The following is a 72,089-nucleotide window of genomic DNA, read 5'->3' as shown; positions in this document are numbered from 1 at the left end:
AACTAAAAACCATAAAAAGAGACAATGAGGGACACTACTTAATGATAAAAGGAGTGACCCATAAAGAAGACATAACAATCATAAATATGTACGCACCCAATGTTGGAGCAGCCAGATTTATAAAACAAACTCTATTAGACCTATAGAAGGAAATAGACACTACTACCATAGTAACAGGGGACCTGAACACCCCACTGTCAATATTAGACAGATCATCTAGGCAAAGAATCAGTAGAGAAACACAAGATCTAAACAATACTCTAGACCAATTTGAATTGGCAGATATCTATAGAACATTCCATCCAACAACCTCAGAATATTCATTCTTCTCATTAGCACATGGATCATATTGCAGGAGAGATCACATATTAGGTCACAAATCAAGTCTCAATAAATTCAAAAAAATTGGAATTATCCAATGTATTTTCTCAGACCACAATGGATTAAAACTAGAAATTAATAACAAACGAAACTCTGGAAACTATACAAACACATGGAAATTAAACAGAATTCTACTTAACGACATATGGGTCCAAGAAGAATTCAAGCAGGAAATCAAAAAATTTATTGAAACTAATGAAAATAATGATACATCATACCAAAACCTGTGGGATACTGCAAAACAGTATTAAGGGGGAAAATTATTGCATTAAATGCTCACCTCAGAAGAATGGAAAGATGGCAAGTGTTAGGGTTAGGGTTAGGGTTAGGGTTAGGGTTAGGGTTAGGGTTAATTTTAGGGTTAGGGTTAGGGACATACCACTTCACTTTAAAGAACTGGAAAAACAAAATCAGTCCAAACCTAAAGTTAGCAGATGGAAAGAAATCATTAAGATCAGAGCAGAACTTAATGAAATTGAAACCCAAAAATCAATACAAAAGATCAATGAATCAAAAAGTTGGTTTTTTGAAAAGATAAATAAAATTGACAAACCATTAGCATGGCTAACAAAAAAAAAAAAGAAGAGAGAAGATTCAAATAACAAAAATTAGAAAAGAAAAAAGGTGATATTAAACCTGAATCATCTGAAATACAAGGAATCATTCAAAACTACTATCAACAAGTATACGCCAACAAATTTGAAAATCTGGAGGAAAAGGATAAATTTCTGGACACACACAAGCTCCCAAAACTGAACCATGAAGACGTAGAAAATTTGAACAGACCAATAACAATAAAGAAGATTGAAGCTGTTATCAGAAGGCTCCCAACAAAGAAAAGCCCAGGACCAGATGGATTCAGAGCAGAATTTTACCAAACATTCAAAGAGGAATTGACACCGATTCTTTACAAATTATTCCAAAAGTTGGAAACAGACGCAAATCTCCCAAACTCATTCTATGAAGCAAACATCATCCTGATACCAAAACCAGGTAAAGATATAACCCAAAAAGAAAACTACAGGCTGATATCCTTGATGAATATAGAGGCAAAAATCCTCACTAAAATACTAGCAAATAAAATACAGCAACACATACGTAAAATTATTCACCACGATCAAGTGAGATTCATCCCAGGGATGCAAGGTTGGTTCAACATACGCAAAACAATAAATGTGATACACCATATTAATAAAGTCAAACACAAGGACCATATGATCATCTCTATAGATGCTGAAAAAGCATTTGATAAAATTCAGCACTCATTCATGACAAAGACCCTCTATAATGTAGGTATAGAGGGAAAGTATCTCAACATAATTAAAACCATATATGACAAAACCACTGCCAATATCATCCTGAATGGGGAAAAGCTGAAAGCTTTTCCTTTATGAACAGGAACTTTACAAGGATGCCCACTTTCACCACTCGTATTCAACATATTGTTGGAAGTACTAGCCAGAGAAATCAGAGAAGAGAAGGAAATAAAGGGCATCCAGATTGGAAAAGATGAAGTCAAACTGTCCCTGTTTGCAGATGACATGATCCTATATATTGAACAGCCTAAAACCTCTACAAAAAAACTGTTGGAATTGATAAATGATTTCAGCACAGTAGCAGGATACAAAATCAACACACAAAAATGAGTAGCATTTCTTTTCTCCAATAGTGAACATGCAGAACGAAAAATCAAGAAAGCCTGCCCAATTACAATAGCCACCAAAAAAATAACATACATAGGAATTGAGTTAACCAAGGATGTGTAATATCTCTATAATGAGAACTACAAACCACTGCTGAGAGAAATTAGAGAGGATACAAGATGGAAAGATATTCCATGCTCTTGGATTGGAAGAATCAACATAGTGAAAATGTCCATACTACCCAAAGTGATACACAAATTCAATGCAAACCCCATCAAAATTCCAAAGACATTTTTCTCAGAAATGGAAAGAACTATCCAGACATTTATATGGAATAATAAAAGAACACGCATAGCCAAAGCAATGCTCAGCAAAAAAAATAAAGCTGGAGGCATAACACTACCCAGCTTTAAGCTGTACTACAAAGCTATAATAACCAAAACAGTATGGTACTAGCATAAAAACAGACACACTGATCAATGGAAAAGAATAGAGAATCCAGAAATCAACCCACACACTTACTGCCATCTGATCTTTGACAAAGGCACCAAGCCTATTCACTGCAGAAGGGACTGCCTCTTCAGCAAATGGTGCTGGGATAACTGGATATCCATATGCAGGAGAATGAAACTAGACCCATACCTCTCACCATATACTAAAATCAACTCAAAATGGATTAAGGATTTAAATATACACCCTGAAACAGTAAAAATTCTTAAAGAAAACATAGGAGAAACACTTCAGCAAATAGGACTGGACCCAGACTTCATGAATACGACCCCAAAAGCACAGAAAACCAAAGGAAAAATAAACAAATGGGATTATATCAAACTAAAAAGCTTCTGCACAGCAAAAGAAACAACTGAGTTAAAAGACAACCAACAGATTGGGAGAAAATATTTGCGAAACATACATCTGACAAATGATTAAAATGCAGAATATACAAGGAACTGAAACAACTTTACAAGAAAAAAACAAGCAACCCAATTAGAAAATGGGCAAAAGAACTAAGTACGCATTTCTCTAAGGAAGATATACAAATGACCAACAGACATATGAAAAAATGCTCAACATCACTCAGCATCCGAGAAATGCAAATCAAAAACACACTGAGATACCATCTAACCCCAGTTAGGATGGCTAACATGCAAAAGACTCTGAACGATAAATGCTGGCGAGGTTGCGGAGAAAAAGGAACTCTCATACATTGTTGGCGGGACTGCAAAATGGTGCAGCCTCTATGGAAAATGGTATGGAGGTTCCTCAAACAATTACAGATAGATCTAGCATATGACCCAGTGATCCCACTGCTGGGAATATAAACAGAGGAATGGAAATCATCAAGTCGAAGGTATACCTGTTCCCCAATGTTTACAGCAGCACTCTTTACAATAGCAGAGAGTTGGAACCAGCCCAAATGTCCATCATCAGATGAGTGGATACTGAAAATGAGGTACATCTACACAATGGAATACTACTCAGCTATAAAAACGAATGAACTACTGCCATTTGCAACAACATGGATGGACCTTGAGAGAATTATATTAAGTGAAACGAGTCAGGCACAGAAAGAGAAATACCACATGTTCTCACTTATTGGTGGGAGCTAAAAATTAATATATAAATTCACACACACACACACACACACACACACACACACACACACACAAACCGGGAGGAGGGAAGAAGATATAACAACCACAATTACTTGAAGTTTATACGACAAGCAAACAGAAAGGACATTGTTGGGGGGGGAGAGAGGAGAGGGAGGAGGGAGGGAGGTTTTGGTAAGGGGCAACAATAATCAACCTCAATGTATATCGACTAAATAAAAGTTAAAAAATAAATAAATAAATAAACAACCACACAGCTCGAGGACTGGTTCCCATAGGCTGTTCCCCCATGTTAGAAGCAAAAGGACGTAAAATTAGTTCGAGCACAGGCACACCACCAGCACCTTGGGACCTGCCTGTGTACCGGAGGCTTGGATCCAGGGACCAGACCCCACACCCACTTCCAGGCAAACTGTGCCAGTTCCTCAGGGCCAGCTCGGGGACCTGAGGCACAGAGAGGGCGATGGACGCCCTTCTCACAACCAGGCACACTACATCAGCACCCCAGCTCCTACCCAGGGACCCAGGGAATGGAGAAGGGAACTGGACCTCTCTCCCACAACCAGGAACACCGCGCCAGCACCTTGGGGCCTGCCTGGCCCAGAGGCATGCAGAAGGGGGTTGGACCTCTCTCCCATAACCACACAAACTGTGCCAGCACTGCCGAGCCTGCCCGGTGACCTGAGGCATGGAGAAGGGGACCAGAACTCTCTCCCACAACCAGGCACATAGTGCCAGAATCTCAGGGCATGCCCAGGGACCCAGGGCATGGAGAAGGGGACCAGACCACCCTCCTATAACCAGGCACACCATGCCAGCACCTTGGAGCCCACCCAGGGACCCAGGGCATGTAGAAGGGGACCGGACCTCTCTCCCACAGCCAGACACACCACACCAGTGCTTCAGGCCTGCCCAGGGTCACAAAGCATGGAGAAGGGGACCAGACCACCCTCCCTTAACCAGGCACACCATGCCAGCACCTTGGGCCCCCCAGGGACCTGGGACATGGAGAAGGGGTCTGGACCCCCTTCCCCAAACCAGGCAGACCATGCCAGTGCCTTAGGCATGCCCAGGGACCTGGGGCATGGAGAAGGGGACCAGACCACCCTCCACCAACCAGGCACACTGAGCCAGCTCCTTGGGTCTCACCTGCTGACCCAAGGCAGGGAGAAGGGGACCAGACACACCTTCCATAACCAGGCACATGGCACCAGTGCTTTGGGGCCTGCCCAGAGACCAGAGGCATGGAGAGGGGGACCAGACACACCCTGCAACCAGGCACACCGCGAATGCCAAGGACCATAACAAAATAGCACTTCCATGTGGGTGGCCCACGGCAGCCTCCACAATAACCATGGCTGCCGCGAAAGTGACTAGACACCACAACCACCATGCACATGTTCCGCCAGCCACTGGAGTGCATTCACACAAGAGTCATTAGCAGAGACAAAGAAAAGAGGATGTCTCTTTCCACAAAGCCCATTTCAGAGTGACAGAAGAAGGATCTCCTCTATGATAATATCAGACGACCCAATCACATCTCTCAGCATTGGACAAATCATCTAGGCAACAAATTAACAGAGTAACCATTATTCTTTCAGAAGGAGAGAAGACATCTAGGGTAATTAGAGTGGGGAGGGGAAGGGAATGGGGGAAGGGGAGAGATTGGACAAGGGGCATAAAGAATAATTGCAATTTATAACAATATATATGCTAGTAATATTGATTTGATCTACATATCCCAATGTTCAACCCCCAAAATATGTATAATCAATTTTGATTCAATAAATAAAATAATTTTTTTTTTAAAAAAAGAGAAAAAAGAATCATACTGGTGGTGGGCTTGTCATAGATGGCTTTTAGTGTGTTGAGGTACTTTCCTTCTATACATAATTTGTTGAGAGTCTTTATCATGAAGGGATGTGGAATTTTGTTAAATGCTTTTTCAGCATCTATTGAGATAATCATATGGTCTTTGTCCTTGAATTTGTTGATGTGATGTATCGTGTTTATTGACTTTTGTGTGTTGAACCATCCTTGCATTCCTGGGATGAATCCCACTTGATCATAGCATCTAATTTTTTCAATGTGTTGCTGTATTCTGATTGCTAGTATTTTATTGAGGACTTTTGCCTCTGTCTTCATCAAGGATATTAGCCTGTAATTTTCTTTTTTTGTTGTGTGTTTATCTGATTTTGGTATCAGAGTTATATTGGCTTCAGAGACTGAGTTTGGGAGAATGGGTTCTCTTTCAATTTTTTTGTAGTAGTTTGAGGAGAATTGGTATTAACTCCTCTTTAAAAGTTTGGTTGAATTCAGCTGTAAAGCCATCCAGAGCTGGACATTTCTTTGTTGGAAGATTGCTGATTACCATTTCAATCTCCTTGCTTATTATACATCTGTTCAGGTTTTCTATCTCTTCTTTTTTCAGTCTGGGTAGTTTTTATGTGTCTAGAAACTGATCCATACCTTCCATATTTTCATATTTGTTGTCATCCATTTGTCTATGATAGTCTCTAATGATTCTTCATATTTCTGTGGTGTCAGTTGTCATTTCTCCCTTTTCATTTCTGATATTTGTTATTTGGGTCTTCTCTCTTCTTTTTTTTTTTTTTTTTTTAACCTAGCTAATGGTTTGTCTATTTTATTTATCTTCTCAAAAACCCAACTTTTAGTTTCATTGATCTTGTTTTTTGGGTCTCTATTTCATTTAGTTCTGCTCTGATCTTAATTATTCCTTTCCATCTACTACCTTTAGGTTTGTATTGTTGTTGGTTTTCAAGTTCTTTGAGGTGTAGTGTTTGGTTGTTTACTTGAAGTTTTTCTGTTCTTTTGATGTAAGCATTTATTGCTATAAATTTGCCTCTTAATGCTTTTGCAGTATCCCACAGGTTTTGGTATGATATATCTTTATTTTCATTGGTTTCAAGACAGTTTTTGATTTCCTGTTTAATTTCTTCTTGGACCCATAGTCATTCAGGAGCCTGTTCTTTAGTTTCCATGTATTTGTATAGTTTCCAGAGTTTTGCTTATTTTCAATTGCCAGTTTTAGTCCATTGTGGTCTGAAAAGATACTTGGAATGATTTTAGCTTTTAAAATTTTCTTTTTTTTTTCAGTCTTTTTTGTGACTGGTAAGGGGATCGCAACCCTTGGCTTAGTGTCGCCAGTGCCGCACTCAGCCAGTGAGCGGAACGGCTATCCCTATATAGGATCTGAACCCGTGGCCAGAGAGCTGCTGTGCTCCCAGCACCGCACTCTCCCGAGTGAGCCACGGGTTCGGCCCTGCTTTTGAAATTTGCTGAGACTCAATTTGTGACCTAATATGTGGTCTATCCTGGAGAATGTTCTGTGAGCTGATGAGAAGAAAGTGTATTCTTTATTTTTTGGGTGAAATGTTCTGTATATATATGCCAGGTCCAGTTGGTCTAAGGTTTAGATAAATTCCTGTGTCTCTTGGTTGATTTGTTGTCTGGAAGATCTGTACCATACTCAAAGAGGAGTGTTAAGATCACCCACTATTAACGTATTAGGGCCTATTTCTTTCTTCAGGTCTAAGAGGGTTTGCTTTATATACTGGGTGCTCCCGTATTGGGTGCATATATACTTAAGATTGTTATGTCTTCTTGCTGGATAGATCCTTTTATCATTATATAGTGGCCTTCTTTGTCTCTTTTTAAGTTTTTTCGTTTAAAACCTACTTTGTCCATTATAAGAATAGCTATTCCTCCTGGGTTTTGGTTTCCATTTACTTGGTATATCTTTTTCCATCTCTTCAATTTTAGTCTGTGTGCGCCTCTAAAGGTGAGGTGGGTCTCTTAAGGACAGTGTATATTCGGGTCTAGCTTTGGAATCCAATCAGTCAGGCTGTGTCTTTTGAATGGGGGAGTTTAATCCATTCACATTTACAGTAGTTATTGACAAGTATTGTTTAATTCCTGTCATTTAATTGCTTTTTGTTTAGATGATTTAAATCTTTTGATCATTACTTCCCCTTTTATTTCTTATCTTTGATGTTAGTTGGAAATTTAAGATGGCGTGATTTAGCTTCTTTCTCTTTCTCACTGGCATTTTTGTTTTAATGGCAGGTTTTGCTCTTTCTTGTGTATTTGTGATTGCGGTCATCATTATTCACATTCCAGATGAAGGACTCCCTTGAGAATTTCTTGCAGGGCTGGTCGTGTGGTGGTGAACTCCCACTGTTTTTGTTTTCCTGGGAAATACACTATTTCTCCCTCATTTCTGAAGGAGAGCCTTGCTGGGTAAGGAATTCTTGGCTGGGAAATTTTTTCTTTTAGCATTTTGAATATATTATTCCACTTTCTTCTAGCCTGTAAGGTTTGGGTTGAGAAGTCTGCTGTTAGTCTGTGGGGGCTCCCCTATGGGTGACTTGCTGCCTTTCTGTTGCTGCTTTTAGAATTCTCTCTTTGTCTTTGAACTCAGCAGATTTAAGTATAATGTGTCTTGGGGAGGATCTTTTTGGATTGAATTTGTTTGCAGACCTTTGAGCTTCCTGGATCTGAAGGTTTGTATCTCTCCCTACCCCTGGGAAGTTTTCTGTAACTATTTCCTTGGATAGGTTTTCAACACTGTTTCCTTTCTCATTCCCTTCTGAAATATCCACAGACAGGATGGTAGAGCCCTTGAGGTTGTCTGCTATCTCTCTTAGATTTTCCTCATTATTTTTAATTCTTTTTTCCTTTTTTTTTTTTTTTTGGTCTGCCTGGGTTGTGTTGAAAAGACCATCTTCGAGATCCGCAATTCTTTCTTCTGCTTGCTCTACCCTTCTGCTCAAATTCTCTGTTGAGTTTTTTATTTCATTGAGTGAATCTTTCATTTCTAGTGGTTCTGCTGTGCTCTTTTTTAAGGTATTAATCACTTTCTAAATTTCCTCCTTCATATCTGGATATTTTTTCTTGTTTTGTTGTGTTCTCTAATTGAGTCTTCTTTTATTTCTTCAAGTTTTCTTAAGATCATTGTTCAGAATTCCTTTTTAGACATTTTTCAAGGATTCCCTGTACTATGGGTTCTGAAATTTGAGCATTACTGTATTCCTTCGGTGGTGTCATATCCTCTTGTTTGTTTGAAGTTCTTGTATTTTTTCATTGACATTTGGTCATCTGGTAGAGGACTTTCTCCTTCTATTACTCTGAGGTTGGCTATGAGGATAAAGATTTCCTCCTCTATTTGCAAGCTATATTGGTGACTCTTCTTATGTCAGTGTTGTCGAGTGAGCAGTAGGTTACCTGCGGAGTGGCCCTGGCTGCAACTGTGGTGGTGAACTATCCTTGCTTGACAGTAGGTGTGGTAGTGGCTATATTACACCAACAGGTTCCAGAATCTGTGGCCATAGAATGAGCTCCCAGCACCATGTGGGTCTCCTTGGCTCACATTGGTGGGGCGCACTGCTGGTGCTGGTGCTTCCCTCTGTGTCCTAAGGGGGAGGTGTCACCTGCACCATGTGGATCTCCTCGGCTCACTGTGGCGGGGTGGGCTGTGAGTCCTGGTGTTTCCCTCTGTGTCCAAGGGGGATCGTCCATTACATTTTTGAATAATTATTAGAATTAGGGAAAGGTTACATGCTAGATGAAAATATTCAGGAAGAAACTTAATGGTAAACTTGCAAAAATTATATGCTGTGTATTATTGCTATACATTTAATATAGGAATACAACTCTAAAACTGAGAAAATCCCCCAAAATGTTGACAGTTGTTAGTCCTGAATGGCAGGGCACAATTGGTTTTCATCTTCTTTTATTTCTGAAATTGTCATCAACTCCCTTGTACTTGTAGAATATCCAAATCCCAGACCCTCCCGTAACAACACAAGGACAAAGGCAAGAAAATGTGGAGTAGCATTTCACTGCGTATATATACCATATGTACCTTATCCAGTCATCCCACGATTGAACATTTAGGTTGGTTCCATAGCTTGGCTATTGTAAATAGAGCTGCGATAAACATGGGAGTGCAGGTGTCCCTTCGACATGGTGATTTCCATTCCTTTGGGTATATACCCAGCAGTGGGATTGCTGGATTGTACAGCAATTCTCTATGTAGTTGTCTGAGGAACCTCCATACTGAGTTCCATAGTGGCTCTACTAATTTACAGTCCCACCAACAGTGTAGAAGAGTTCCCACCCTCCACATTCTCACCAGCATTTGTTATCTTCTGTCTTTCTGGTAATAGTCAGTCTAACTGGGATAAGATGATATCCCAATGTGGTTTTGATTTGCATTTCTCTCAAGATTAGTGATGGTGGGCGTTTTTTCATATACCTGTTGGCCATTCTCTTCCCTTCCTTTGAGAGATGTCTAGTCCACTCCTTTGCCCATTTTTTAACTGGATTATTTTGTTGTTGTTGTTGTGTTATTTGATTTGGTTTTACTGTTAAGTTGTCTGAGTTCTTTGTTTGTTCTTGATATTAATCTCTTGTCGGATTTATACTTTGCAAATACTTTCTCCCATTCTGTAGGATGTCTTTTCACTCTATTGATTGTTGCCTTTGCTGTGCAGACGTTTAATGTAATCCCATTTGCTAACTTTTTCTTTTGTCAGTTGTGCTTTTGGGGTCTTATTCATAAAATCTTTGTCCAGCCCTACCTCCTGAAGTGTCTCTTCTATGTTTTCCTCTAGGAATTTTATAGTTTCACGTCTTATATTTAAGTCTTTAATACCCATTTTGAGTTGATTTTGATATATGGCGAGAGATACGAGTCTAGTTTCATACTTCTGCATGTGAATGCCCAGTTTTCACCGCACCTTTTCTTGAAGAGGCAGTATTTTCCCCAATGTATGTTCTTATTGCCTTTGTCAAAGATCAGTTGGCTGCAAGTAAGTGGGTTGGTTTCTGCAAGTGAGTGGATTCTCTATTTTGTTCCTCTGGTCCCTGTGTCTGTTTTTGTGTCAGTACTATGCTGTTTTTGGTTGCTATAGCTTTGTAGTATAATTTGAGGTCAGGTAGTTTTCTGCCTCCAGCTTTATTATTTCTTTGTTTGCTCAGGATTGCATTGGCTATTCGGGGTCTTTTGTTGTTGCATATGAATGTTGTGATTGTTTTTTCCTATTTCTGTGAGGAATATCATTGGTGTTTTGATCGGGATTGCATTGAATCTGCATGAATTACTATTAGGTCATGCAGTTGCACAGACTCCCAGCTACTCTCCAAACTGGGTTCAGGGCCTGTGAGGACAAAGAGACCCTCATGTGGCAGGGGTTGCTGGCATTTGTGGAGTTGGTGGAAACAGCTGGGGTTTTTCCAGCTTACCTTCTCTCTGCCCGACACTGAGGAAGTCCCTGCGGGGAGACAGTGAGGCAGAGGCAGGATGCCTTGCTCTGCTTTCCGTCGCGCTATCCCAATCTTCTGTGTTCCACAAAGATTTTGTCATTCCCCTCCTACACTGCAGCATATCTCTTCAGTGGTTACAGTCAGAATATAGATGTTTACTTATTGTTTTGGTCTCTTTCTGTTGTGGGGGGCAGTATGAGGTCCAGAAAACTCTAGTTGGCCATCTTGCTCCACCCTTCCACTCCATAATTTTAAAGTCCTTTTGGTAACTTGAATTGTTAAAGTGAAATTAAGTAATAGATATTCATTAACTGTCTGCGTCATTTACATACTAAAAAATTAATTATTAAGCATAAGTTTAAAGTTTATATACATTAACATCTTGTTTTTATGTAGGGTAGAAAAGCTATATCCATTGGGTCTGCTAGTAAACATGAAAAAATTATTCTGTGAGGATGTACATGTTTCTGGAAAATAGAAAATGTAGATTCATAAGATTTTGGAATGTGACAAACAGTTGAAAATAGATTACTTCCAAGGTTTTAACAAATTTAAGGTTACTAAAAGTTTAAAATTCCAATGAATATGTGTAATTAAAACTTCTAGAGATAGGGAAATAATCCCAACATGCAAAGTATATAAGAAAAGAAAGATGTGTTTTTGGTGAGAAACTGTAAAAAGACCCATGGATGTATATATATATATATATATATTTGTTAAGAAGGAGCAATTTTGTCTTATTCAGAAGTTATTTAAAGATTGTCCCAAAATATGAACTTAGGAGGTAAATCAAAACAAGGCAGGAAAGAACCCGTAAGAAGGAGGTGTAAAAATACATATATATATAAGTGTGATGTTGTATATATACTTGGTAAAGGAAGTAGAAGGCAGAGTAATTTTTTCTCTTGCATGAGAGAAAGATTTGTGTAGTCAAGATGATAAAGGAAAGAGGAAAGGAAGTCTTTGTCGTAGGGTACAATGCTCATGAAAGGAATTTTATGTGATCAAGTTGAGTAAAATTGGAAGGGAATTATTTGAAAGTTTTTCTGAACATTGAGGAGTGATATAAAAAGCACATTGATGCAAGGCGAGAGTTTGCTGCCCTATGTTGGAACGGCAGAGTTTTCTCAAACCACTGAACTGCTCTTAATCGAAAATTGGGAGAGGTCTTTTATCTTTTAGGTGACTGGCCCAGGCTTGCTTGCCTCCACTGGCTTATCTTTGTAGAAATCCAATGGGTTTTTGTTGCTGTTGTTCGTTTGTTTATTTTTTAGCGGTTTTTAGCTGATATTCATGAAGAGCAGAGAGACTACCTAGAGTTGTGCAAGTAGTGAAAGGAAATCCTAAGGAGGTGCATTTCTTTACAGAGTTGTGTCAAACCATCCTTTGGACCCTCTGCTGGAAAGGTAGAATCAGGTCTCATATAATGCCTTTTAATTGTATCCTCTACTACTGTAGATGTAGGACAGCACTGTGTCATACCTCTGTGAATCTAAAATATCTTGTACCTGCTTTATGATACCTGGTGGTGACCATGCTTTCTCAGAGCTGTTTTTCATGATGTCATTCTAGAATGTCTTCTTTCCAGATGATGATTGAGAATCTAATAAAACAAAACGGTGCCAGGTCCCACAACAGTAACAGAACTTTGTTGTGTTCTGGGGTTCTGTTTTTTACCTTTTTAAAAATGGAGGGTGCTGGATGTCTCCATAATTGAGTTCAGACACTGGCCGAACCTGGAAAAGCTGTTGCTGCTGTTGGCACATAACATACTGCTGTTATTGGTAATTTTATATAAATACACACACACACTGATTTCTTCATATTTTGTAATGAATAGGGAAATAAACTCATATAATTTAAAGCTGCTTCATCCAGTCATTGACGTATAAGTATATTTAAATGTACAAAGATAAATATTTTTAGAACAGTATAATGTAATTCATTAGAATGTTTGAGGACAGAGAAGGAGGGAGCGTTGGTGGCCATTATAGGGAGTCAGGATGCTGTCCAGAGCCAAACTGTCCTACACGGTGGCCACCAGTCATATATGGCTATATAAACATAAATTAATTGAAATTTAAAATTCAGTTGCTCTGCTTCATTAGGTACATTTCAAATGCTCAGTAGCCACATGTGGCTAGTGGCTTCTGCATTTTACAATGCAGAAGGGACCATTGGTCCCTCCTATTGGTCACCCAGCTGAGAGTTCTGTAAACCTTCCTCCTGGCTTTCCCAAAGACATCAGTTTCTTCAGCTTGGAAGAATGCCTCTGTATCTCTGTGTCTGTCTCCCTTTTCCTCTGCTTTCTTGTGCTCTCTCCTCCTCTCTTCACCCCTTCTTTCCCTTTCTCTCTTCGCCCCTCCTTTCCCCTTTTTCTCTCTCTCTGTCTCTGTCTTTCTCTCTGTCTCCTCACTACATTTCCAACTTTCATGACTGTATCCTTAAGGTTGTGTCCTCAGAGAAGCCATCCAGGACCACCCAACCTAAATCAGTCGAAAGAACAAATACACAAGAATAAAACCAGATGGGTATTTAGAATTTGTGACAATGGCATTTCAATTAATTGGGGAAAATGTGGATTACTCAATAAATTATATTGGAACAACTGGCTAACTTTTGGGGGTAGGTGAAGTAGATCACAATGTCACCTCAAACTCCCAAATAAATTCCCAGCACATTAAAAATTTAAAGTAATACAAGATGCTGTCGGTGAATATTTTCACAACTGTATAGTGAGTAAGGCTTTTTGTAAAAAATAAAAGTCTAGAAATCACAGTTTAAAAATGAAGTTCTTAAGTATCTTTGAACATTTTCTAACATTCTGTCAAACAATGACACCTGTTACCACCTCCAGGGGAGGGATCCCACCTCGTGGAGCATAGGAATGGCTACCACCAGGAGGAGCAGTCCCTGGATGTCAATCCATTGCATGGTTTGCAGGTGTTGGAGTCACAAAGAAGGAAAAGATTCAGGAGCCACTGGATGGAAGATTACTTTACTCACATAGTGAAGAGATAGAGCAAGCTGAACTTCACTGGTGAGCATTGGTCCTGCATGGCCAGCAGGTCTCACCCCAGTGCTGATGCAGGGAGATGATCCGCATGCATCCCTCTCACGTTGCAGGCAATGGACTCTGTTCCTTCCTCCCCAGAAACAGATATGGCAGTGGGGTCGGCCAGGTGCCATATGCACATGCTGAAGCAGAACAAAGAAGTACACATCAAGGCCGGAACACGGAAAGGTGTTTCCAAACAACACACTATGCACAGCACAGGCTGTGAGGGGGTCTTTATCTCCATGTAAGAAAATCTTCGAGGCCCGAGACACACACTTATGCAACCGTGCAAGGGTCATCATGCTGTGAATGTCTGCCTTTCCCAACAACATCTACATGAAAAAGGACCACGAAATAATTTTAAGTGAAGGAATGAGGAAGAAAAATTATGTTCAACTTATGACAACTATTTTTGTATTCTGAACATATAAAGAAAAACATGACTTTCCCAGAGAGAAAATAGAAAGAGCATTGAAGTGGACAGTTCTCAGAAGAAGATGCCACTGGCAAATGACATGAAATATTGTACAACTACATTAAAAATCAAAAGAAAATAAAACAACATTGAGATGAGAATTTGCTTATCACATGGAAAACTATTTAAAGGAATAATAATTTTCTAAATGAACACTATCTTACACCATTGGTTAGAGTGTAAATCGTTACAAGTATTTCGGAGGACAGTTTAGTATTATACATCAAACGTTTTTAAAAGGGTTTACTTACTCTTTGATCCAGCAATTCCCCTTCTAAAAATCTATTGTATGTAATGCATTGCAAAAAAGCAAATGTACCAGGATATTCATTGCAGCATTTTTACAACACTACATAATTGAAAATAATGGAAAGTTCTCTATGTCGGGTACTATTTGAAATGCCTTTGAAATATACATTCCGTGGAGTATCAAACAGCTATTAAGAACATTGGGGAACAGAGAGAGACGCCACATATTCTCACTCCTACGTGGAAGCTAAGACATTTGATCTCATAGAAGTAGGGTGTGGAATACTGGTGACTAGAGACAGGTAGAGGGAAGGGAGAGAGGGATATGTGAAGAGGGTGGTCAGCAGATACAAAATAGTAGAGAGAAAGGAAGAATGGGGTCTAGGGTTCTGTAGCAACATAGGGAGACTGCAGTTAACAACAAAGTACTGTGTATCTTTGGATAGCTAGTCGAGATGATGTTGAATGTTCCTAACTCAAAGAAACGACAGATGTTTGAGTGGATGGATGTACTAAGCACGCTGATGTGACCACTGCACACACTACAGATGTACCGAAATATTGCGTGCTATTCCATAAATTCACACAATTACCATTATGCGTCAATTAAGATAAATCAAATGAAAGGAGCAAAATAGAGAGTAAAATAGTGGTTCCCAGAGGTGGGGAAAGGGAGCAAATAGCGGGTTCAGGGAAATGTTGGAGACTAGCACGAAGTTGCAAAGTTAAAGTTAGATAGGAAGTTCTGGAACTCTACGCTGACCATAGCTAATAACATTGTATCGTGTATTTCAAGACTGCCAGAACAGAGGATCTCGGATGTTATAACCACAAAGAAATGATCAATGTACAAGTGATAGATATGCTCACAATTCTGATTAGATCATTATACAGCCAATGCGTGTATTGAAACAGGAAACTGTACCCCATAAACATGCACAATGAAGAAAGGAAATTTAAAACGAAAGAATATTTTGAAACATACAGGGTCCTCCATCTGAGGTGGGAATGCCACACTGCAGCAGTGTACACACGTGTGCCAAGGGAAAGGAGAAGCTACAGGAAACAGCTGGTTTATATTCCTTAAGGCTGAAAGAATTCACCACGGTTAAAAATATTATGATTACAGGGCCGGCCTGTGGCTTACTCGGGAGGGTGTGGTGCTGATAACACCAAGGCCATCGGTTTGGATCCTATATAGGGATGGCTGGTTCGCTCACTGGCTGTGTGTGGTGCTGATAACACCAAGCCAAGGGTTAAGATCCCCTTACCAGTCATCTTTAAAAAAAAATATGATGATTACCGTTCCAGTCAAGATGGTGGAATGGACAGTCCCCAGCGTCACTCTCTCCTACAAATGAACAAATTTTCAACTATAAAAATGTAACGACAGCCAAGATGGGGCCACTGTAGCCCAGGGGAAGAGGAGGAGAGACCTACAGATTATATGAAGGAGGGAGAAGCCAAGATGACAGAAAGAAAAATCTGCTCTGAGCATTTCATGCAGTGGCCACTTCAAGGCTGGACCTGCTGAGCACATGGAGTGGGAGATGGCAGAAGCCGCAACTGTGCCCTTCAGATGGAGAGGCTTGGAGATGGCAGGGGAGAAGAAGGTCTTGGTGGCCCTCAGGACAGCAAGACCAGTAATAGGGTTTCCATGGGCCCCTGCAGGAGCAAGGAGCCACAACAACTGAAAAAAAGGAGCCATTCAGAACCCAGTGAGTCAGTGCAAAGGACTGACATAGGGCCCATTTCATGGGAAGTGTTTGCAGCAGGGGTGGTGGGGGAGACATGCCCACTGGGAAAACACTGGGACACAGCAAGGACAGCTGACCCGCCCCCCAATCAGTGCAGGACCACTCAGAGGAGACTGGTCGGAATGCAGAATTGCATGGGGTGCAGTTTGATGAAGAGATTCAGGCCCAGATCAGAGCTTCTACACAAACCAGATCCACCAGGTCTCTGGAGAGCTGGAATTACCTGTCAGTCAACAATTAAAATCTGAGCTGCACAAAAAGTCTTCCCTAGGAAAACAGTAGCAAAGCAGCAATTTACCTCAACCACACACCTCAAGTACTGGTTACCACATGAATTTCTCCCATTTTAGAAGTAAGCAAAGGACAAAAAATTAGTGCTGGCCCAGGCACAGCACCAGCACCACCAGTTGGCACAGGATGGAAGGCATGAAGCCAGGGAAGGAATCCCACCCACGACCAGGCACACTGACAGCTCCTCGGTGCCCAGCTGGTGGCCTGGGGCATGGGGCCGGGGACTGGACCAACCCATCCATGACCAGGCACACTCCAGTGCCAAGGAGCATGACAAAAACTTCACCTCCATGTGGGTGGACCACCACAGCCACCCTAGTGGCCACGGCTGCTGTGAAGGTGGCTGGAAATCACAGCCATGACACGGATGGTCTGCCAGCCACTGGAGTGCATTGACATGGGGAGAGTCACCATCACAGACCAGGGAAAGGAAGAGGATGTCTCTCTCTACAAAGCCCATTCCAGAGTGACAGAAGACGCATCTGCTCTTTGATAGTATTGGGGGACGTGAGCACACCTCTCACCACTAGACAGATCATCTGGGCAGCAGGACAACAGAGTGACCATTGCTCTTTCAGAAGGAGAGAAGAAATCTAGGGTTATCAGTGGTGGCAGGGGGGAGGGAGATGAGGATGGGAGAGACTGGACAAGGGGCATAAAGAATAAGTACAATTTGTAAAAATATACATACCAGTAATATTGATTTGATGAACACATTCAGCATTGAATCACAGAGATATGTATGGTCAATTATGATTTAATAAGAAGAATAAATAAATAAATATATAAATAAAATATTGTGTTTACATACGAGTATGAGGGTCTTCAAAAAGTTCACGGAAATACGTATTATGAAAGAACTATGCATAGATTTGAAATAGTTTTTTCACTGCAATCAACTTGTACTAAATTGTTATAACAAGTGTGAATAGCGTCTTGTTTGAGGTACTAAGAAGCACAAGACATCAGTCTGAGCAGCACGGGCCACAGTGTCCTTCTATAATTATCTCTGGAATCAGGTCTTATATTCTCTCAGGACCCTGATATACCTGAGCACCCGGAGATCCATAGCCAGGCTTGTGCCAGGGCCTGGCTGGGGCCTAACCTCAGCCTGGGGCCTCCGGAACTCCCCCTCCCGGTTCTACTGAGAAACGTCTTCAGTGGTTTCTGCACTCGCCCTGAGACTCCTCGACTTCAGCTTCCCCATCCTGTGCACGCCCAGAGGGGCCAAGGGGGCAGTGATTTACTGCTTTGAGCCTTCTGCCTCCTCTGAGGAATCTGGCCCTGTCTCATGGTCCTGGACCCCCAAGTGTCTTCTCTTTTACTGTATGAGCTTTTCTTTGTCTATGTAAAGTTTTTTCCTCATTAAGTGCTGAGAAAGTGCAATCACAGTGGTATTTTGTCTTTGGGGCCTGTGGGTAGACCCATTGAACTCTGGATGAGCTGAAATCCCATTATGAGAGAAAGGGCAACTCATTGCAGGATTCCTGAGGATTTGAGGAGGTCCAGGCCATGGTCAATCCATCAGCAGCTCCTGGTGGCTATACTTTCAAGAAATATTCAGAATCTGCTCCCTTCTCCCCAACTCCACTGCCCCGACACTGATCTAAGGCACCAGTTTCCCCACTCCTGGCCTTCCACCATTCAGCCCACATTCAGCATGGGAGGCAAACAGATCCTGTTAGAATATAAGGTGTGTTATTACCATCACAAGGTGTCAAACCCTCCAGTGCTTTCAATTGCACCCAACTCCTTCAAGTCTGGCATCTTCTTACTGTCCTGGTTGTAACTCCATGGTAATGCACCTCCCTACCTTACATCCCATTCTTATAAAGCAGGAAGAAGAAGAAGGTGGGACAGGCCAGGAGTATTCTGGGTCACGAAAATGGCACTTGAAGAGACCCAGGTGAGAGAGAGAGCTCATTGTCTGATTTGTAGTAAGTTTGCCTGTAGCTGCTCTGCACCACTCAGGCACTGTTCTAGCAGCCACAGGGGTGAGAAGTAATGCAAGGAGCAGGCGAGACTGGATGCAATTTAACATAGGGTGGCTAATGCATAGCCAAAGCAATGCTGAGCAAAAAATACAGCTGGAGGCAAAACACTACCTGCCTTAAACTATACTACAAAACTATAATAAGCAAAACAGCATGGTCCTGGCATAAAAACAGACACACTAATCAATTGAATAGAATAGAGAATCCAGAAATCAACCCACACACCTACAGTCCTGTGATCTTCTACAAAGGCACCAAGCCTAATAACTGAGGAAGAGACTGCCTCTTTAGCAAATGGTGCTGGCAGAACTGGATATCCATATGCAGGAGAATGAAACTAGACCCATACCTCTCACCATATACTAAAATCAACTACAAATGGATTAAAGAATTAAATATACACCATGAAACAATAAAAATTCTTAAAGAAAATATAGTAGAAATACTTCAGGAAATAGGACTGGACACAGACTTCATGAATACGACCCCAAAAGCACGGGCAACCAAAGGAAAAATAAACAAATGGGATTATATCAAACTAAAAAGCTTTTGCACAGCAAAAGAAACAACAGAGTTAAAAGACAACCAACAGATTGGGAGAAAATATTTGCGAAATATACATCTGACAAATGATTAATATGCAGAATATACAAGGAACTGAAAAAACTTTACAAGAAAAAAACAAGCAACCCAATTAAAAAATGGGCAAAAGAGCTAAGTAGGCATTTCTCTAAGGAAGATATACAAATGGCCAACAGACATATGAAAAAATGCTCAACATCACTCAGCATTTGGCAAATGCAAATCTATAAAACTGTGAATGATAAATGCTGGCAAGTTTGCGAAGAAAAAGGAACTCTCATACACTGTTGGTGGGATTGCAAAATGGTGCAGCCTCTATGGAAAATGGTATGGAGGTTCCTCAAACAATTGAAGATAGATCTTCCGTATGACCCAGCTATCCCACTGCTGAGAATATACCCAGAAGAATGGAAATCATCAAGTCGAAGGGATTCCTGTTCCCCAATGTTCATTGCACGACTCTTTACAATAGCTAAGAGTTGGAACCAGACCAAATGTCCATCATCAGATGAGTGGATATGGAAAATGTGGTATATCTACACAATGGAATACTACTCTGCTCTAAAAAAGAATGAAATACTGCCATTTGCAATGACATGGATAGACTTAGAGCGAATTATATTAAGTGAAACAAGTCAGGCACAGAAAGAGAAATATCTCATGCTCTCACTTATTTGTGGGAGCTAAAAATAAATAAATAAACACACAAACAATGGGGGGAGGGAAGGATACACAACAATTACAATTCCTTAAAGTTGATACGACAAGCATACACAAAGGACATTGTTGGGAGGGAGGGGGGAGGGAGGTGGAGGGAGGTTTCGGTAATGGGCCACAATAATGAACCACATTGTATATTGACAAAATAAAATTAAAATTAAAAAAATAATGATAAAAAATAAATTAAACTTGTACCCTTTACATGAGGGCTATGGAAAGTGAACTTTGCAATATGACGATGGTCCATGTAGTGGATTGAATAGTGTCCTCCAAAAATGTGTGTCCACCCAGTCCTGTGAACATGACCTTATTTGGAAATAGGGTCTTTGTAGATGTAATCAAGTTAGATGTGTTCATCAGGGTGAGTCCTAATCCAATATGACTGGTGTCCTTATAAAAAGACGAAATTTGAAGACAGACTCATAAAGTAATGCCAAGGAACGTCAGCAACCACCAGAACATAGAACAGACAAGGAAAGATTTCTTCCCTAGGAGATTTTGGAGGGAGAATGGCCCTGACAACACCTTGATTTTGGAGAAATCCAGAAGTTGTAAGAGAGTACATTTCTGTTGCTTTAAGCCACACTGCTCATGGTATATTGTTGTTTCGGTAATAGGCCACAGTAATCAACCACATTGTATATTGATAAAATAAAACAAAATTTGGAAAAAAAAAAAGGGGGGCTCAAGTAAGCTCTTTCACTCCCTCCACCATATGAGGACACAGCAAGAAGGTGCTGTCTTTGAAGCAGAGAGGAAGGCTTCACCAGACACATGACCTGCTGGCACGTTGATCTGGGACTTCCCAGCCTCCAGAACAGTGAGCAATAATTTTTTTATTGTTTATATATTAAAAGAAAAAATAGGGTAGCTAGGAAAGCCTCCCTGACGGGGTAATATGTGAGAAAGACGTGAAGGAAGTCAGGAAGCGAGCCACGTGGAATACAGGCTAAGAGTTTCAGACAGGAAAGAGCCAGGATGAAGGCCCTGAGGCAGGAACAGGCCTGATGTGTTTCAGAAAGCAGGAGGCGGCCAACGTAGCTGGATCACAGCGTGCAAGGGGGAGAGCGGGAGGAGATGAGGCCAGAGAGAAAATGGGCCAGCTGAGGCTGAACTTCATAGGCCACTCACTGTAAGGGCTTTGGCTTTGAGCCTGAGTGAGAGGGAGCCCACTGGAGTGTTCTGAAGAGAGCAGTGACACAACCTGATTTGGTGTTAAGGCAGCTCGGCAGCCCAGCAGCATCAGCAGTCCATTTGTGAGGCCGAGGTGGCTGACAGATTCAGGCCTTTGCCAGGTGATAAAGGACAACCAGACTGAAATCCAGTCCCTAAACCCAGAAAAAACCCTGGATATCTCCAGAGGATCTCCCTCAAGTGTTCGGCAGACCACTGAAGAGCACATGCATGTGAGGAAACTACCCCGGGCTTGGTAAAGGACCACTAGAAAGGATGAAAGGTAACTATGCTCAGTGTTCAAGGAGGGTCAGGAAGAGCACTTGTCCCCACCTCAGGAATGAAAACAATGTCCTAATTCAGGATGTGTCTGGTAGGACACTCTGAAGAATCGTGCCTCAGGAGTGTGGAAAAATTAATACTACACCATGAATTGCTCTGCACCCACCTAGAAAATCTTAAAAGCAAGCATGTAAAGAATCAAAGTGTTGCCAGGTAATTTGATGGCAAATTAAAGAACAGAACTCATGAACATGTTTAGAAATACAAAAATATACAGCACCCACCCAACGTAAAATACACGATGTCTGTTATCCAACGGAAAATCACCCAGCATGCAACTATTCAGTATACCCAAGCTACAAGGAGAGAAGTCAATCATTAAATCAGGCATCCAGACTGGAAAGGAAGAAGCAAAACTCTTTATCTGAGACCCGACTGTCCGTGGAGAAAATACAATGGAATCTGCAAAAGTGTGACTTGAACTAGATAAGTGAGTTTAGCAAGGGTGCAAGATATTTTAAAGATCTAACTGCCCTTACCCAAACATTTACCCAATCGTCCCAGCACTTTCCTTCACTGATCCGAAATAAGGCAAGTGACTCAGAAAATTCGTATTCTAATGTTTCTGTGTTGTTTTCTCTTCTCACACAAAATAATTATTCATTTCAGCAGAAAGTCAACCCAACGTTGACACGGATGTTGAGAAACCAGAATTCTGGTGGGAGGCCACACCTTCTGGGGAGTCATTGTGTACTGCAGATCACAAGCACTAAGTTTTTAGAGGATTTTAGAAAGACCAAAAACTCATACATTGATTGAAAATATTCAGGAAAATGGTAACACGAAACTTGCAAAGTAAGTTGTACCTTCATGTCACTGTTATAGCTTTGCTATATACATATAACTGCAAAACTAAGAACGGATTCCAAAATGTTGACAGTAGGCAGGACACAGTTGACTTCCATTTTCTTTCATTTTCTATACTGCCTTCAAGTACTTTGCACTACTTGAGTATCTGAATTCCAGAACTTCCCCTCCAACCCGAGGACAAAAGCTAGAAAATTGGGAGCTGCTTTAGCTGAAAAGAAGCTCAAACACAGATTCATAGGTCACTTTTATTTTCTACAGTAACAAACATTTACTCATCTCCCTCCTCCAGCAACAGGGAAACAAAACAAGTGGGCCCCGAGCACCCAAGAACCAGTAGAGGCAAAAAATTAGAATTCAAGGGAAAAGTGGCCATGAACGCAGTTGGCTGGCCCGAGACACGAGCCTGGGCTTCAGTGCCATTGTTCCTGCAGACATTTAGGGGGAAACGGGTCCAAAGGCCTTCATGATTCGCACCACCATAGAAAGCAGGTCAAGAAAGGAGATCACGGAAGCTCGGAGGACGCCGGGGTCTGGAGCAGTCCATGTACTAAAAGGGAAAGAAAACGAAAATTAATTTAACAGCGGGAGCTCTTGCCTGTGCCCGGCACCCCACACCTCTCTTTACACCTAACACTTAGGTGTCTCCATTAAAATGACCCTCCCTCTGAACACCTGACCACCGGTCCCCACACCTCCCTATCCTGGCCCCTTGTAGAACTGACACAACCAGGACGCTGCCATCCACTATGCGCTCCTGATGAAGGGCCTGCAGATGGGATTTGTTATAAACCGTCAGGGATCGGCGGGCGACCTCCGCCTCATAGGCAGACGGGAAAGGGACACTGAGGGTGCTGCAGGAGAAACGGTTAAGGCCCCATCCACTAAGGACTCTGCCTGTGCCTCGGGCCTCCTTGACCCTCTCGGCCCACCATAGTCCCAGGCAGCTCCCTGCACACTCGGGCCTGGCTCCTCTCCCCGAGCATGTCCTCAGTCTAACCCTGCAGCCGTCCATGTCCCCCTCTGGCTTTTGCCTTCCAACGGTCCCTGCTCCCTGCCTTGCCCCACTTTCTGCAACACCCCACCGAACTCTGCCCACACTTTATGTCACCCCACTTTCCCCTGCCGTCCCCAGCCGTAATGGGTTCCCCATAAAGGATACAATTCATGGAGCTGGGTTCCTGGCCATCCAGCCACAGGCGCGTGATTTCCACCTCGCCGTCCTTCAGGCGTGGCCCGCGGGACATCGAGGATGCCTGGAAGGCCGATGACTGCCGCGCCCGCACCACCGACAGCTCCCGGGCCACCCTGGCCATCAGGACCGCCGGGCCTCCCCTCTCCATCAGGGCTTCTGGGGCCACCCTGACTTTCTGCACCACCTGCCGTGCCCACTGCCCCATCGTCTGTGGCCTGCATGGCTGCTCCACCCGCCGCCTTCCCCGAGCGCGGCTGACAGAATGCAGCTTCCGCACAGAGCTCCGCCCCTTCGCCCACAATGCACCACGGGAGGAGCACTGCGCCTGCGCACACAGGCCGCCCACCCGTGAGGCGCCAGGCCTGTGCTGTGTTCCCGCCGAGCCCGCCCTGCTGCCCACGGGCCCCTGGGAGACCCCGTGGGCCCTGGAGAGACAGAGGCTCCTGGCGGGGCAACGCCCCTTGGCGCCTGCCGCGACCCGGGCTCCCCAGAGCGTCCCTGCAATGAGGCAAAAAGTTAGGCCTCCTAGAACGTGCTGACTTCCCCCCAAACCGGCCGTGAGGCTGTGCCGAGGCCGGCCTGGAGCACCTCACATAGCACCAGCTGGCCCTGAACTCCTCTTCCCTGTACGTCAGGCCGAGGGCCCCCGTGCGTTCCCGCCGCCAGTCCAGGGGGAACCTGGACGACGTGCAGACCACACAGCATCTTAGGGAGGCACAGACTAGAGGGGTTGGGATGCCCCACGATGAGAAGAAGGGACGAGGCACAGCTGAGCAGGGGATCGGACCTGCCGAACACAGCAGGCTTGCTAGGGCTCAGTGCACAGTGGCTGCGCACGACAGGCGGTGACAGCAGAAGCTGCCAGGGACTGGCTCTCCCATGCTGAGGGACAGCCGAAGGGGCTTGGGCTGGATAGTGTAGGCAGTGGGGAGCCAGTGCAAGTTCATGGTCTGAAGGGAAGGACTCACGGCAAAGGTCACGTCAGAGCCCTTTCTGTGTGTAGGTAGTTTGTCCTTTACTCTCTCAGTGCCAGGTCACACGCCATGGCATAGTATTTGCACCACAGGCCGAATCAATAGACACCTAAAGATCCCAAAGAGTACAGATGTCAGTCAAATGTGCTAAAATAAATAGAAAACCATCAGGTTTTATGTTTATCACCTTTCTAGTGCAATCTAATTAGAAGTGTATGCAATTAAAGTTTTAGTAAGGACAGCAATGAACAGCCAGCTCCCAGATTTCTGACATTTTCCCAGTCAGCTCTCGGGAACCCCATCTGAGCCAGCTCTAGCTCCCCAACACTGATCAGTGCCTTTCTCTAACTCGCAGCCCTCTAAGCAGCCCTTCTACTAAATGCTCTTAAGTTAAAGCTGTTAGAATGTGCCATCTGTTTCCTGCTGTGCCCTGACCAACACTCCAAGGGTAGAGATGCAGAGGCATCTTAGAACCACGTGAGGACACCTTCATGGATCAGTCAGGGATCTCTGCAGGTAACTTCAACCTCTCTGGCTGGTCTTGTATAGCGACTTTAACACACGGAACTGGTGGCTTCCAAAACCATTTAAAGAGCTGGAAGAATGGGATACTGTGAAGAGAAAGTACATAGACACACAAAAAATGCCTATTCCAGAGAGAAACACTTGCTGCCCTCTACAGAATGGAAGGACCCCAATATAATCCACCTTCTCCCAGGTTCCCACTATGTCCGGAATATTTGTGACACCCCAAAATTTATATGTTGAAACCTAATCACCAATGCGATGATATTAGAAGGTGGGGCCTTTGGGCAGTGATTGGATAATGAGATCAGAGCCCCCGTGGATGCGATTAGTGTCCTTAGAAACGACAGACCCCATGTGAGAACGCAGCTAGAAGGCACCAACTATCCTCACCAGGCACTGAATCGGCCGCCACATTTATCTTGAATCCCCCAGCCTCCAGAACTGGGAGAAGCAGTTTCTGTTGTTCATGAGCTACCCAGTCTGTGGCATTCGGTTATAGCAGCCCATAAGCCTGACAGTTCCCCTGTGTGGTGATTCCATACATGGGGCTCTGCTGTTTGTACGTTGGGTGCTCAGCAGTGGTAATTCCCAAATCATCCTCGCTGCGGTCAAGACCATACTGTTGAGACCATGAACAACTTCCGTTCCCCATGGCCCCTTTATCAGGAGCCCACTGAGCAAGATTCGGGGTGACTTGGAAAAGAAGGTGCTTGACACCCCCAGAGATGCTCATTGTGTCCACTAGAGTATTGAAAGCCTCCGCCTCTGTGGTGGATGCACCTCGGGAACATTCACACAGGATATGCAGTTCCTCACACTCTGGGCCCAATCTTGTAAGTCTGTTTACATGCCTATTCCCCAGACTGCATTGCGGTCAATCCTCCAGCCTTGTTCCTTCCGAGTCCTGACCATCTGAACAAATTCTTATACACTTCCCCTTTACTCACGTGGATCTACACTTTTTGTCACATCCTTCCCGGCAGAATGAACAAAAAGATGCACTTCTGAAAGTGTGCCTTACAGAGAATTACGAAGAAGTGAATGGAGCTTAACTGGTTGTTGGAGAGAAATTTAAAGTTTTGAGAGCTTCCAGTAAAAAACAAAGAAACAATGACTGAAAAAAGAACGACCTAAGCCTCCAAGTCTATAGTTTACAAAAAGATCTGAGTAAAGCTACAGAATTAGATGGAAGAGATAATTAAAAATGAGAATTAAGGAAATTAATAAAGAAATTGAGAAAAAAACAAAAAAGGGATTCACCAACGCTTCTTTCTTTTGAAAAGATGACTGGTAAGGGGATCTTAACCCTTGACTTGGTGTTGTCAGCACCACGCTCTCCCAAGTGAGCCAACTGACTATCCCTATATAGGGATCCAAACCCATTGCCTTGGTGTTATCAGCACCACATTCTGCCAAGTGAGCCACAGGCCAGCCCGAAACATTTCTTTTTGAAAAAAGATGACTGGGAAAGGGATCTAAACCCTTGTCTTGGTGTTGTCAGCACCACGCTTTCCCAAGTGTTCTAACCAGCCTTCCCTATATAGTGATCTGAACCCACGGCCTTAGTGTTATACGCACCTACATTCTCCCGAGTGAGCCACGGGCTGGCCTTCACTAAACATTTTTTAAAAGAGAATTAATTAGGCAAACCCCTGGAAAGATCGATTTAAAGAGTTAGAAGTTGTAATGGAAATGTCTAGAATGAAAAAATATATGTGTGGAGTATACATAAAACAAATGTATTTCAAAGGGCCTGGTTTTCCAAAGCCTTGCAGTTTCAAATATTAACATTGCTAAAGAGAGGTAATTTTCCCCAGGCTATAGTCTCTGTTGTAAGATAAAGAATTGTAACACTTAAGGGTTGCTGGCTCAAAGACAGACAAGTTACTGATTGATATGTAAAGATACTGGGAAATTGCTGCAAGAAGAGAATGTTTGCTAAGATAAGTTTTTGGTGGTGGATTGGCTTAATTTCTTGCAAATTGCGTTATGGAGTGTCACCTTGCTTGTCTTACTGAATGTTACCAGCTTCTATTTTTAAACTTGTTAAACTTTACTTAGCAAAAACCCCACCTATATTCTCTTCCTGAAACTTTTGGGTCTGGAGAATAAATGCGTGAAGAGAATTCCAATTTGTGGTTAATTTCCCAAATGGAATGAATGCGTCTATCTTGAGGGTTCCAGGAGATTAACCCTTTTTCAGGGCTTCTCACTGCTCAGAAGAGATGGGCTTTGATCAATCTTTGGTGGCTCCGTCACCCAGGGGAGTCGAGGTGACAAATCCATGCGAGGCAAAACAACATATAAGTATATGTATTGCAGACATTTAAAAATGATATGATAAATTTATTGCAGCAAATGAGAAAAGTGTTTAACCAGACATTATGCTAGGAAATATAACTGACTCAAGAAATGTGAAACTTGAATACACATACGTACTTGGAGGAAATGAAACCAGTGGTTTAAAATCTGCCCTCACCTGGATGAAATCCATTAAAGACAAACAATTTTACCAAGCATTCAAAGGGCAAATTTTCCTAATGTTAGACAAACTCTTACAGAGAATAGAAGAACTGTGACTTTTCTCACAACTCACTTTATAAGGCATCACATGATTTTATCCAGAAATACTCCAGTTTGTATCTCGAAGAGAAAATGAGTTTCTTTTGAAAGAATATAATGAAAATAACACTTTCCCATGTAAAATATTAACACTGACCCCTTCCTGTCATCATATACCCAGTAAGTGTTCATTTCCTTAATTGTCACTGAAATATTTGTCTGAATCAGGACCCACACAGTATCTTCACATTGCATTGGGTTGATATGTCTCTTATGTATTTTTAAATTTATAATAGGTTCCCCTTTCTTTTTTCCCCCTTGCCTCTTATTTTGTTTTTAAAAAAAAAAATCTGTCATTCCTCCTATATCATTTCTTATAGTCTGGACTGAGTGGTGGCGTCCTTGTAATGTCTTCCAAATTCGTCCTCTGTTCCCTGGATTTCAGTGAACATTAAGGAAATGAACACTTGCTCATCCTTGGGAAGGAATCCGGAGCTGAGCTATCAGATCTCTCTCTGTGTGTCTGTTTCTCTCTCTGTGTCTGTCACTCTCTCTGCCCTGCCCCCTGCAGACTGTTCCTAACTGTACCTACTGTATCCCTCAGTTCAGGACATTTCCTCAGAGAGACCATCCAACATAATTTAGCTGGAAGAAGAAAATTACGAGAATGAAACCAGAAGAAGACTTACAATTTGGTGAAGATTACATTTCAATTCAGTGGGAAAATAGGAATTATTCAATAAATGATGTTGGGACACCTAAATAACCATTGAGGGGCAACAAAGTTATATTAATGTCGTTTTTCAAACCAAAATAAATTCCTAGTGGATTAAAAGTTTAAAGTTTAATGCAGATGTTATGAGGGACAAATATTATAATTTTATAGTGGGTAAGGCCTTCCATAGGGCACAAAATCCAGAAATAATGATTAAAAATAGATCACTTAAATGTATTTAAACTTTTTATTGGTTATGAATGTTCATGAGATACAAAGCTGATGGTCACCCCGTGTGCCCATGATATGGGGACTAGATTCATACAGGCTGTATACCTGTTACCAGAAACTGAATTTGTATCCCATGTCCCCCACCCAATTATTCTCAACCTCCCTCCCTCTCCCCCCTTCTACCCCACAATACTTTGCAGCCCAAGGAATGTTCTCTCCCTCTGTAAGTCCAATGCACTACCGTGGTCTTTCTTTCCTTCCTTCCTTCTCTCTTAGCTCCCACATATGGGTGAGCACATGCGGTATTTATCCCTCTGTGCTTTGCTTGTTTCACTCACCATAAGTTTCTCCAGGTTCATCCATGTTGTTGCAAATGGGAGTATTTCATTCGTTTTAAGGGCAGATTGGTGCTCCATGGTTTATATATACCACAGTTTCCTTATGCAGCCATCCATCAATACAGCACAAAATCCAGAAATAAGAATAAAAAATAGATCTCCTAAATATATTTAAAATTTTTTAAATGCTATATAGAAAAGGACCATGAACAAAGATAAAATGAAACAATGAAGATAGCAAGTATTATCAGATTATGACAAATATTTCATATCTTTAACATATAAAGAGCACTCACCAATCAGTAAGCAAAATATGACTATCCCAATAAGGAAAAAGAAAGAGGATATGAATGGACGGTTTTCAGAAGAGGAGATACCACTGGACAAATGTCAGATGAATTGCTGTTCATATATATTTGAAATCAAAAAGAAAGTGAAACATCATTGAGATATGATGTAGGTTAGTGTATTAGTCTGTTTCTGTGGCTTAGAACAAAATACCTGGAACTGGATAATTTATAAAGAAAAATGAAATGTATTGCTTGCAGTATCTGAGGCTGGGAAATTCAAAGTCCATCTGCTGGTGGCGACAGTGACCCAGGGGTGTCACATGGCAAGATAGTGGAAGCAGAGGGAGCAGAGAAAGACAGACTCTTCTCTTCTTAGAAAGCCCTCAGAAGGACATCCGTGACCACCATTTTTAATCCAATCACCTCTTCAAGGCTCCACCTTTCAATTCCCATGAAAGGATTTCCCACCCTCTTAACACTCACAGTGGGGGCCAAGTTTCTAAGACATAGAATTTGGGGAACACAATTCAAGCTTCAATGAGTTTTGGGGGTACATAATTCAATCCACTACAGTTAGCATATGTGAAAAGATTTAAAAGATTGGAAATGTTCTGTCCGGGGTTGTGGGCTGAATTGTGCCCTGACTCCCCAATTCATATGAAGCGCTAACTGCCAATGTGACAGTATTTGGAGATAGGTCCTTTAAGGAGGTAATGAAGTTTAAATGAGATCATATGGATATGGCCCTGATGCTACAGGACTAGAGCCCCCACGAGAAGAGGAAGATACACCAGAGAGCTCACTGTCTCCACGAACACTCAGAGGAAAGGCCTTGTATGGACACCGCTAGACGGCAGTCACCTGCAACCCAAGGAGAGAGGCCTCACTGGAAAACAACCCTTCTAGCACCTTGGTCTTGGATTTCCACTCCTAGAACTGTGAAAAAATAAGTTTATGTTGTTTAAACCACCTAGTTGATGTGATTTTGTCATGGCACGTTGGTACTAGTACATGGTATGGCTGACTAATACAGTGTGGGATATAAGAAAATGGACACTTTCATGCTCAATTACTTGGAGATAAATTGGTGCAACACTTTGGGAGGGCACTTTGGTAATATGTGTGAAATACTTTAACAGGGCTTGCTCTTTGACCCAATAGTTCCCCTTCTACTCATCTACTCTACATATTGCACTGGAGCACTGTCTGCAAAAAACTAGTCCTGATCCCCCTCGTCTTTGTCTCTTTCCTCCAGCTACCCTCTTGCCCTCCCTCCTCTCCTTCTATGGTTCTTGCCCACCAAAACCTCCTTTGCTTCCTTTTCCACAAAGTATAGCCTGCTGGATTTCCAGCAAGGAGCCTTAGCAAGAAAACATGCCTGTTTCTCTGTTGAAGAAAAGGACAGCCAAGTTCTCAGATCACTGTAGTGGTTTAAGAAATAAAACTGTGGTTCCTCAATTCAATAGTACCCAGCATTTTTCTTTTGCACATGAATAAGGAAAACAGAAACAATCAAAAATAGCCACACTGGTTTAAGCCAAAAGGAAAATTTCTGGGTGTGTAACTGGGTGGTTCAAGGGCAGTGGTTGGCTTCAGGCACAGGATGATGCAGGATTTGGATCTGAGATCTGCCATACTGCTTTAGCTTCTCCTGTGTCTAATGGACACCTGGCCCCGGTAGCACCCAAAGTGTCACTGACTTCGATGGGATCCCCACAGCCAGAGGAAGGCAGTGCTCTCTTTGACCAAGCCTGAGCCTCGTGCCCACCCCTGGAATCATGATGAAGTCACCTCCACCAGAATCACAGCTGCCGAAGCAAAAGGATGGTGGTGGGGAGAGTTTTATAGGAAGAAATAAGGATGGCAGTACCAGGAGAAGAGGAACTGATGCTTGGTGACAAGACCAACAGATGACTTCTACAGCGCCACAGTCACTTCAGCAAAGTCAAAACCATTTCCAATGTTTTATTAGTAACAAGTGTAGGGAGTATTATTCCTTAACTTAATAGAACAGACTATTTTTTCCCAAAGTAATAATATTTATTGCAAAAGAGATATGTGCTTGATGAAAATATTTAAACAGCACGTACGTGTGTTACGGGAATGGTCTGTTTCCATCTGTAATGCTGTTCTCCAGTCATGAGCATTTTTGGCAGTGAAGGTGGCTCATTCCAAGTAATTTTTGTGCATATCCACACACGTTCCCATGGCGGGAGGGTACTGCAGAAACAGGAACATATCATGCCCCATTTGCAGAGATCTGTGACTTGTGTTCATCTCTTTCTGTATTAGTGCCCCATCTTAGTACCTTGCTCTTTCTCTCACTGCTGCATAATATTCCACCAGGATGGCCATCCTGGGATTTATGAAACATCTCCCCTGTTGATGCACACTTACATTCTAACAGTTTTTAGGTGGTGGTGTAAATAAAGTCCTGGTTTATTCTGCCTCATTTGCATACGCAAGAGTTTCTCTGTGATAAACTTTCAAAGGTGGGTCAACATGTATGTACATCTTTAATTTAATAGAATTGTCAAATAAGTTTCCGGACAGATTTTACTAACAGTTCAATTGACATTGTATAAAAGTCCTTCTTTCCTACCACAGTGTTGCCAATCATTGGAGACGGTCAATGAATGAAATTAATCTTACACTGAAATCAGCTCTGGTCCCACTGACAAAATCCTGAAAGCAGGAATGAAAAGAATCAAACAGTTTCCAAGTCACTCAATATTGTCCAGAGCCAAGCTCATGTATGTCTAGGAACAGACAATATCCAGCACCCCAGGTAAAATTTACAATGTCTGGCATCTAATCTAAAATTTCCAGGCATGCAAAGAAGCAAGAAAAGGCAACCTGTTATGAGGGAAATCAATCGATAAAAGGTATTGATTGGAAAGGAAGAAGTCAAAGTGCCTTTACTGATAGACAACACCATTCTCTATGTACAAAATCCAACCAAATCTATGAGAGAGCTACTAGGACCAATTCGTGAGTTTAGGAAGGTTGCAGGATAGAAAATGTTTAGAAGGAGGTGATCTCTCACTCCAAACACTTAACCGATTGTCCTGGCACTTTCCCTCCCATATCTGGAACAAGGCCGGGAAGCCAAAAACTCCTACTGCAGAAACAGTCTGCTGTGATGCACTTAGTATACAAATGCAATGTTTTCACGCTAAGGAAATGCTCTACAATGTTGAAAGTAGTTAATGCTGAATGACAGCACCCAATCAATTCTTTTCTTCCATTTCCTAAATTGTCTTTAATTACCTTGTACTACTCGAGTATCTGAATCCCACAACGTCCTTTGCAATCCAGCACAATGACAAGAACCAAGACACCGAATAGCAGCTCCAATTTATTTTTTGCATTAACAACAGAACAAGTGGACCTTGAGGCCGAGAAGCCAGTACAGGAATCAAATTAGGCCCCCACAGTAATTGGAAAATACTGCAGAAATCACTGCCCTAGGGAAGCATGCACTGCCTAAAACGGGACTCGAGGTTAGGCTTAGATCCCTCTTTCTTGGCGAGGCTTAAAGAAAAGTGGAGGCACAACAGGCCAGAAGAGTCGCACCAGCACGGATAGTTGGTAAAGACAGGCGCTGACGGAAACGTGGAGATGGCTGGGATCTTGAGCAGTCAGTCGTCTAACATGGAGAGAAGGAGAAAATCAAGTCAGAGGGGAGGAGGGGCGCCTCCCTTCCCACACAGCAGCACACGCAGAGCAGCGCAGCCCTTCCTGAAACTTAAGCCCTGTCTTGCTCGCAGCTCTCCTTGGGCTGAGACCAGCCCTGGCCACTTGCTGCCACCAGCTCCCCGGCCCGTTTCAGAACTCACACAGTGAGGACGTTGCGGTTCACACTGATCTCCTTCTGCACTGGCCCTCGGCGTTGAGCATGTGAGGTCAGGAACAGGCTGGCGAGCTCTGCGTTCTCAGGCGATGGGAAGGGCACGCTGAGGGTGCTGGTGGGGTCTGGTTAAGGCACCATCCACAGGACCCACTTTACCTGTGCTTCAGCCCTCCTGCCCTCTCCGAGGCCCGCCTCTGTTGCCCACCAGCCCCATCCTGTCCCCTGCCTGCCCGGGCCACAGGGGCTCCTCAATAGGATACAACCGGACTTGTCGGTTACCCGGGCCTCCAGCCGTGGGCACAACATCTCTGCCGGGCCCTGGTGCCCGCTCCATCTGAGGAACGCCACTGACTGCAGCACCTGCCTCTCCTGCGACGCCAGGGCCTACACGATCGCCAGTGCCACCATGGTCATCAGGGTCGTCAGGATCCCCAGGTGGCCGGGCACCTGCTCCGCCTGGTGCACCAGGCTCCCCTGGCCCACGTGGCCCACCAAGGTCTCCCGGCCTGACCTGAGCGTCTGCACCCCTTGCTCTGACCGCTGCACCTGCCTCTGCCTCCAGGGCACCAGCACCTTCGTCCGCCACCAGCATGGCTCCTCCGCCATCAGCCTCAGACTCCATCTTGAACGCTGCCCCCGACTCCACCGGAAACTGTGCCACCAACGGCTTCCATACCAAGCTCCGCCCCTTAGCTCACAATGCAACTCGGAATGCCCAGAGCGCCTGCGCAGACACTCCCTGGTGACGCCTCCTGCCGTGTGATTGGTTCCCACCACGAGGACCCTAGAGACCAGGAAGGCTTTCGAGCCAATGGGCTCTCCCTCATAATTTCCGCCCTTAGAACCTGTCATAGCCCTAGTGCGCCTGCGCAGACAGGAACGCAGGTCTTGTCGCGCCAGGCGCGAGGCCGGCCCTGGGCGAGCCCTGGGCACCCTTAGGCTGCCTAGCCACGAGCCCGTGACTCCACCCCAGTGCACTTGCACAGAGAAACCCCCACACGGCCAGCTCCCTCCAAGCTCACCCTGCCTCGACTCTCAAGGCCATATGGACCACGAAAACCCTGGGGATCCAGGTCGGCCCGGCCATTAGCGTGTGGCGCACTGTGGGCTCCTTTGCAGACAGGCCCTGCTGCCTGCCCTTGGAGACCGCTGGTGTGGCCCCGTGGTGACTGGTTCCCACCAAGTCTATCCCGCCCCAAGTGTGCCCGTGGGCCTGGAAGGCTGTGCCCTGCCATCCTGGCCAATGCCACACGCGACCAGCTTGCTGACCAGCAGTGCCCTGTTATCAGGTTCTTGGAGGAACCCAGGCGCCTCTGGGCCAAGCGTATGCTGTCCCGTCCCTCTGGTCTCTGCACATGGCTCAGCCCTGGGGACAGGAGGTCAGGGGTGTGGAGCCATCACTCCCGGGCCCTACATGTCCTCGGGGAGCACCCAGGCCAGCCCCTATGTTTGCTACGGCAACATTTGCCCCAGCTGCCCATTGCGTCCACTTGGTGGGGGGCCTGGGGCCGACTGGCATCCCCGCCACCTCCCACCGGTCAGATCCTCGCAAGCTCCAGGCACACTGCAGTGCCCCCAGGCCTGGTCCAGGTGGGAGCAGAAGGCTGTGGGACCGAGGAGCCACCCCTCCCCCTGTCGGGGCAGGTCCCAGTCGCCTGGCCCTCTGCTGGCAGGGACCTCAGGTGCTCTCCCTCCCCTTGGAGCAAAGTCTTGGGGCTTTCTGGCGGCAGGAGGTGCCAAGGGCCCTCCACTGGGAGGTGACCTTGTGTCTGGAGGGTGCTGGTCTACTTCTGTGTCTGGAAGGGGCGCACATCAACAGGAGAGGTACAGCTGGAGGCCGGCAGGGATGGGGGCGGCATTGCCCTGGGAGGCATGTCTGTTCCCACACTCCTACCCACGGGGCTGTGGGGCGAAAGGCTGCAGGGTTCTGTCCCGGGGCTCTGGGGCTCTCACCTGTCCTGCTCAGGCTTGCCCACACCCTGCTCCCTGGGCTGGGCACAACCCAGGGAAGGAACCCCGTGCATGGCTCCCACGTCCAAGCTTAAGGCCGATGCACTTTCTGCATGGCCCGTCTTCTGTGTAGCAGCTTTAACCCATGTACGTCTGTGTCACGTCAAGTCCCGAGACAGCCGAGTGGCCCCTAGAAAGGCTTCCCCCCACCGTGACATAGGCTGGAGGGGTGGGGCTGGGTGAGGACGGCGGGCCTGTGGGGACGATCTTACTGTGCTAAAAAGCCACTACAAAGACAGCAATAAAAAGATGTCATTTTCCAAAGCTCTGCTTCTCTGGGAGGGGAGGAAAGAGGTGCAGGAAGTGGGGGGACCTTCCCGGGCAGGAGCTGCTGCATTCAGCAGGCGTCTGTCCTGAGGGCTTCTGCACCCAGCACTGCTCGCTGCAGGAACTGCGGATCGAGCCAGAAGGAAGCCCGCAGAAAGCCTTGTCCCCCCGCAGCTGACACGGTCGGGGAGAAAAGGAGAGTAGTAAGCTGAGGACGAGCAGATGAAGCAGGCGAGGGTGGGAGAAGGGATTCGAGAGGTGCGTAGAAAACACAGCAAAGAGCGCATTAGCAGGTCAGAGCCCCCGATCTAAGGGACGGCTGCATGTGGGGGACGAGGAAGAGTGTGGTCAAGGAGGACCCCCAGGCTCTGGTGTAACCGGGTCCTACTGAGATGGGACCGCCAGCAGGGGCAGGGCGACAAACGAAGAGCTCTGCTCTCAAGCGCTTTCCTGTGTTTTCTGTACACCTGTTGAATCCCTCCCGGTCGCCATCACCTCCGGCCTGCCTGTTCCTGTGCCTTTGTCTTTCCACAGACATTTCGTCACATCTCAGATCACGCTGAGCCTCTGGGCCCCCTGCACAGTCCTCGTGCCCTCAGACTCCAAGGTGCTGGGGTGGACACCTCTGTGTCTTGTGCCAGCGCTCCATTTTCAGCTCCCAGCACATCTGCCTTGTTCTGTCCCCACCCAGCCTATGCGCAGGGTGGGCCTGGAAGTGCAGGGGAGCTTGCACCCCTGGACACAGCCCTCCAGCGAAGCGGCTAAGAGTCACTGGACATGCCTCCTCAGTCTCACCCTTTTCAGGACAATTCTGAGGTGCAAGTGGCTACCGAATGAATGAAATGAGGTAGCAGATAGAAATAGGAGCGAACCAATGAAGCTGTCGGTCCACACCTCAGCAGGAGCCCGGGAGAGCAGCGTGTGAAGGAATAGTGTAGACAGATGCGCTTCTGCACGACACGAATCGTGTCTAAGGAGAAGGCGCTCACCTAACACATGCGCAATAACGCGCAAGTTAAAACGGTAGGAGGAAGTTTAGATGAGCTTTATTGATCTTGGGATGGTGAAAATCTTCTAAGCCTACTCGGAATGAATAATAATCAACAAGAACATTTACTGGGTGAGTACTTGCAGTCACTGTCCTAAGCACAAGACAGGAATTAGCTCACTTATCCAGAAACACATCACGTTTAGTTTTGGTCGTCTAAAGATAGCCACTAAAGTGTTGAGACAACGGGTGATTTTTACTGTCTTTTCCAAACTTGCCCATATTTTCTTTCTTTCTTTTTCTTTTTACAGTGAACATGTGTTACATTTGTAAGAAGAAAAAAATTCTTAAGACAGTTTTTCCTCAATTGTTGCTGAGAAAAACTTGTAGTTAGTTCCCAAGAGAACCACTTTGTTGAAGTTTTAATTATCCTGTTCAATTCATGGGAGACCGTATTTTTCCTCGCAAGGTTCTTCTAATTGGCACCTTTTCCTGATGCAATGAGGAGGACTGTGCTATGATGAAGTCCGCGAAGTCACTGAGCCTCGGAGCCAACGCTCCACAGCTTCCCTGTCTGCAGCTTTGACTTGCTTCCAGGAAACACCCCTTTCTAAATTCTCCACACAGTGCTCGTCCTGCCTTGACAGTGGTTCCTCCAGAGGGCACGTGACAGTTTCCTTCATCAGCATGTCCTAAATAATACACAATGGGTTTTTTCTTCTGCCCTTTCCATGCACTCACGTATAAACACAAGTGCGCGCGAACACAAAAACTACGCACATAGACGGGGCTGCTCAGCAAATAACCCCAGAGCACCAGTCCCGGCAAGCGCTCTGGCAGTCAAAGCCTTTGTGTTTCTGAATCAGAGAGGACTTGCTGGGAATGTATTAAATACATTTTAGAACCCATTAGGCATAGTCTGTGATGATGAAGCCTCACAGGTGACAGGGCCAGGGTGTATACATTCGAGGAAGATGATTCCTAAGTAAGACATGCTCAACATCTTTCTTGAATTCCTGGGCTTCAGATCACTACAGCCACATGAACTTGGATGCTCTGTAGTCACCTGACACCCAACCAGCTCTCAACTGATCTCTCTCCCCCACTCTCCAAGTGTTTTCCTCTCCTATGTTCTCTGTCTTGGTGACAGGCATTTCCACAGGCCCCCTGCTTTCATCTCACCTTCCACCAATCGATTCCCTTCGATATGTCTTGTCCACGCTCCCTAGGCCACCCTAGGCCAGGCTGGCATCATCTCTCACCCGTCTGACATGAACAGCCTCTCCCTGGTCTATACAGATTCCTGGACCCCGTCCCAAGAGATTGGGCCTGAGTGAGGCCATCTGTCTTTCAGTAGGGGGATCGGGATGGCATAGTCCTAATATGGACAGGGGAAGAGCCCACCCCTACCTACCAGGGCTGGTGGGGCTGCCCTTGTGTCACCGCGTGCAGGTCACAGAGGGCCACCGGCCTCCAGAGGGCTCCTGTGCTGGACCCCGGACTCTCGGGGTGGGGGCCTGGTGGGAAGCCCCAGTTGGCCTTTCGACCTTGGTCTTCTCTGAACACCCCGTCTTACCCTCCCCGCTGCCACTTGGGGACAGTGAATGGCAGCCACGCTGGGCCAGGACTAACCTGTCTGGGAATGGAGAGGCTGCCCTGCTCTGAGCAGCTCAGCTGATCCTCAAGGCACTGCCCGCTGACCAGGCAGGGCGCCTGCCAGTGACGGCCCTCCTGATGGTGTCCATGCCCTTCTCATTGCCTTGGCATCATCTGCGCCCCACCCACGACTGGGAGGTGACCTTCCCCCCTCCCTTGGGACCCCTGTGCTGCCAGACACCCACCCACTGCCTGGGAGTTGCCTGACCCGGTGTCTGTGCTTCCCCAAAGGCCGCATGTGTGTGCGTGCGTGTGTGCGTGTGCGTGCGTGTGTGTGCATGTGTGTGTGCGTGTGCCCGTGCGCACGCGAATGGGGATATCGGAGATGGCATTCTAAGGAGGGGGCTGCCTGGGCAAGGGGGACCAATCAGTAGTCTTTACTCTTTAAAATATTTTATTGTGGAAATTACGTATCTACACAACAGTAAGAATAATATTGAAAAACAAAGGTACCCTTCATCCAGATTCAACAGCTGTCAGCATTTTGCTAGTTTATTTTGAAAGTAGGGGAGGATTTAGGGATGTGAGCAGTGGGAGGTAATGTTTCTCAAGGTGGAAGAGGAAGAGGCACCCGCCTAAGCTTGCTCCAATAAATGGGTGCTCACTGCAAGCTACAAGGGCTTGGTGTCCCCCTTGCCGCCCCCCCGACCGGGTTGCAGCATTGTCCAGCCCTGGGGGCAAGTGCAGCATGACGGGGGAGGGCAACGTGGAAGGGCTCGGTGCTGCCCTGAACTTCGGCCAATCCCCACTGCCACTAGTTTGGCACCTGCGTGCTTGGCTCTGGGCCATGTGTCACTCTCCGTGAATCATCCCATGCAACCCTCCCCACAATCCCAGCAGGTGTGGGACAGTATTGCCCCAGGTGATAGCACCTGGGCCTATGCTTGGGCGTAGCATTGATAGCACTGGGCTGTCTCCAGGAATTTGCTGGCCTGTCTCCCACACTGGTTTGTGAGCTCCCGGGTGGAGCCTGTCATGGATTCTTTTCCATAGCTGTCCTCTTCTTTCAGTGACTTGCCGTGGCCTTGTCAGTGACCAGAGAGCAGGCAGGGCTGGGCACTAGGATAAAGGGCCCACATGGTTCCTACCCTCCAAGATTGGCCGCTCCTATCTAGGAGCGCCCCTCTGGTGGCTCCGAGGGCTGGGTCCTTGCCGAGGCACAATGAGGGACGTGCTAGGAGCAGTGAACTGAGGGGAGCGGGCAAGCCTGGAAGTAGCTAACGCTTACGTTTTTGTTATTGTTTTCTATGCCTCATTTAGGAATGCTTTTTGGGTTCACATCATAAGGAAATGTGTCGTTGATTGAACACTAAGTCCGGAGGGAGGTGGTCTTGGTGTCGGTTTAGTTGCGCAGTGGAGGGTCTGTCGGGGCCCTCGGCTCCCTCCTTCTTGACCCTTTTAATAGTGTGTGGGTGCTCCTAGGTTTTGTGCTGGGGATGATTCAGCCCTTCCTAGGAATGGCTAGCAAGTAAGCATTGTTTTAGTGCCTAATGGCCCGGGCTAATTTGTGAGCTTCTTGAAGGCAGGGACCTTGTCTTAAGCTTTTCTGGGCTAAGCCCAGTGTCTGGTACACACGAGGCCCTCATTCATTCATTCACACGTTCATTCAAGAAATATTTCCTGCTAAGTGCTATGGTGGAGTGGACCACAGGGCTCCCTGGCAATTACCCAGCCTGTGGGGTGGGAGTGGGGTGAGCAAACACTTTCTTGAGATCACTACACCCGACCTTCGTCCCCGAATCACAGAGGTTTTGGCCCAGGAGGATATTGAAAGTTTTCAGTGCATCAGCAGCTGGGATCCAAAGGTATCTCTGTGCCAGAGCCAAGGGGGGTTCACAGTTCAGGTCAGTTACCATTTGTTGAGCACCTGTAATGTTCCAGGTGCTGGGGTGACAGAGAGTCATGACAGTTCTTGCCTTTAAGGAGGCTCCAGGCCAGTTGGGGGTAGTGGATGAAGTGCACGCACATGGAGCCGTGGAGGAGGGGCACCTCCCCGCCTGGCGTGTCCGCGAAGGGCCGTCCGAACGGGCTTCGGGAGCAAGTGGCCTGTAAGTGGGATTCAAAGGACAGGGAGGCGTGAGCTGGCCCGGAAGTTTAGGAACGGGGCAGATCCTGAAACGCCTCAGTGAGGATGGTGAGCGTGTGCAGGGTGCAGTGTGGTGTGGGCAGGTCACAGGCCCTTCAGTGCTGCCGCTGCTAACGCTAATGCTGCCACTTCGGTGTGCACAGTTGCATCTCGGCTGACCTCCAGGTCACTTTCTCGCGATGCAGGAATTCCGTGTTGGGGCCGGCTCAGCCTTTGCATCCAAACTTTACCTAGTTTGGATCTGGGAGCTCCTTGTATTTCTGTCCCTGCTGGTGTTTTGGCCAGAGAGGTGGCTGGCTTCATGTTTTGTTTGGGTCATGTCACGTCCTTCTGCCTGTCCACATAGCTGACAGTGCTCCAGGTGGTCCTGGAATTGCCCCTGAGGGGGTGGACACTGCAGAACTGCCCTGTCTCAGAAAACCTCAGGATTCTTCCCTTCTGTCTGACCACAGAAAAGGGGGCAGTGAGTTCTGGTGTGATGAGAACCACGGCCAAGCACTCAAGGGGAGGACGGGCCGCAGGGTGCATGATCTGAGGACTGACGGGGCTCTTGAAGGGTGCCGGGATAGTCTTGGTGGCCGCGCTTTGCCTTCCCCGTCACCTGGAGCCAGGGTCACCTGGGGCCGGGGTCACCTGGTGCAGGGGTCACCTGCTGCTGCTCTTCAGTCTCAGGAGGCTCCTGAGGGCTCCCTTGACTTCCTTGTTCCTCAGGCTGTAGATCACAGGGTAGAGCATAGGGGTGATGTTGGTGTAGATCAAGGACACGATTTTGTCCTGTCCCAGGGTGTAGCAAGACTTGGGGCGAATGTAGATGAATATCGCATAGCCATAGTGCAGGAGAGAGACCAGCAGGTGCCCAGCACAGGTGTAGAAGGCTTTGCTCCTGCCTTCAGCAGAGTGGATGCTGAGGACGGCGCTGATAATGAATCCGTAGGACAGCAGAATGAGCACGGACGGGAGCAGCAGGACGAGCGTGCAGACGAGGAAGACTGCCATCTCGTTGGCTCGGGTGTCTGCGCAGGCCAGGAATAGCACCGCAGGGATGTTGCAGAAGAAATGGTCGACCTCACGGGACTGGCAGAAGGGCCAGAGGAATATTAGCATGGTGAGGGTGAGTGAGAGGGTAAAGCCACCGGCACATGCCAGAGACAGCATGTGCAGGCACAGGGCCCTGGTGATGATGAGTGTGTAGCGCAGCGGGTGGCAGATGGCCACGAAGCGGTCATAGGCCATGGCTGCCAGGAGGAAACACTCTGGCCACCCAGGGCGACGAAGAGGTGCATCTGCAGGGCACAGACCAGGAAGGGCATCCGCTGGTTCCCAGACAGGAAGTTGACCAGCATGTTGGGGACAATAAACAGTACATAGCCAGTTTCAGTGGTGGACAGGTTTCGAAGGAAGAAATACATGGGGGTCTGGAGACAGGAGTCCGTGAGGGTGACGAGCACAATAGTCATGTGCCCCGCTAGGGTGACAAGATACAGGATTAGAAAGAGTCCAAAAAGGGGGATTTGCAGCTCGGCCAGGTCTCCAAAGCCCAAGATGATAAACTCAGAGCCTAGGGTGTGGTTTTTCCAGCACGTGTCCATCCTGTGTTCTCTGCCGCAGGACTGCTGGCTGGAAAGGACAGCTTTCTAGCAATTCTCCAAGTCACGGGAAACCCTGGAGCCCTTTCCACGCACGGACGGGAGCGCAGCCAGCTCACCAGGCCCTGCCAGCTCCTTCCCCAGGCTTGGCCCTCACATCCATCCGATTAGCCTCCTGAATTCCGCCCTCTGTTCACTGAGAACAAAGAACGGCTGGTGAGATGCTGCTTTAGTTCCCCGGCTGGGCTCTTACAGAAACGAACCAAGACGAGCGAGTTGTAAACGTACAGTTGATTTTCACAGGCCCTGAAGACAACCCTCCTGCCAGAGCCGTCCTGCGCTTGCAGCGTTGTCTGAGGAGGGGGTCTGGAGTTTGATGGAGACGGGGTCTGCAGGATCAGTGCTGCTCTAGGGAATTCCTGCAGGACGTGAGCTCTGGCCAGTTCACCTCAGGCACTTGCAACGTTGCTACCTGCAGCCGAGGGCTGCGAAGCGGGTGCTGGAGAGGAAGGGGGCAGAGCCGGCACGAGCTGCTGCCCATCCTGTGCCTGCACGCCTCAGCTGCAGGGAGGCCCGGCCTTTGTGCCACCCCTTTCCAGACCCCTCCCCTGACGCCCTAGGTGGGCTAGCCCCTTTCCAGTGTCCCCACAGCTCCCTGGGCTTCAGCAGTCATATTATGCACCACAGAGGCTGTAATTCTTGGCTTATTCTCCGTGTCCCCCAACAGCCTATGAGCTCCACGGGGACGATAAGGGTCTGCCCTCAGCCCCTTCCACAGTGGCTGGCGCAGTTAGCAGGACGCATGAGGGCTCGTGGCTCATTTGTGCATCCTATGCAGCCAGCAGTGTGCGGGCCTTGAGTGAGCATAGCAGGGGGCACAGGGGTGGGCGGCTCACAGGGTCGGCGTGAAAGGGACAGTTAGGACAGTCAGGACAGTCGGGGAGGACGTTTTCTCAGGGCCGCGGGGTCGAGCGCCGGCCGTCCACGCCGTCAGCTGGTCTGCTTCCCAGACTCCGGGGGACACGTTGCTTCTTCCTTCCGTCGGCAGCACCCGAGTTACAAGGAGCAACCCTGCGATGAGCCTCCAGGTTCTTCCCGTGCATCCCTCCATCACAGCAGTGGAGACGAGGAGAAAGTTTCTAAAGATCCTGCAGATGAAGAAAATCAAGAGTCAACAGGCGTTCACGGCCCTGTGGAAGCCCAGTTGCCCCTTAAAGGGGCTCGCTGCTTAGCGACCTGCCATTTCTATGGGGACCACTGAGGCTCAAAGCGGGTTCGGTGAAACCAGAAAACCCAGTCTGAAGACAGCTCTGCTTGCCTGTTGCACTAAGTGTCACGTACCTAACGGGCACCGGGAGTCTTTGAGCTGAGCAGGTCCCTAGGGGCGACGTGCCCACTCCTCACGTCAGAGCAGATGGTCACAAAGTCTTCTTCCCTGGGTGGCCCGTGCCCTGCTCCTGTCCACACCCCTGGCCTCTCCCCAGAAATCACAGTAAGCCCCTGCCTGAAGCCCCCTGTCCTGACGGAGCCCAAACCCGGGCTTTCCCCTCTGCCATCTCCCCCACCCTTGGTCATGGGAGCCACGGCTGGCAGGACTGGCAGAGAGCAGGGTGGCCAGTTTCCCTTCAGACAGAGGCCACACAGCTGGCGCTCAACCCCTCCCGTGACCCAGCCCATCTTCCAACCCTCCGTGCTCAGCCTTCCCACGAGCCCCTTGTGCTCTCCCTTGAAAATTCTGTCTGTGGGTGAGAACGTGCTTGCTGGGCTCGTGTTTGTCTTCCTCGGACACTTGCACTCTGTCCCCCCATGAGAATGCTGCAGAAATGTGGGGATCGCTTTATTTATTTGGTCCTTAAACCTTGAAAATACAGAAAACACGGAAGCAAGAGTAGAAGTCACACACGATCCAAGCACTTCAAAAGTGACAGTCGGAGTGAATGTTTCTGCTCCCTCAGTCCTTCTCTGCACTCCCCGGAGAACCATTCATAGCAGTGAGGGGCGTTTGCTCCCCACTTTGTCCTGTGCATAGAAACTCAGATTCACGCGCATACATACACACACATGCGCTCACACACAGGCGCTCACACACATGCACACATGCACACACATGGACACGTGCACACACAGGCACAAGCGTGCACACACATGGACACGTGCACACACATGGACATGCACGCACGCACGCACACACGCACACACATGGACACGTGCACACACATTGACAAACACTCACAGACATGGACACGTGCACATTCATGGACACGCACTCACACACAGGCACACGCACGCACACATGGTGACGTGGACACACATGGACATGCACTCACACACATGGACATGCACTCACATACAGGCACACACGTGCACACACATGGACATGCACTCACACACACACATGCTCACACAGGCACACGTGTGCACACACATGGACACGTGCAGACACATGGACATGCACTCACGCACATGGACACGCTCTCGCACACATGGACACACACACACAGGCACACGCACACACACACAAGGACATGCACTAAAACACGCACACACGCTCACACACATGCATACGTGTGCTCACACTCACACATGTATGAGGTTCTTCAAAAAGTCTGTGGAAAAGTAGAATTAAAATACAATGCAAACCTTTCCACGAACTTTCTGAGGTACACTCTTACCCGCTCACGCATATACGCATGCTCAGACACATACACGCAGAAAGAAACATAAATAAAATGTGACCAAAATGCACTGTCATGTAATCAGTCTTTTATGACTTCGATGCTGAAGTGGCTTCCTGTGTTTCTTTCTTACGTTCCATGGTACAAAGCACATCCTGGGGTACAGCACAGAGCAGCTGCCAGGCTGTGGAGACTGCCAGCGTGTTCTTCCCTGCTCGTTTCTTATGTCCCTGAGCACCCATGGAGAAGAGGCCCAGGGTTACCTGGAAGGGGCAGATCCAGTAGCTGAAGGAGAAATGCAGGCAGCAGCCCTGTGGGAGATTGTTCTGGTACCGTCTGCTGTTGGTGAGAACCCAAGAGCGATGAACAGCCCATCCTCAGGGCAGCAGGGGCAGGGCCACGGGGCCCGGACCTGGCAGCACCACTTTCCAGGACCCAGATGGCGTCTTTCCAGCCTGTTTGGACCACAGGGAGCAGCCCTCGGAAGTATAGCTGATGGTTGTTAGGAAGGGAGTGTCCTTAGAGGAGTTGCCACGGCCTGTGACTTGCGTTAAGTAGCAGTGAAGGCAGGACTGAGAAAGTCCTAGGAGAGGTCAGGAAGGAGGCCGTACTGGGATCCCTGCACTGAGGGGCGTGCCTTCCCCAGGTCACACAGCTGGACCCAAATCCCAATCCCGATGACTTGTGTTTCGTTCGCAAACCTTGGATACAGTTTAGGTCCTGACAATGTTATTTCAGTCAGATCTGCTAAATCTGCAGTCCCCATTGTAGAATTCATTACCATTACGTGAATCAGCCTCAGGCTGATTTGAGAGGCAGATAACATACAGGTTTGGCTGGGGTCGAATCCAGGGACCAGTCCTTGCTAGAGAGAAGCTCAAAGTGGGCAATGGAGCCTGAGATTGGGGCATTGGAACCGACACCCGCCCACACCCCCCACTGAGATTCCCTGGTTCTTTGTAACAACTAGGAGGCTCTCAGGGCCTCCCTTGTTAGTATGCAAAATCAGAATCATCGAAGTGGCTTCTTTCTCTGAGTGACCTGGGGAATAAGAGCTATGGAACCTTGAGAATGCTGCTCCTCAGCTGACCTAACCTCCTGTCTCATGCCTACGTCTCCCCAAGGCCAGCATATCCACAGCCCGACAACTCCTGATCTAGGTGTAGCCCAGTGTCCAACCTGTACCACGGTCCACATCTCGGTAGAGTAGGGCCACAGTTGCTTCCGTGCAGCCCAGTAAGCTCCGTCGTCTCATGCATTCCTATATTCATGTGTCACCTGCATTCATAAAGCTGCCTCAACTACCAGCTGCAGACCCCTGGTCCTATTGTTCAGAAAAGCCTCCCAGATGCCCTTGCCTTTTCTAGGAATACCAGCGCCCAGGTCAGAGCCATTGCCACATCCTGGAAGTTTCATTCCGTTTCCTTTCTTTTTCCTTTTTTAAAGAAAGAAAGGCAAAGACAGAGAAAAAAGACAAGCAGGAAGACACACAGAAACAAAGAAAGAAGAAAAGAAAGAAAAAAGACAATGAAGAAAAACAGAAGAGGAAAGAACGATGGACAGATACACAGAAATGGAAGGATGGAAGGAAGGAAGGAAGGAAGAAAGGAAGGAAGGAAGGAAGGAAGGAAGGAAGGAAGGAAGGAAGGAAGGAAGGAAGGAAGGAAGGAAGGAAGGAAGGAAAGGAAGGAAAGAAGGAAGGAAAGGAAGGAAAGAAAGAAGGGAGGAAGGAAGGAAGGAAGGAAGGAAGGAAGGAAGGAAGGAAGGAAGGAAGCAAGGAAGGAAGGAAGGAAGGAAGGAAAGGAAAGGAAAGAAAGAGAGAAAGAGAGAAGAGACAGAGAGAGAACGAGACAGAGAGAAGATCCTGCTGATAGCGAGACCGGCTGCCATATGACAAGTGTCCATCCCTTGCAGGGCCAGCACAGTGCTGGGTGCTGGGCTCTAGGCAGTGGCAGGGACAAGGCCCACACCCCAAAGCAGAAAACAGGACCCCAGACTACTCTGCTGGAGCTTAGGATCACTCGCAATCTCCTCTGAATCATTCCAGCCGTTTCTGCCTCTGCCTCCACCACCAGAGGGGCTGCCGACACCAAGGTGGGCGTGTGGCAGTTTTCTAGCCGCTCCACTTTTCTCTTCCTCTTTCCTGCCCTCTGGCCCCCTCTGCTCTTGGCCACAGTTTCGAAAACAGAAGCTCTTCTGTTGGAACGGAGAGAGCGGCCATGGTGACTGCGAGGCTCTCTCAGCAGTGACAGCTCGGGGACCGCCGCTCTCAAAATTATCCCGGTTTTCTGCATCTGGCTCCAGTTGGATACCAGTTAGATCCCAGTTAGAGACCATGGACTCTGATAGGATTGGGGGCAACACAGAACCGAGTTCTGGGAACATCATGGTACTGGGCCTGGATGTTGGCTTGTCTTCTAAGTTCGGTGGCTGTAGGGCCGGCGTGGATGTTTGTGTGCATCCTATTAACTATCTGGACTCTTTGAAAGGGAAAGTCCTGATTGGGGCCTCAGGACTTCTTTGGTTTCTTAGCTGGCACTTCTGGCCCACGGTGAACTTTGCCCCGCCCCCTTCACCACATTGCCCGTGGGGAGGAGGCCACAGACACCCCCGTACCTGGACACTGAGCTCTGCTCAGTGGAACCGTCTCATGTGTTGGGTGAAAACGTGACGAAGCAATCTGGTTGGCCGTTCTTTTCTCACTTGAGTTCAGTAATTACAGGTTCTCTGTGTGCTGAAAAGGGTAGCTACAGGCTGGCAGGTTAATTTCATTTTCTAGTATTTGGGGCGACCACAAAGAATTGCAAAGTCAGAATTGCCTGAAGGTAGGTACGTGTCAGAGTTTTAGGCTCACCAGGCAGGTGCCCCCTTGCTTTCTTCCCTTAGATGCTGAGACTCCATGGAAAGAGCTGGGCACTGCCATGGACTAGCTCTCTGAGGGAAAACGTGCCAGCTAGAGGTCAGGGGGCACTGCTGCCACCACAAGACAGAAAAAGAACCTCTCTGATGCCATCATCTTGGGCTCTTCACAGTTAACCAGATCTCTCAGTTGGCAAAGTTGACCCCAGACAGTCTAACCTTTTTCTGTCTCTCTTCATCCCGCCTGGAAGATTGGAGCACAGAGTGTCTGATGGAGCCCTCTTAACTCCCCGTACAGGTAGACACCGAGCTTCTTCTGTAACATGAGCAAGCAGATCTACCATTAGGGTTCTATTGGTCAAAAGTAGCAGAAACCGGACGGAATAACCACAAAAAATTCCTTGAACTATTTAAGTCAAGTGCACACTTACGACGGCGGGGAGGGGAGAGGGGTGGAGAGGAACTGGTAAAGGGGCATGAAAATCAAGTACAATGTATTTTGAGAAGTAAAATAACAAAAACCCCAAAGTAGCAGAAACCAATTCCAAGTAGCCCAGGAAACCATGGGAACTTGTTATGTGAATACCAGGTTGGGGGTGGGGGCTGTGGTGGGGGGGGTAGTTGTCTCCCAGAAACTCAGACAGGAGCAAAGTGGAACCAGAGACTCAGACACCATCAGGACTGCCCCCTTCCCTGTCTTTCATCCCTGTGGATGTGCTTTGCTCTTCCTTTGCTCTGAAGACGTTTCATCTGCACCTTCTGTGGCAAGGGCTGCAAAGATGGCCAACAGCTTCCAGTCCAGGTGTGGGGTAACTTGAAAATCCTCCTGTTATACAACATTCCCGGGACTCTCTCTGTGTCTCAAATATCCACTAAGAGACAGCCAGAAGGGCCTTTTGAATGTGGTCTCCATGCAGTGCTTGCCAAGGAGACAAATTGGAGGAGATGCTGGCAAATGGATGTCAGCCAGTCCACGTGAAGTACATGACATCCATCAATGGAGACCCCGGTCTGTCTAGCTCCTTTCTGCGCCTTCCCCCAGTGGTGTGGTCTCAGTGGTAAAAGCTGCCTCAGTGTCACCATGCCCTTATTCCCAGTCACAACCCAGGCCACTAAATGGAAAAACAACAAAGGAGGGACACGGCATGGAAAACCAGCCTGAGAATAAGGAAATGACCTACCCGAGGTTGACCTGCGAACAGATAACGTCATCCTTCCACTCAGTCTCAGTCTTTCTGCACATCCTCTTCAGCCTATGAGCTCTCAGTTCTGGAATGAGCACTTATTGAGTGGTGACAGATGGGCCCCTAGAGCCTGGCAAGGTGCCTGGCACTCCATAGATGCTAAATAAATATTCATTGAATGAATGAATAAAGAAGGCAAAAGGTGCTCATATGGCCTTGGGGGTGAAGGACGGTGTCTCCCAGACGTGAGCATTTATGTCCAGGAAAGGATTTCCCAATGGGTCAGACACTGAGTAGGGTTTTGGGAGAGAAGCCAACTTTTGCTAACATGGCTTCAGGTTCCCTGAGGCTTGGGCTGTTCCACAGTCAGGACCTGCTGTCTCTGCAGCCCACAGGGTGAGATAACAGGAAGCCTCTCAATTGAGATGCAGAAATCGCTGTTTAGCATGTCTGCCTGTCTTTTCCTTTCCTTCAGTACTTTCTCCTCTGGCCAGAGCAGATTCCCTGGACATCTGGATCTTTCCTCCCATCCCATTTGTGAGCTCGGTGTGCACATTTTGTTTTTTGCTTTTTAATTTGAAAAACTTTTATTGATTATGCATATTCATGTGGCACAGGGCTGACCGTCAGCAGCTGTGCCCACGATGCGGCGAGCAGATCAGTGCTATCAGCGTGCCCACCACCTGCAACTGCAATTACTCCCTGGGCGTGCACACTTTAAAGTGCAGCAAACTTGCCCTCCAAAGATGCTGCTCCAATGCACACCATCATCAACAGCTCGGCAGTGCTTCTAGCCTCACATCCTGCGCTCAGAAATGTTTTCAGCACTCCAGAAGATGAAAATATCCACCCGTGTGTCTTTCTAGGTGTTTTAGTGTTTCGTTTGTCTACATTTACTCTTTGATCCCCGAGACTGATTTTGGTGAAAGGAGTAAGGTGGGCATCCAATTTCGTGTGGTGCATGTTTTCATGGAGAGCCAGTTGTCCACAACACCATTTATTGAATGTTGTCTTTATCAAATTTAACAAATGTTAAATTTCTCCCTTATCAGACACTAAATTTCCATATGAATTAAAAAAATCTACTTCTGGATTCTTAATTCTGTTTCATTGATCAGCCTTCCTATTTCTTCTTCAACACTAAAATTTTCGTTATCACGTTAGCTATTATTTAATTGATATTTCCCAGGACTTATTTCACTGAATTACATCCAACGTCCATGGGAAACATGGTGGGACTGCACTTAAGGGGAGACGAAGAAGCCCTACTGGCCTAGACTGATAACCCCCAGTAAGTGCTGATACAGGACCACCGTGCTCTGATCCTCATGTCCTGGGACCCACAGGGTGAGCCCGCACTCACGGGAGTAGGGGAGTGTTGGGGTTTTTCCCGCATGGACGCCTGCACTTACAGACTAGTTATACGTATATTCTCTCAGTTCCTCCTCCAAACCATGAAGTGAGGTAGCTGCTATTATTCGCTCCATGTCAAAGAGAAAACAAATCTAAAGCTGAGAGAGGTTAAGTGTCATAGCTCACCCAAAATTACACAGCCAGGAAAGGGTGGAGTTGAGCTTAGACCTCTGGAGATCTGTCTGGCTCCAGGTCAAGTTCATCCTTGGTCAAGTCGCGCCCACAGTTTTCCTTCTAAGCAGCTGAATTCTAATTCTAAGCGTTGTAAACAGACTTAGTTCTAAAGCTGAATTCTTAATGTCTGCTTCGGATATGTGTCTTCGTTCTCCTATTAGTCTGTGCACTCTTGCTGACCTTTGCCCCCCTGACAACAGCCAGCACAGAGCCTGGTATAGAAAAGGCAGAAGCCCGTGCGTTGGGCTGTGGGGCAGTAGCATGAACTTATGTGTTGTAATTCTCCGGCTCAAGGAGTAAGTGTGTTTGCTCCACCAGGGACCACGTTTACAAGCGTGGCTGCCCGCAGAGGCCACTCACAGCCTCAGTGATATATATGGTTGGTGCACACCTCTAATTGTTTCCCCTGAGGCTCTCTTGCCAATATCCTATTGGATTTCCTCAGTCTCTCTCGGCTTCATAAGGCCCGCAGAACTAACCCCCAAGGCAGCTCTCCCCTACTCAACCCAAACGCAGACTGGAAAGTCGGAATTACTTTCCGGAGCCACCTTGCAATCCACATGACTCTTCCTAGAGTGTGAGTCTAGCTGGAGTCGTTCCGGGTAGAGCTGACCCTTGTGCGTCCCTAGCAAGAGGACTGGGCTTGTATATTACCCATCCTGGCTTCACTGCATCCCGGAGTCATGGGCAATGGGGTAACAGTGCAGGGCTATCAGATAACCCAGATTCAGGTGGCTTTCTTGGCAAAGCTCAGGCCTCTGCAATCCTTGGCAATCTTGTGCTTCCGGAGATGCCCTCTGCCCCTATCCCTGGTGGGCCTCAGAAACTGGGGATCAAGTAGCTAGGAAACGTCGGTATTTATGGAAAAGGAGTAAAATTTAGCCTCCACTCCTGGGAAAGAAGAAATCCTCATCTCTGCCCACGTGTTCACTTTCCACTCTATGGCCTGCTTTTCAGAAGCAGAAGCCAATTGCTGTTCAGTCCCCAGTCTCTGAAGAAGGCATCAGGAAATAATTCATGGGTTGTTGCTGTGCACAGTTCTTAGGTCCTTAAGGCTGTTTTAATCTCTTCTATCGAGCTCCTCACCTCCCTAGTGCTGGGCCCGCGGGCCTCTGAGTGAGGGCAAGGCCTCGCCGAGCTGAGACGGCAGCTCTGCTCCTCCACGAGGGAGACGGCACGTGAGCACTGCAGGCAAGGGAAGACTTCGTGGCCGTCCAAAGGGTCCCTGAAGTCGGGCAAACACGTCAGCGTCTGACAAGAGTTACAAACATCTCACCGCGTTTGTCCCAAAGCCGACTTAACCTTGGGGAAACAGAGCTTGGCTCAGAGTCTCAGCAGGAAGGGGCTCTGGTCTGATTCTGTCCAGCACCGTCACTGAGTGTTTGGGCTCCTTCCGTGAAGGGGGCCTGGCTGCAGAGCTGGAAGAAGCTTGGCTGGTTTGAGTCAGCTGCTCCACCCATCTCACAGGCGCGATCTGCTGACAATTCTGCCTTCCACCCTCGGGGGTGGAGGTGGGGCTGGGATATCATTTTTGGAAATGCATGTCACTCATGGAAGTCTCGGTGAAGAGCACGCGGAGACCTTTCCCTTGCGGGTGGTGTTGACAGTGTCTCAGTGGCGCGGGGTAGATTTGCGTGCAAAGAGGCAGCATAGGCCACTTTCCTCAGACCTCCAGGTGGAGTCTGCAGAAGAGCAAGGTCAGTCCCCTTACTCCAGCACATGTGCATTACATTGGAGTTGGCCCTGACGGCAGCAAGAAGTGACCACCTTCCCAAATGACGAACCCTTTCTGTGCTGTAGCACACTCAGCAGCCTTTGCATCAGGAGCTGGCTGTGGAAAAAGCCCTGCCAGAGGCTCGTGAAAATCTGTGTCTGCTCTTCACACCCAGGTATGCACAGGAATATTCAGGAAGGGGTGGCTTTAAATTACGAATATTTACAGGAAAACAGAGATCACATCTTTCCAAGTATTGAAACGGACGAAAAACTTTAATGCCAGTTTTAAAATGTGTGCGTGTGTGTGTGTGTGTGTGTGTGTGTGTGTGTGTGTGTGTGTGTGTGTTTGAATAGTTTTACGAAATTCTTTGGGAGGGACCCTGCAATTATTAAGCATCTGAAAAGCTGTCTGTGTTACGTGTCTCATTCCTACTTTAGGATGAAAGCTGAAAACCAGCAGGAAATGATCAAGTTGTACTCGAACCAGTGGTTCTCAAACTTTAGAGGCATTAGAGACGCCTGCAGAGCTTGTTAAAACAGATCTGTTGGCCCCACTCCCAGAGTTCCTGACTCAGCAGGTCTGGGGTGGGGCCTGAGAATCTGTATCTCTCACAAGTCCTAGAGGATGCTGATGCTGCCCGTCCACAGACCCTGCTTTGAGAACCTCTGGTCTAACCACATCCGTTTTCCTGTGGTAGCTGAGTTGAGCTCCTCAGGAATCGAGTCAGTCCTTTCCTCTCGGTGCCTCCCTCTGTCGAGCGCTCCTCATCCTGTGCTGGAATGGCCGGATTTTCTCCCCCCACAGATGGTGAACAGGAACTGGGGTGTTCGCCTTTGTTTCTTCTCTCTCCCTCCGCCTCCCTTTGACCGGCTAGTCCCCACTCATTCGTCAAGTCTCTGCAGAGGTGTCACCTCTTTCCTGATCAGAGCTGGTTAGGTCCCCTTCCCGGGTGTTCTTTGTCAGCCTTGACCCTGTCCCCATGTACTACGAGTCACGGTAGAATCGTGTGTTCTTTTCTGTCCCTCCCACCAGATGGTGAACCCCTTGAGGGGAGGGACTGTGTCCGGGAGGTTGCTGGTAGTGAGTCTTGGCGTGAGGCCATGAGGTCTTGGCCTCCATAAACATGGGAATAGAGAAGAAGGGACGGAAGGAAGAGGTACTGCAGAGGAAGCCTCTTCTCAGTGCCTGCTCCACAGTGTGTGTCTGGAAATGCCTAGTTCATTAAATGGACACATTAACAGAGTTTGCTGACTGACGGGGTATGGAGAGTAAGGTGGAGGCAGGATCTAACATTTGGGGAGCCCCTAATATGCGCCAGACTCTGACAGAGACAGCAAAGTTGAAAATGGCAAACTCTGGGGCAAAATCATGGGTCGCATGGTATTTAAGGTGACAGCAGATGCACGAATGGAGACGCACATCTGGAGAAGTGGAACAGGAGCTTCGTTGGTTATAAATCATACGACAGTAGTTAGGAGCAGAGCAAAGAGCACAGACACAGGGGTCAGACACATGCCTCTGGTCAGCTTAGTCGCGTCCAGCAAGCCCCCACGAAAATCTCAGACCTTATCATTCTGGTGGTGCAAGGAAGGTAAATGCAAACCTTGCCAGCCAGAGCCCAGGCCAGGCCTGCCAGCCCCGCTCGCCTGCACACATGTAGGCAAAAGTCAGAAGGGAACAGAGACACCCAGCAGAGCAGTCCTTCGCTGGCCTGCAATGGGTCCCTCCCCTGCATATCCTGACATTCCTACCTTCCCTTTCTCCTTTCTTCTCTGCCTTGAGGAGTGACGAGCTGCTGGTTGAAGAGGTGGGAGGAAAGCGTTGTGGATCTTTTGGTCTCAGCCCCAGTGTGGGAAGGGACTTAGGACCTTGAGTGTTGACCTCGAGTGAGTACAAGCCAATATTGTCCTGAGGACCTTTCCCTGTGCCGCTACACTGTCATTCTCCTGCCCCTGAATGAAGAGGCAGCCGGTTTCTTCTCGTGGTCAGGCCTCATTTAGTTTGGAGCAGGAGCTCATGGGAGGCTTGCTGGCCAGAAGGCTGGGTGGGTCCTTTGTTCTCTCTTCCTCCAATACTGTGTTCACACAATCCAGGGGTCCCGGTCGTTTTTCCTGGAGGACTGCTTTTTTATTTTCCCCGCAGAGGATGCAGACACGGGCGTGGGTCACTGAAGCTGCTGGCAGGTTAGGGGCTGAAAACTTCAGAGGTGAGCTTGTGTCAAGGGCTGCTGTGCTTTAAGCAACCTGATAGTATACTCGGTGAATTCCTTGCTGGCAAAGAGCTGATTCGTCTGCCTTCTCTCCCCACCTGTAGCTGTGGATAGACGAAATGAATTACCAGGAAATTGGAAACCACACCAAAGTGACCGAATTCGTTCTCGTGGGAATGTCCAAGGACCCCACATCCCAGAGTGTTCTTTTCTGGGCACTAATATTTCTCTACATACTAACTTTGGCAGGAAACAGCATGATCGTTTTCCTGGTGGGAGTCAGTTCTCAGCTTCACACCCCAATGTATTTCTTCCTTGGTAACTTGTCTTTACTGGGTCTCCTGTTCTCCACCAGTGCTGTACCTCTGATCATGGCGAACTCCCTGCAGAACTATCCCACCATCTCCTACAGCTCCTGTTTTGCCCAGCTTGCCATCCGAGCCTTCTTGGCACTGGCTGACTGTTTCCTTCTGGCCATTATGGCTTACGACCGAAACGTGACTATCTCAAATCCACTCAGGTACAACTTGGTCATGTCTTCTCGAGAATGCACTTTAATGGCTTTGGCTGTGTGGGTGACAGCCTTCCTGCTCACTGTCGTGCCCATTCTGCTCTTCCCCATCAGTTTCTGTGGGCATAATGCAGTCAATCACTTCTCCTGTGAAGTCCAAGCCATCTTCAAATTGCTCTGTTCTAACACCATTTCCCTAGAGGTTATGATGATGGTATGTGCTGTCATTTCAATGCCAGTACCTTTAACTTTCATCCTTATCTCTTACCTTTGTATCCTCAGGGCTGTCTTAAGAATCCATCCAACTGAGGCTATGCTTAAGGCCTTTTCCACATGTGGTTCTCACCTGGTCGTGGTCACCATCTACTTTGGGACACTAATATATATTTATATGAGACCACAGGCCAAAAAGTCCCAAGATGAGGACAAAATTGTCTCTATATTTTATGCAGCAGTGACACCAATGCTAAATCCCCTCATCTACACCCTGAGAAATAAGGATGTAAAAGCTGCTCTCAGGAGAGTAACTTGTGGGGCCAAGTCCTCATGCTTCAAGCACACGACAGCCCACTGGGTGATAGGACAGCACAAATGATTTAGCTGCCCTGGCAACTTCACATCTGTGAGTGGGAGTCCAAAAATGGGAAAGGACTTTCAAAGCATCTGAGAAATGGAAGAAATCACACAAGGACCAGCATTTGATGACATTAAAATATAAAACTACTATATGTCACGTGCATCTTAAATAAAAATAAGATGCAAGCTATCACGAGAAGCAAAGGTTGCAACACACATAACAAGAAAATAATTAATAGTCTGTGTATATAAAACCTCTTGCAAAGCGTTCAGACAGAAGATAAATACAAGAAGAAAATGGCCAAGGGGCACAAACACACAATTCAGTAAGAGGAAATAATCATTCACACTTATGCATCAACAAAATATCACTTTTCACTGATTAACACAAAGGAAAACGATTTATAGTATATAGTGTTGGTGAGGATCTGGGAAAATACCATTGGGTTCATGGAAATTGCTACAGCTTCTGGGGGAGGCAGTTTCAGTAGCTGTAAAAACCAAGCATTTGGGTGACCCATTTGTATGGGAAGGTGGCCCTCAGCTAGCAGCAGCCCTGGCCTCTGAGTTTGCTGCTCCGAGAGGCCTAGGGTGGATCTGCAAGCCCGCTGGATCTGAAAATGTCTAACCCTGAGCAAGATGTCAATATCCACATTTTTGAGACTCCCACAGATGGTACCTTTGAGGTGCTTGCCCCTGTACCCTTCACAGCACTGGGAGAGCCTTCGGGAGAAGGGTGGTTCCTCCCCATCGTGACTCCTCCACTTCCACCCTCTTTATGAGGAAGTCGTAGAATGGGCTCCTTTGAAATGGAACCTTTTGGAAATCCCTGTAGGGACGTGGTTGGTCCTGAATGGGGGTGGTCCTCACTATTTAGAATGGGAGGTATTTTGAGGACCTCTTTAGATAGCTGTGGACTTTCATCATCAATTCCTGGAAAATGGGAAAGACCCGCTTTGACATCTCACGTCACCATGCCACCTCAATGCATGTACGGCACATAAATGTGGAAGAATTCTTGCTCAAGCATTCTTTGGACGTGTGAGAATTTTGAATAAAAGCCCTAAGTGTTTAGCAGGAGAGCAATGTTTAAGTGAATCACCGTACACCCATAGCATAGAACATCATGGCGCTAGGATGGCCCTACTCCACGGGGGCCTACTCCGTTCCTCTGGGACCAGAAGGTCACCTGGCTACTTAACATGTTCTTTTTGTGATGGTGGAAGACATGCAAGAGGAGTGATCGTGATGCCTCTTAAGACCTAGGATCAAATGAGCACGTTGTCGCTCTTGTCCCCATTCCGTGAGAGAGCGGTAGCCATGCGGTCAAGCTCAGTATCAGTGGGGTAAGGGAATGTAACCTGTCCCTAGAAGGAAGAGCTTCAGACTCATGCAGCTAAGGCCGTGTCTGAAGGGGAGGACCAGAAATGGGGAATATACTGCAACGACCCCAGAGTGCCAGGCGGTGCGCGGGTGCAGGCAACGAAGCTGGCAATTTTACGTGTGGCCGATGCGTGTGTTGGAGGAAGAAAACTCCAGGCATGTAGCCGACCCTGCCACTGTGGGATGTGCACGTAGCTGGTGGCTCTGGGTAGCAGTGTCTCCACCTGTGAGCCCCCGGTGAGCGTGGGTCCTTTCAGTTGTGTCCTGGGTGGCTCGGCGGTGAATACCCACTCATGGCTCGCACGTCTGCTGCTCAAGGCTTCCGAACGTTTGATTTGCAAGCGTTTTCAGGTAGGCCACACGTAGTGGAGCTGAAAGCTGCTTGTGTCTGGGTCATCACGGACCGCGGGGGTGACGGTTGTGGAGAGAACAAGCACTGAGGGGAGTGAGGCAGCGCAGTAGATTGGGGGTCCTGAGTCTCCAGCAGCGCCGACCTCTCATTTTCTCCAGTCGTGCACCACAGTTGATGGACAACAGTGCAGAAAACAGGTGGTCGGGTTCACAGTGGGGTGGGAACTTGTGACTGAAGGTCTAGGCGCACAGCAACCGTGTTCCCAGTGCCTACAAATGTGTCTCGAGGAGGACAAAGGACAGGGGGAATGAGAGTAATGAGGTGCAATAACTAACATACCAGGGGCTATGGGGGATGGGCAGAAACCAGTATGTTTTCCATTTTGCTTGAAAACTTCTGGGAAAGCATGGACAGAAGGTAAAAGTCATCTCATAATCATGGTTATTTTATTTTATTTAAAATCTTTTCTTTTTTGATTTTATATTTTTATTATGTTTTATTAAAATTATTTAACTGACGAATAAATTTGTATATATTCAAGGTGTACAATGGGGTGATTTAAGTACACATTGTTTAATAATTATCACACTCGACTTAATCGACACATCCATATGCCACCTGTGCAGTACATTAGATGTTAAACACACTCCTAGCCAAACTGTAGGAATCGTGGATGAAGGATATGGTTGATATTTAGTATTCATGAGTGGGAAGTACATAAACCTTTCTGAAGGTGAAATGTTTGAGTAAGAAGAAATTCGGCTGAAAAATCAGACGACGCATTGACATGCATGGGGTTTATAAAATGCAAGGCCTCTTGGTTACCCTATGGAGAAGCGTGTGTGCTCACACATGACTAAAACATCTGCATATCACACTATTCTCAGCAGAACTTGCAAAGCAATTGACACACAGGAAGAAGGACGAGATAGAAGAGAAAAACTTCAGGTGTGTTTGTAGAATGGCTGTATGATGAGGGTGTCTTAGTTCCAACTGCGATAACAGCATACCATAGATAGGGTGGTTTATGAGCAACACAAATTGATACACCTCAGTTCTGGTGGCTGAAGAACAGGGTGATGGTGCCCGCATGGTCGGGCTCTGTTGAGCGCTCCCTGCTTCAGGCTGCAAACTCTCAGTTTCCCATTGGATCCTCACATGCTGGAAAGAGCTAATTAGTTCTATGGCTTCTTATTTTAATGATTATTATTGAAGAATATAAGTGTATTTTTTTTGGCTTTGTTGTTACATATTCACTTTATTCCTGCCCCTACCCGCTGTTTATTTCTTTGTATATTTATTTATTTATTTTTATTAGCTCCCACAAATAAGTGAGAACATGAGGTATTTCTCTTTCTGTGCCTGGCTTATTCCACTAAACGTAATTTTCTCTAAGTTCATGCATGTTGCTGCGAATGGTCGTATTTCATGTTTTATTTTATTTTAATTATCAATATACAATAGACTTGATTTCCGTGTCTCTTTACCAATCCCTCCTTTTCCTCCCTCCCTCTCGAACCTCCACCCCATCAACATCATATCTGTTCACTTGTCTTAACCAAATCAAGGAAACTTTGTGATGGTTGTGTCTTCTTTCCCCACCCCCACCCCCGTTTGTTTGTTTATTTACTTATTTATTTTGATTAGCTCCCACAAATAAGTGAGGACATGCAGTATTTCTCTCTCTGTGCCTGGCTTATTTCACTTAATATAATTGTGTCTGAGTCCATCCATGTTGCTGTGAATGGCAGTATTTCATTCTTTTTTGTAGCAGAGTAGTATTCCACTGTGTAGATATGCCACATTTTCCTTATCCACTCATCTGATGATGGACATTTGGGCTGGTTCCAACTCTTGGCTATTGTAAATAGTGCTGCAACAAACACAGGAGTACAGGTCACCCTTCGACTTGATGATTTCCATTCCTCTGGGTATATTCCCAGCAGTGGAGTAGCTCGGTCATATGGTAGATCTATCTGTAATTGTTTGAGGAACCTCCATACCATTTTCCATAAAGGCTGCACCATTTTGCAGTCCTACCAACAATGTATGAGAATTCCTTTTTCTCTGCAACCTCACCAGCATTTATTATTCTCAGTCTTTTGGATATTAGCCATCCTCACTGGAGTGAGATGGTATCTCAAAGTGGTTTCGATTTGCATTTCCCAAATGTTGAGTGATGTTGAGCATTTTTTCCTGTGTCTGTTGGCCATTCCTACATCCTCCTTTGAGAAATGCCTATTCAGCTCCTTTGTCCATTTTTTAATTGGTTTACTTGCTTTTTTTTTTTTTTTGCTGTTAATTTGTTTGAGTTCTTTATGTATTCTGTATAATAATCCTCTGTCAGATGTACATTTTGCAGATATTTTCTCCCACTCTGTTGTCTGTCTTTTCACTCTGTTAATTGTTTCTTTTGCTGTACAGAAGCTTTTTAGTTTGATACAATTCCATTTGTTTATTTTTTCTTTGGTTGCTTGTGCTTTTGGGGTCCTATTCATGATGTCTTTACCCACTCCTACTTCCTGGACTGTTTTCCCTATGTTTTCTTTAAGGAGTTTTATTGTTTCAGGACGTGTATTTAATTCTTTAATCCATTTTGAGTTGATTTTGCTATACAGTGATAGGTACGGGTCTAGTTTCATTCTCCTACATGTGAATGTCCAGTTTTCCCAGCACCATTTACTGAAGAGGCAGTCTCTTCCTCAATGTGTAGTCTTGGTGCCTTTGTCAAAGATCAGATGGCTGTAGGTCGTTGCGTTGATTTCTGGATTCTCCATTGTGTTCCATTGGTCTGTGTGTCTGTTTTTATAACAGTACAATGCTATTTTGGTTACTATGGCTTTGTAGTATAGTTTAAAGTCAGGTACTTTTATGCCCCCGGCTTTATTATTTTCTTTTCTTGCTCATGATTGCTTTGGCTATTGATGGTCTTTTGTTATTCCATATGAATGATAGGATTGTTTTTTCCAAATCTGAGAAAAATGTCATTGGTATTTTGACGGAGATTGCATTGACTCTGTAGACCACTTTGGGTACTATGGACATTTTCACAGTGTTAATTCTTCCAATCCAAGAGCCTGGGATATCTTTCCATCTTCTTGTGTCCTCTCTAATTTCTCTCTACAGTGGTTTGTCGTTCTCATCCTAGAGATGGGATGGTGATTTTCTATTTCCCCCATTCCAGTCTTTCACGATTTTTGTTGGGCCCGTTTTTAGGAGCAAACATTATCTGTGAGCCACATGGTGCCTATGGGTGGAGGATGAAGATGGCGCCCGCGGGAAGTAGTGGAGGCATAACCCAAGATAGCTCCAAAAGGTTTTATTGGTCCTCCAGTATTTCTGCACTCGTGAACCCTGCGTGATTGCTATGCTCAACATGTTAGTACAAAATGCATGCCCGCGTGATCCTTTAATTGATTGGTTAGTTCATGGAAAGCCCCTACTTGCTTGCTTATATAAATTCCAGTGTAAGGGCAATAAAGTGGAACTGCCCTGACAGAATCCCTGCCGTGTCTGAGTGTCTCTTTCACGGGGCTGGGTTGGCGGGCAGCAGGCTCACTTTTCCCCAAGATCCTGCAGTCCCAACACCGGGGGTAACCCTGTCGGCCCCTTCTCCTTCTGGGTCTGCAGGAGGACCCCAGGTGCACCCCCGCAGATTTTAAATCCATGTATTTCAGGCTAAAACTTCCTCTCTCAGGACCACTGCCTTCTATAAGTTTTGATATGCAACACTTTCATTGTCATCAAGCTCTAAATATTTCACAATTTCTGCCATTATTGGCTCTGTTACCAGTGAGATATTTAGGAGGGCATTTTAAGGCTCCAAATACACGTGTGTTTGATTTTAAACTATCATTTTAAAGTTTGTTTTACATATAATGTAGAACAATGGTTCTATATCGTCAGAGAATGTGTATATATTCTGTACGATCTTGATTCTTTGAAGTTTGTTGAAACTTCATTTGTGACCTAGTTATGTGGTCAAATTTTATGCCTGTCCCACGTGCACTTGAAAAAAGCCTATATTCTCTATGTAGCGGGTCTTTCTGATTGATCTAAGTTTGTTGTTCAATTCATCAATACCCTTACCAATATTTTGTGGTTGGTCTGCTCATTTTTGGTAGATGTGGCTTAAAATTTTTCTCTATGATTGCGCATTTGTTAGTTTCTTCTTGTAATTCTGTCAGCTTTTGCTTTATACATTTTAAAGTTACGTAATTTTGTGCATCTAAGCTCATGATTTTATACTTAGTAGACTATTTCTTCGTTATTATGTAGTGTCCTAATTTCATTGGTAATAATATTTTTTGCCAAAAGTTCTATTTTGCCTGGTTCCATTTCTTAGTATTTCAATGGTATATTTTTTCCATCCTTTTATTTTCAACCTTTTAGCACAGCTTTATTTTAGGTGTGTCTCCTGTGAGCACTATAGGACTGACTTTTAAACAAACTCTGCAGAGACTTCCGCTCAAGATGGCGGAATAGACGGTCCCCAGCCTCACTCTCCCCCACAAAACAATGAATTTACAACTACAAAAATGTAGCATCAGCCAAGCTGGGGCTGCTGGAGTTCACAGGAAGAGGAGGAGAGACCTATGGAACACATGAAGGCAGGAGAGCGCACGAAGAGAGAAAGAAAAAGCTGCCCTCAGTGTTTCAGACCATGGCCACTTTAATGCTGGAGCACATGGATCAGGAGCGGGCTGACGCCACAGCTGTGCCCTTTAGATGGAGTTGCTTGAAGGTGGAAGGGGAGAAGAGGACTTTGGTGGCTCCCAGGACAGCAAGACCACTAAGCGTGTTCCTGTGGACCCACACAGGAGTGAGGAGCCAGAACAACTGAAAAAGGGGAACCACTCAGAGGCCGGTGAGTCATCACAAGGGACAGGCCCAGGACCCATCCCATGGGAAGTGTTTGGAGTATGGGCGGTGGGGGAGACGGGCCCACCAGTGGAACACTGGGGTACAGCAAGGACAGCCGATCTGCCCCTCAATCAGAGCAGGATCACTCAGAGGAGAATGGTCAGGAGTATAGAATTGCATGGGGTGCAGTTTGATGAAAAAACTCAGGCCCTGATCAGAGTTTCTACACAACCCAGGTGCACTGAGAATCTGGAGAGCCGGAAGTACCTATAAGGTCAGCCATTAAACCCTGAGCTGCACAAAAAGCCTTCCCTAGGGAAACAGCAGCAAGGCAGCAATTTACGTCAACCACACAGCTCAAGTACTGGTTCCCACAGGAAGTTCCCATTTTAGAAGCATTCAAAAGACAAAACCTTAGTTCCGGCCCAGGCACACCATGAATGCCTTGGGGCCCACCAAGTGACGTGAGGCATGGAGCCAGGGGCAGGACCCCCATGCACAACAACTGACAGCACCAGCACCTCGGGGCCCCACCCAGAACCTGATGATTGGAGTCAAGGACCGGACCCCACTCCCAGATACCAGCACACCACCAATGCCTAGGTGCCTGCCTGGGGACCCGAGGCTAGCAGCCAGGGACTGGACCCCCTTCCCACAACCAGGCATGCTGTGACAGTGCCTCAGGGCCCCACGTGGGGGTCCAAGGCATGGAGAAGGGGACCAGACTTCCCTCCCTCCACCAGGCACACGACATCAGTACCTTGGGTTCCACCCAAGGACGCGAGGCATGGGGAAGGGGACCGGAACCCCTCCCGCAACTAGGCACACTGCACCAGCACCTTGGGGCCTGTGCTGGGACCTGGAGCATGGAGAATTGGACCAGAGCCTCCTCCCACAACCACACACCCCATGCCAGCACCCCAGGGACTTCCTTGGGACCCAGAGCATGCAGAAGGGGACCGGAACTGCTCCCACAACTAGGCACACTGCACCAGTGCCTTGGGGCCTGTGCTGGGACTTGGGGCATGGAGAAGGGGACCAGATCCCTCTCCTACCACCAGGCACACTGCGCCAGTGCCTCGGGTCTGCCCATGGACCTGAGGCATGGAGTGGGGACCGGATCCCCCACACAACCAGGCACTCTGGGCTGTATTTTTTTTTTTGTCGTATTCGTGACCGGCACTCAGCCAGTGAGTGCACCGGTCATTCCTATATAGGATCCGAACCCGCGGCGGGAGCGTCGCCGTGCTCCCAGCGCAGCTCTCTACCAAGTGCGCCACGGGCTCGGCCCACAACCAGGCACTCTGGGACAGTGCATCAGGGCCCTGCCCATGGACCAAGGCATGGAGAATGGGACCGGACCCCCATCGCACAACCAGGCACATTGCACCAGTGTCTCAGGTGTGCCCGTGGACCTGAGGCATGGAAAAGGGGACTGGATTCACCTCCCAAACTAGGCACCCATGCCGCCACCTCAGGGCCCACCCGGGGACCCAGGGTATGGATCCAGGGTTTGCAGCCTGGGACCCGAGCACTCCTCCCACAACTAGGCACCCCGTGCCAGTGCCTTGGGACACACTAAGTGACCCGGGGCATGGAACTGTGGATCAGACACTCTCCACAACCAGGCACACTGCCAGCGCCGTAGAGCAGGCCAAAAACATTTCCTCCATGTGGGTGGCCCACCATAGCTACCATGATAACCATGTCTGCTGCGAAGGCGGCTTGATGCCACAACCACCAAGCAGATGGTCCGCCAGCCACTGGAGTGCCTTGACACAAGGAGAGTCACCAGCAGAGATAAAGAAAGGAGGAGGATGTCTGTCTCTGCAGAGCCCATTTCATGGTGATGGAAGAGACATCTGCTCTGCGATAGTATTGGGGGACCTGATCATGCCTCCCAGCATTGGACAGATCATTTGGACAGCAAACCAACAGAGTAACCATTGTTCTTTCAGAAGGAGAGAAGAAATCTAGGGTAATTAGAGGGGGGAGGGGGATTGGGAGATATTGGACAAGGCGCATAAAGAATAATTACAATTTGTAACAATGTATATGCTAGAGATACTGATTTGATCCACATATCTCAATGTTGAACCCCGAAATATGTATAATCAGTTTTGATTCAATAAAAATAAAAATTAAAAATTACTAAAACAAACTGCACAATTATTTGTGTCTTTTAGTAGGTGATTTTCATATCTTTATATTTAGTATTTATTGATCTATTTGAATGTATTTTTAGGATCTTATGTAGTGGTATCTGTTTAACTTTTTATTCACTTAATTTTGCCACCCTCTGCTTGCTTGGAAGCTATAGTTTCAATTTCTGCAATTTTAGTAATTTCCCTTAAAAGTTTTAACAGATATACTCGGCCATAATTATTTCTAAGGCGATCTTAACTTATTCAGTATTTCTACCCTCCTCTCAAACACGACATGGACCTTGACATAATTTTCCTGTGAATCAGACATCTCTCCTCATGTTGTGACTGCTGCTAGCGCTGTATTTGCATGTCTATTTTTTTAAATATTAAAGAATTAGAGTTTCTTCCTCCTGCTCCTCCTCCTGTCACAAGTGAATTGAAATCTCCAGCACATCATAGTTAGCGTGTGGGCCGATCATTGACGCCCTTCCCTCAGGATCGTATTCCTGACCGAGCGCATCCTGAATGAATCTTTCAATGAAGGCCAGTGGGTGGAAATCCTTTTAATATTTCTGTGTTTGAAAATGTCTTTGTTTTGTCCTTATTCATTCTCTCTCTCTGTATCTCTCTGTGTCTCTCTGTCTCTCTCTGTGTCTCTCTTTTTCTCTCTGTGTCTCTCTGTCTCTGTCTCTCTCTCTGTCTCTCTCTGTCTCTCTCTGTGTCTCTCTCTGTCTCTCTCTGTCTCTCTCTGTGTCTCTCTCTGTGTCTCTCTCTGTCTCTCTCTGTGTCTCTCTGTCTCTCTCTGTCTCTCTCTCTGTCTCTCTCTGCGTCTCTCTTTGTCTCTCTCTGTGTCTCTCTCTGTCTCTCTCTGTGTCTCTCTGTCTCTCTGTCTCTCTCTGTGTCTCTGTCTGTCTCTGTGTGTGTGTGTGTGTGTGTGAGTGTCTGTGTGTGTGTGAGTGAGTGAGGGAAACTCTTTAATTCGTTTTTGAATACTAAAGTACACAAGTGTGCTCACATTAAACATCTGGGGGGTGTGGTGCAGATTTTTTTGTTGCTTTTTTGTTTTGACTCTTACCCACCCCACCCTCTGGCCCCTGTATCCAACCCCAAGCCCAGGTAAATTGTGTTAACACTGTAGTTTGTGTACTTCCACATAACCAAATACAGACGTTTGTATACGTACACTTATACAAATACATAGGTATTTTTGTCACTTCTGTTTCATAAAATTGGGCTCACATTACACACATTTTTGACAACTTTTTTCTCACTTAGTCGTTAATGTGAATTTCTCCCAATCAGTTGTCGTAGCTCTGATCATTCTTTTTAATGTCTGCATAGTATTGGAGGGTGTGCACTGAACTATTCCCCCCTGTTGGTCATTCACATTATTTCCAGTTGGTTGCCACTGCGAGAAAAGTGTCAATAAAAATCCTTTTCACGTACATCTTTGTCTTGGGGGCTTTTCTTTCTCTTTCTCTGGGAATAGGTGTTGCCTGCTTGCTTTCCCCAAAAGACTGTGCTCGCTCGTTTCCGCCTGAATGGGCCAGAGCACGTTTTCCACTTTATCCCTGACAGCAATAAGAGTTGCTGGTCTTTTAAATGTTGGCAGTGAGTCTGCACATCTTTTGATGTTTGTTGGCGTTTCAATTTGTTCTTCTGGGACGTGCCTGTCTGCTAAGTGATGCTGGTGCACAGCAGAGGGATAAAAAGAGATGGAGGGCTGCTAACAAGCAGTTAATAGCCGCCAAGAGCAAGGGGGCCTGATGGCAGAGAAGTCAGGAAGAGGACGAGCAGAGTGGCAGGACTCCAGGCCGTGGGAACTGCTCAGCCAGGGCAGGTCTATCATGCTCAGGTAGAGGCCTGGTTGGAAATCCTGGGACTCTAATATTCGAGATGGAGCTACATGAAGGGACGGCCCCGAGGGTGTTGGCCCTGCAGAGTCCTGGGCTCTTTGGGGCTGCCCTTTCCCAGTAGAGCTAGCATTTCTTCCATGCTGGAAGATGCTCCAGCGGCCTCCCCCCTGCGAGGCAACATATGCCCACTTAGACGAGCTGCCCCCACTGCCTCTCCTGGCTGAGAGGCCAGTATCCAGGGTTCACTAGCTGCGTCCCCTGCTTGGCACAGGCCTGGTAAGGGAGGAAAGAGGTGCACAGGAAGAGTGGCAGGAATTAGCTAGTGTGCACCAGACAAGCAATAACTGACTGATTTGGGGGGCAGTTTTTCAGGACACGGGATTGAATATCTTGGCAAAGACCCTAGGGGCTGGGGCAGACTTGCTGCCAGGGTGGCTGTTAGAAGCCTGGAGAAAGCCATGGCCTGTGTCGAATGACATGGAAATACTGAAATTGCCCCAGCAGGTGGTAGAGAAAGGTGTAAAGAGGCCAAGGACCGTGGGTGTACTGGAATCAGTGCTGTGGGAACTGCCTAGCCTGGCGGCGACTGAAAACGTCACTTCCCACCTCCAAGTTCAAGTGTCATGTTGAGAGCTTGAAACAGCTGGGTTAGGGTGTTTATCTTCTAGATGGCTGCCGATGCTAATGTCAGCCCCCATCCCAGAACTGGCTGCTTCCGTCTAAGACAACACCATGGGCTGGAATGTGTGTATTATAAGAGGCTGAGACGTCTCTGCCGAGGACTGCGTTCCACTTTATGAAGGTTGTCAGGACTGCGCCGGTGAGAGGGCACCGGCATCAGTCAGAAGCCCAGCCATGGCCTCCTCTGCAGGCCATGCTCGACTGCAGGGCAGAGGTTCAAGGATGGGGATGATGGGCCCAGGCTTCATAGAGGCGAGGTGGCAGACCATAGACACCGGAAGTCAGGAGGCTGCCGTTCCCGTAATGACTGTCAAGTTTGGAGGGTCAGTGGAGGGAGCTTGAGCTGTAAGGAGTTGTGGAGATGGATGAGAGAGCCTGGCATCCCTAGGGGCACCATACACAGGCAGCCAATGGACGAGCTGTGGCATATACCACTTAAAGAAGGCAAGGATGGCGGAGTAGCCACCAGCACACAAAGTCTCTATCCCTGGCCCAGTTCCTAGTCCTGAGCCTAATTTTCAGAGCCCTAACCAATTGACTGAAGAGGTGGCTGGGTCACTAGGAGGAAGGACCCTGTAACACCGTGGCAAGCAAACCGTACGATGATATTCCCAACTCTTCTCCAAAGGGACTGCGGCCATTGACTCAGGCGACGGTACCCTGGGGAGAGGGGACTCTACCTAGACATCTTGAGGACTATTGGGCTCAAGGTCTGAGTTGACACTGTCAGCCACGGCCTGGTCATTTGGTCAGTGGCCTGGAGGGAAAGGACTGGAAGGTCATGAACAAGGAGGAGGTCTGGAGTGGAGGCTTGTGGGTGGACATCTGGGAGTGGGCATGAAGTGTAAAGACTTGAACCACGTGCAAACACCCAGCAGAAAGTACCCACCATGGAAGAGGCGCTGAATAAGCAAGTAGACTAAATGACTTGGTCAGTTGATGTTAGCCAACTTTTGCCATGGGTGACCCCAAAAGTCCTGTGGGCACATGCGCGGAGTGGCCCAGGAGGCCCAGGTGAAGCTCCAAGAGTAAAGATTTCCCTTCACCGAGGCTAATCCGTCTACTGCTGCCTGTGGATGTCCAACCTGCCAGCAAGAGGGACTGACGCTGAGTCCCCGATGTGATCTCCCTGAAGTGACCAACTGGACATTCATTGCCAGTCAACTACACTGGGCCCCTTTTGTCCTGAAATGGCAGGCAGTGTGTCCTCGGCGGGATGGATGTGACAGATAACTCATTAGACCTACATGTGACTGTATGGGACACGCTCTGAGGTATGTCATGTAAAAGCAAGGTGCAAGACAGCAAATATAGTTTGCTATGCTTGTGCAAAGCAAAAAAGGATGTCTATTCCTACCTGCTTATATCTCCATGTCATGACTTTGGAAGGCTACAGAGCAACCTGGTTAATGGCCTGGGGAGGAAGACTGCAGGTGAAGGGTAAGAGGGAGAGTCACTTTCCACTGTGTACCTTCGCGTAGGTCTGCAGGTTATTTTTACCATGTGCACACGTCACTCTTACAAAGGTAAAAATTAAAAAACCTCTCTTGTTTTGAAATGACGGGAAGGATGTGGTTGAACGGGAGAGGCTAAGTGTCCAGGAGGGGAAGGTAGTCAGCAGCGAGGGCAGCAAGAGATGGGGCCTGAGGTGAGGCGAGGGGAAGGAGGGCATGGCAAAGGAGAGGTATGTCACCAACGCCACTGACTTTGCCATCTCCTCCTTTATCGCTTCCGGTATGCCTGACATGGAGGGACACGAGGGAGTACGCCAGACCTGGCCCATGATGGGAAAGTGTGAATCGATGCTTCACCCCATGTGCCCTGCTCTGTAATCTTCGGCAGCAGCGTAGGCTTCTCGGGTGCAGGCCCGGGGAAATCAGACATCGAGTTCCTGAAGGCAAGGGGTCTTCAGACACTCCGGTCCTCTGTTCTGCAAAATCAGCCCGCACAGGACGCGTGGGGGAGAGGCAAGGGAGGACAGGATTGTGAATGGGAAAGAAAGGCAATTAGGTATGTAAAGGGTGGAGGCCTGTTGGGGATGAGAAATTCTAACACTCGAGGGCCTTACAGAAACCCAGGAAAGGGCCGCTCCTCAGATGTAAGGGCATTGAGCTCTGGGAAGCTTGGAACCCGTAAGTTCAGGGGAAAGTACTACGAACAACTGGCATCCCCACCACACCCAAACCCCTGCCGTTCCCCAACCAGTGTCAGGTGCTTGGTGTGTGTCCTTCCAAATGTTTTAAAAGTATGCGTAGATGTTTACATACATGTATATATGTATCCACACACCACATACAGGACTTGGGGGGGCAGGGGCTGTGAACTTGCAAATTGTAGCCTGTTCTGTATCTTGCTCCACACCTAGTTTTAGACAGTGATCGGAATGCTTTTGACATTTACGTGAACAGAGGCTCGTTCATTCCTTTTTACTGCTGCATTTTAATCTGCTGGATAAATAGGCCTCATTGCATCTGTCCATTTCCTTACTGATGGGAATTTCGATTGTTCCCGGTTTTTCCTGCCATCAACATCCCTGGGCATGTGTCCTTATGTACATCACGTACCCATGTTTCTCCAGGAGATGACCTGGCAATGGATCTGCTGGGGCACAGAGGGAACGGGTATTGAAACTCTTAATACTTCCAGTTCAAAGCAAGGACCTGGAGCCAGACTGCTTTATTTCATTCCTTCTCGCCAGTAGAAGGGGCCTGGGCCAGCCACTGGCCCTCTCTACAGCCATTTCCTCACCTACACATGGCGATTATAGTACATATTTTAATTTGAGGACTGTTGTGGGGATCAGTTAATACTTCTCTGCAGCATTTACAAGAGTGCCAGGAGCATAATTAAGTGTATAACTTCCTGTCCACAGATTCTGCCAGATTACCCTGCCAAGTGGCTGTCCCAGTTTCCACGCCCACCAGCCATGTGCACAAATACTGGTTTCCTCATAACCTTGGAATGTTATCTTCTTTAAGTGTTGCAAATATGATGTGGGATAAATTACTTCTGGTTTCAGTTTGCATTTCCAGATTAGCAATGGTGAGCACTGGAATTCCCTGTCCTTTGAATTCACTCGGGGGTTGGCAAACTACGGCCTGTGGCCGCCACCCAGCCTGCCGATAAAGTTGTCGTGGAGCACAGCCACCTCTCCATCTTCCACAAGAAAGCCGGCAGCCACCGCCTGGAGTGCAGTGCTGCCCTCAAGTGTTACTCTCCAAGCTCAGCAGTGACACTGACTCAGTCAGTTACACTGACTCGTGTTATCCGCCTCCCACCCACTTGGAGGGAGGGTGTCTCCTTCCCACTGCACATTCCCTTCCAGTCGAGCCACTGGGCTTTGGGATGTGTGGGCAGGGCCAGAGAGGGCTGAGGAGGGAGAGGAGGCAAGGACGTGTAACCATTTCACTCTCCCTCTGATCTGCTCGGCTAGTGTCGTGTGCGGCGGAAAGAAATTGACAAACTTAGAGGTCAACGTGGTAGGCTGGGGCGGGGGAGGACCTGGGTGTCTTAGTGTAGAACCTACGACACTGTGGGGCTGGGGCTGGGGGTGCAGGCAGCCGCTCAGGGACCACCATCTCTGTGGGAGGGAGAGTCTGGCAGGCCTGGCCCTGGAGCCTTCTGTGCATTTACGTATCTGTCTCTCTGGCTGGCTGTCTGTCCGTGCATCCGTCCACCCACCCATCCATCCATAGTCCAGTCTACCTGTCTAACTTATCTAATCTCTGTATCCATCCACGTACCCATCCACCCATTCACGCATCTGTCTCCATGTAGATAATACATTGTTTGAACCACTTTGCCAGTAGGTCCTGAAGATCTGATTTAGCACATGTGGAGACACTGCGTTTCTCTTCAGCCGCTGCTGGGCAGGGAGTGTACATGTTTTAATAGGTTGTGAATGGTTCTGATATGCACCGAAGTTTAAGAACTACTCGTACGTTGTGTTCCCATTTGGAAAACACGTCTGCACTTAATTAGGGTGACAAGTGGGTGGGCCAGTCCCAGGGCTGGGTACTGCCAGGTTTGGATGGGGTGTTTGGGTTGCTCGGTTGGGCCTGTCCCGTGGGTGAGAGGAGGGTTTCTATCTCCGTGTGCCTGGAGTGCCCAGTGATGCCTCTCTGTGTTTCGGTGGCCGTGCAATGCCTGACTGACACGTTCCGGATGCTTTGAAGTCAGTGGTACACATCCCATAGCCCTGGTCACAGTCTCGGCCATCAGGGAGGGCGGGGGCTGGCCCCAACGGGAGGCTCCTGCCTGACTCTCCTGTCTTTGACAGGCTGCGTGGAGCACGTACAGAAGCAGCTGGTCCCCGCTGAGACGAGGAGCTGCGGCCGCACCGCTTCTCCCTGCCTTGAGTGCATCTCATCTGAAGGCCCTGCTGTGCTGCCCTGCCAGGCCACACTTTCTTTCCTGAAGCTTAGCACAGCTTTGTCCCTCAGTTCGCTGCGGGTTGTAATTAAAATCCTTCTCAGACTCTCTGGCTGCCTTTTCTCTGTTGGGGAGTCCGGGCCACCCTCTGAGCAAGAGCCCTGCTGTCCACTGGCCGTAGTGACCTGGGTCTGGGGACCATGTGGCTCTGCCCCTCCATGCACGAAGCTGTTCTGCCCTCGTCTGCTCTTTCCGTGGCTCGTGGCTCCCGTGCATCAGCACTAGCTCCCCAGCCCCTAAGCAGAAGCCAATTAGCCCTTCCAGAGCTTCGTCCCGACTTCCCTCCCTTCCCGGGGCGCTTCACCCTAGTTCTCTCCACTTTCCCCTGCATTTCCCCCCTGGCTCGACGTCGGTCAGCCTGTCCTCCGCGGTGACTTCCACAGCGATTACAGCACACGAGGGAGCTCGTCCCCTTCTCAGGCCCACTTCTCTCTCTGGAGTCACCATCTGCCACTGGGGCCACTGTGCACATGGACACCTCAGCCGGAACCTGTGCGCTGTCCTCAGTTCCTCTTTTGTCCTCACCTGCCACTTCTCCCGCCTTAGTTTCGGTAGAAGGGTGGAGGAAGGAGTCACAGAACAGTGGGTTGTGGATCAAAAGGGGGGACATTAATCCTTTCTGCTGACTTGGGTCCAACCTGGGGGAAATTGCCCACAGACAGTAAGAACTGGCATGATCAAGGGGGTGGGGTTTTGCAGTCTTCGTGTCCCATCCTCCACTGCCTCTGCCAATCTCGGCCCAGGTCTCACCCTGGCCACGCTCTCAGGGCCCCGTGTCACCCCCAGACTTCACCAGGCATGGCACACACGCTGCCCACGTGCCTGTGGGCTTGGGTCCGCATGTTCACAGGCCGAGACCTGTGTACCATCTTTGCTCACGCACATGCCGTGCTGTCCCAATGGACTTCACTTATGTAACTCAAGTGCAGACATAAAGTGATTTAAGGAGTTTAGACTGTGACAGGAGAGCATTGGGAGCAAGAATGAGGCCCTTCTGAGAGCAAGGCCCCGTGCAGAGGTCACAAGCCCAGGAAGCTGGCTCTGGTCACTTCTAAAGCCATGTAACTACAAGGGAGGCTGGGTGTAAGTCTCTAGCACGATGGGAATGTGCACAGATAAAACTTGAAAGAATTTTATCGCTAAAAGGAGAGAGGGGAGACTAACTACTGGAGGACAATTCGAAGTTGGCCAGAAGTGGAGAACGGGGGACACACGGCAGTCTCTTGTCCACAGCAATGGAACAAATCGCTCCAGGCAGGAGTAATACGAGCACCAGCCCCAGCGGCGGAGCAAAGCCCGTGGCTGGCCCAGCAGGCAGTCTGCGGATCTGTCCTCTGAGAAAGAGGAAAGACTCACTTGTTCTCACACTGTCCTCTATAGCCACTGGCCTTGCCATCCGGGGCCTTT

The 72,089-nt window shown here is 47.4% G+C and overlaps 1 protein-coding gene and 1 pseudogene across 1 annotated transcript; one reads left to right on the top strand and one right to left on the bottom strand.

Annotated features, from left to right (window-relative positions):
• Window positions 1-40,710: 40,710 nt before the first annotated feature.
• Window positions 40,711-41,654, bottom strand: LOC134368565 (olfactory receptor 10Q1-like; annotated as a pseudogene).
• A 5,007-nt stretch (window positions 41,655-46,661) lies between these two features.
• LOC134368564 (olfactory receptor 13H1-like) lies at window positions 46,662-56,792 on the top strand. Its single transcript, XM_063084996.1, has 3 exons — window positions 46,662-46,715; window positions 53,987-54,967; window positions 56,610-56,792. The coding sequence occupies exons 1-3, from the start codon at window positions 46,662-46,664 to the stop codon at window positions 56,790-56,792; spliced, it is 1,218 nt and encodes a 405-aa protein (XP_062941066.1).
• Window positions 56,793-72,089: the final 15,297 nt, after the last annotated feature.

Source organism: Cynocephalus volans, chromosome X, assembly GCF_027409185.1.
Source record: "Cynocephalus volans isolate mCynVol1 chromosome X, mCynVol1.pri, whole genome shotgun sequence".
NCBI lineage: Eukaryota > Metazoa > Chordata > Mammalia > Dermoptera > Cynocephalidae > Cynocephalus > Cynocephalus volans.
Note: the sequence above shows the minus strand (reverse complement) of the source record. Positions and strands in the feature narration are given on the sequence as shown.

Coding starts and splice junctions, on each gene's coding strand:
- LOC134368564 (XM_063084996.1), top strand. CDS start 46,662: ATGGACTCTGATAGGATTGGGGGCAACACAGAACCGAGTTCTGGGAAC. Junction 46,716..53,986: donor CGAGTTCTGGGAACATCATG/GTACTGGGCCTG, acceptor CCCCACCTGTAG/CTGTGGATAGACGAAATGAA. Junction 54,968..56,609: donor AGCACACGACAGCCCACTGG/GTGATAGGACAG, acceptor GGGTCCTTTCAG/TTGTGTCCTGGGTGGCTCGG.